This window comes from Phyllobates terribilis, unplaced genomic scaffold (assembly GCF_046119375.1).
Source record: "Phyllobates terribilis strain yellow unplaced genomic scaffold, ASM4611937v1 Scaffold_2__4_contigs__length_985480577, whole genome shotgun sequence".
Lineage (NCBI taxonomy): Eukaryota > Metazoa > Chordata > Amphibia > Anura > Dendrobatidae > Phyllobates > Phyllobates terribilis.
Genome location: NW_027362762.1, coordinates 313,043,874 through 313,104,821, shown reverse-complemented (window position 1 = coordinate 313,104,821; position 60,948 = coordinate 313,043,874). Strand labels below are relative to the sequence as shown.

Genomic DNA, 60,948 nt, shown 5'->3' with positions numbered 1-60,948 from the left:
CTTTGTCCTCACCTATTTCTGTGATTGCAATTGATAACACTCCCTTGAAATGTATTACTCACAAGGTTGTTGCATTTCCCCTCATTATCAATGGAGTTCACCAAGAAATTTTGGACTCTGTTGTTTTAAATAATTTACCTTCTCCGATTGTTCTAGGATTGCCTTGGTTAAAACTGCACAATCCTTTACTGAACTGGTCTACTAATGTGATTAAGTCTTGGAGTCCGAAGTGCTATGATAAATGTTGTAATGGTCGCATTGCGGCTGTGGAAAAAGGAGAATCACCTATACCTATTCAAGATTTTTGGAGGGTTTTTTCGGAGGAGGAGTCGCAAGTTTTACCTCCTCATAGGGATTATGATTACGCCATTGAGTTTGTTCCGAGAGCTACTCTTCCCAAGAGTCGCTTGTTTAATCTGACTATCCCTGAAAGAAAGGCCTTCCAAAAATCCTGAATAGGTACAGGTAATTCCCCTTTTTCCACAGCCGCAATGCGACCATTACAACATTTATCATAGCACTTTGGACTCCAAGACTTAATCTCATTAGTAGACCAGTCCAGTAAAGGATTGTGCAGTTTTAACCAAGGCAAACCTAAAATGACTGGAGAGGGTAAATTATTTAATACCACCAAATCCAAATTTTCTTGGTAAATGCCATTGATAGTGAGGGGAAAAGCAGCAACCTTGTAAGTAATACATTTCAAAGGAGTGTTATCAATTGCAATCACAGAAATAGGTGATGAAAAAGGTTTGGATTCCAATTTAAGTTTTTCCAAAAAACCCTTATCAATCACATTAAGTGTTGAACCACAATCCACAAATACCTGAAATTCAATCAAATCTTCCTGCAATGAGGTACTCCCTGAAAGAAATACTCCCTTAGAGCTCAAACAAGCAATACGGGCGTAACTGACTTTTTTTTTTCTTTACTTAAACGAAGCTCACAGTTCTTAATCAAATGGTCAGTTTTACCACAATAAAAACAAAATCCCTTGGAAAACCTGTGGTCTCTTTCCTGAGAGCGGAGTGACATCGCCCCAACCTCCATCGCTTCTCCGCCGTCCGAGCAGACCCTCTGAGGACTAGGAGCTGCCATTGCAGGAATTTTTTCATCATTAACCCTGGCACGCAGTCTCCTGTCCACACGTATAGCTAATTGCATGGCTTCCTGGAAGGTTTCAGGTGCGGGAAATGCAATCAGCAGATCCTTAACCCTTTCACTTAGACCAGAAAGAAAAAAACATTTTAACGCCGAATCATTCCATTTCACTTCTGAGGACAACCTTCTGAAGTGTGTACAATAATTTTCAACATCACCTGACCCCTGATTCAAACGCCTCAGTTCTGTCTCAGCAGATGAGACTCGATCAGGATCGTCATACAATAGCCCCATAGCAGAAAAAAAATCCTCCACTGACCTAAAACACGGATCATTAGGTTGGAGAGAAAAGGCCCACCCCTGTGGTTCCTTGCGCAAAAGTGACATGATAAACCCAATGCGCTGTGATTCATTCCCAGAGGACCTTGGTCTCAAATGAAAATATAATAAACAAGCATTTTTAAAGGAAAAAAATATCAGGGAGTCCTACCTTGGGTTCGACAAAATGCGCTCCAGGACAGCTACTCACGTGTTTCCGGAGCTCGGACATCTCCAGAGACAATCCCTGCAGGCGTTGAGCCAAATCTTGAACGGAAACCATACTAATCCCCGGATTTCTTTCCTTAAGGTTTTTGTTTGGGCTGGACTTACTGTTATGATCTGCAACATAAACTAGGGAAAGAAGGGGAGAGCTGTCCCTACAGTAAGACTAAGCTGAGTCCCTACCTTGTAGCGGGCAACCTGTTCCTTGTGAACAGACCCGCCTTCGTCCTTGGCTAATCTGAACGGAGACCTATAGAGAAAGGGAGGGGTCCCTAAAAGAACTAAGGACTGGGACAAAAATGGGACACCTCCTAACAGAAGTTGTTGCAGAGCAAAAGATAAACTGACAAAAGTACTAGAGGTCCCAGAGGACCAAGCAAACTAGAGATAGATAGGCACAAAAGCACCTGGCTAGACAGACAGTCAAAACAACACAGAAGTCCAGCAGAGCCAGAAGGGCGGAGCTGGAATATATAGGAAGATGGTCACGTGACCGCAAAACACAATATAGAAACAAAAACAAACAGGAGGGTTCTAACAATGGGAGGTTGTTCGTGCCTAGAGAGCCTTTAGGAGAGATTTGTTTGTGGAGTGTCATGAGTCTCAGTTGGCAGGTCATCCAGGAATTTCGGAAACTAAGAGATTTATCAGTCGCAGTTTTTGGTGGCCTGGATGGCAGAAGGAAGTCATCAAGTGGGTGCGTCAATGTACTGTGTGTGCTAGGTCAAAGGCTTCACATACTCCTGCTGCGGGGTTGCTTTGCCCTCTGGAGGTTCCTAGTGCACCTTGGACGCATCTCACAATGGATTTTATTACTGATCTTCCTGTGTCCAAGGGTTTTACTGTCATATGGGTGGTCGTGGACCGTTTTAGTAAGATGTGTCATTTGGTTCCATTCATTAAGTTGCCCTGCGCCAAGACACTCGCTAAGGCGTTTGTAAGGAGATTGTCAAGCTCCATGGCGTTCCCACGGATATTGTTTCTGATAGAGGACCTCAGTTTGTGGCTCGCTTTTGGCGTGCTTTTTGTGACTGGTTGGGAATCCATTTGTCATTTTCGTCTGGTTATCAACCTGAGTCTAATGGACAGACTGAAAGAAAGAACCAGGATGTTGAACAATTTTTGCGTTGTTTTGTGGCGGACAATCAAGAGGTGTGGTTTGAGTTTCTGCCTCTCGCTGAATTTGCTCTTAACAATCATACATCCTCCTCTGCTGGGTGTTCTCCTTTTTCTTGTTGTACTGGGAGACATCCGTCTTTTGGTTAGTTCTCCAAATTGGGGTCGGCGGCGCCGGAGGAGAATTTTTCCGGTGATTTGGAGAGAGTTTGGACTAATGTACGTTGCAACCTTCAAGAGGCTAACAAGAAGTCCAAGAAGTATTTTGACAGGAAACGTAAGGAGGTTTTGTTTACTGTGGGTGACATGGTTTGGCTGTCCTCAAAGAACCTGCGGTTGAGGATTCCCTCTAAAAATCTGGGTCCTAAGTTTGTGGGTCCATTTAAAGTGCTTCAGGTTGTTAACCCGTCTGCTGTTAGGTTGGATGTCCCTACTTCCTGGAAGATTAATCCTGTGTTTCATGTTTCCTTGTTGAAAAAGGCTGATTTATCTGATAGGGAGGCCACTGTCTCAGTTCTTCCTGTGGTGGAAGACGGCGAATATGAAATTTCTCGTATCTTGAATTCTAGATGGCATAGAGGGAGATTACAGTATCCCGTCTCCTGGAAGGGTTTCGGTCCCGAAGGCAACTCCTGGGTAAGGACGGATGATGTCTCTGCTCCTAGGCTTGTTAAAGCTTTCCACAAGAGGTTTCCGGATAGGTCTGGGCCTGAAGGATCCGCATGATCCTCATAAAAGAGGGGGTACTGTTAGAACCCTCCTGTTTGTTTTTTCCATCTTGTGTTTTGCGGTCACGTGACCATCTGCCTTTATATTCCAGCTCCGCCCTTTTGGCTGTGCTGGACTTCAGTGTTTGACTGTTTCTCTAGCCAGGTGCTTCGGTGCCTTTCTCTGTCAGTTCGCTTGGTCCTTCTGGGACCTCTAGTACCTTTTTGTCAGTTTGTCTTTTTGTGTTCTGCAACTACGTCTCTGTTTAGGAGGTGTCCCATTTTTTGTCCCAGTCCTTAGTTCTTTTAGGGCTTCGTTTCAGACTAGCCGAGGACTAAGGCGGGTCTGTTCGCTAGGAACAGGCAGCCCGCTACATCGTAGGGATTCAGCTTAGTCTTACTGTAGGGACAGCTTTCCCCTATCTTTCCTTAGTTCATGTTGCAGATCATAACAGGTCGATCCTTTTTTTAGTTCATTATGCTATGTTTTTAGACACATCCATAGGGTCTCCCTATTTTGCACTACAATATTTCTGTTCCAGTATAGAATAGTGCTTTCACTTAAACATTAAAGGGACTGTTTCATCAGAGACAGCCAATTTCAGATCACAGTCATAGCATTACTCAGCTGATCATTATTGGTCTGACTCAACATATTTGTCAAACAGCTGATTTTGCCACAATAGCTTTATCTGAACAATGTAGTTTTGCATAGTGGCCATTCAGATGAATGGAGGTCAATTTAACATAAAGATGGATTAAGTCTGTTATAATGTTCTTGCTCATAAAGAATGGGGCTAAGCAAGGAAGTCTCTTTCTATGAAGACATAAGAATTAGTTTGAGACAATCACTTTAACTACTTCCAGACTACACATAGACTTAAAACATCTGAGCAGTTTGCATATTACTCTGTAGTGACGTTCTAAAATGTTATTGCATAGTGAGCAGCTGCACAAAATTGTGCAGCTACAGGAGCAGGATATTAGAGACTTCTCATAGCAAAGGCACAGATGGTATATTAACATCTCTGCCTTCCTGGTCACTGTATACAAAGCGCTGAACAAGTGTCACGCTGTCTCTGTATACTGGAGGTAGGGGGCCTAAGCTGACCCTAAGCTGGGGCCCTGACTAATCCCTCAACCTGGAGGTACTGTTAAAGGTACAGAGGTCCAGGCCGCCAGCGTAACCCCTACCTCCTGAGGATCCCTGCGCCTAAGTAATCTAGTCCTGAGAAGGACCCCGATCACAACAAAAGGGGACAAGTAATAATATGCCCACACACAGTACTTAGACGAACGAGACAGTACAAGGGAAAAACCAAAACCACCTTGCATACAAAAACTACACAACTACAACAGAGGGAACACCAACGGGAAAGGAGATAAATGATAAAGCGAGGAAGGGAAAAAACTCTCCGAATACACTTATCTCTGAAACTCCAAATACCACGATCCGCTCTGTTAGTCTGCATGAAATGCTTTCACCAACACTTCCCTAACAGACCAGCAGGCATTTGAAGGAGTCTCACTACAGCAGCATTGATTGCAGCTGGGCGAGGCTGGACCTCGTCTAGCACAGAGAGAGAGAGAGAATTAACTCCCTCACTGCCGAAAAACACAAAGCACCAAAAAGTCAGCTGCGAGAAGTCAGGCTGTGTAATCGTGACGATCTTCGTGGCGACACACCCGTGACAGTACCCCCCCTTCTACGAGGGGACTCCGGACCCTCAGGGCCAGGTTTATCCGGGTGAGTCGTGTGGAAGGCCCGAACTAATCGGTCTGCGTTAATATCCGACGCAGGAACCCACATCCTCTCCTCAGGACCATACCCTTTCCAATGAACCAGGTACTGAAGGGACCGGCGATTAAAGCGTGAATCGATGACCCTCGATACCTGGAACTCCAAGTTACCATTGACCACCACTGGAGGGGGAGGTAAAGGTGACGGTACCACCGGCGCCACATACCTCTTAAGCAACGATCTGTGGAACACGTTGTGAATTTTAAACGTAGGGGGGAGGTCAAGACGGAATGCCACCGGATTAATTATAGAACTGATTCTGTACGGCCCGATGAACCTGGGACCCAGTTTCCAGGAGGGAACCTTAAGTTTTATATTCCTGGTAGACAACCATACCCGATCGTTCACACTTAGGTCCGGACCAGACACTCTCCTCCTATCAGCCATACGATTGTATCGGTTCCCCATAGTATTCAGATTCTTCAGCACCCCTCTCCATACTGAAGCGAGTGATGAGGAAAATCGTTCCTCCTCAGGAACCCCCGAAGAGCCCCCCCTACTGAAAGTACAAAACTGGGGGTGAAAACCATATGCCCCAAAAAACGGGGACTTACCAGTGGACTCGCTCCGCCTATTATTAAGAGCAAACTCTGCCAGAGGTAAGAAAGAAGCCCAGTCCTCCTGGTTCTCTGACACAAAACACCGGAGATATGTCTCCAAGCTCTGGTTCATTCGTTCCGTCTGACCATTGGTCTGAGGATGAAAAGCCGATGAGAACGACAAATGCATCCCCCGCCGTGCACAAAACGCCTTCCAGAACTTGGACACAAACTGAGACCCCCGATCAGACACCACCTCGGAGGGTACCCCGTGAAACCTCACAATCTCCCCAATGAACACCTGCGCAAGAGTTTTAGCATTAGGGAGAGCAGGAAGAGCGATAAAATGTGCCATCTTGCTGAACCTGTCCACTACAACGAGTATGACCGTTTTACCCGAAGACGGAGGGAGGTCCGTAATAAAGTCCATAGACAGATGAGTCCAAGGACGCTCCGGGCTCTTCAAAGGTAAGAGGGCCCCAGACGGACGGGTATGTGAGGTCTTAGAGCGCGCACAAACCCCACAGGACGCGACAAAAGTTACCACCTCCTTATGTAAGTTAGGCCACCAAAACCGACGCGAGAGGAGATCCACAGTTGCTTTACTCCCCGGGTGTCCTGCAAAAACTGAGTTATGGTGTGCCTCGATCACCTTTTGTCGCAACTGATCTGGAACAAACAGTCTCCCCGGAGGTCCAACAGGGGCGTCCCCCTGAGCCTCCAATACCTCCTCCTCCAGCTCAGAGCATACTGCCGAAACCACCACCCCCTCCTGAAGGATAGGAATCGGGTCGTCCGTATTCCCGGCCCCAGGGAAACTACGAGATAAGGCATCCGCCTTTACATTTTTTGACCCAGGACGATATGTAACGACAAAATTAAACCTGGTAAAAAACAATGACCACCTAGCTTTTCTGGGATTCAGACGTTTCGCGGACTCCAGATATAGCAGGTTCTTGTGATTGGTGATGACGGTGACCGGATGGACTGCCCCCTCCAAAAAAGCTAACTTAATGGCCAAGAGTTCCCTATTGCCGACATCGTAATTCCTCTCAGCGGACGACAATTTTTTAGAGAAAAAGGCGCACGGATGCCACTTACCAGGGGACGAACCTTGTGACAATACTGCTCCCACCCCTACCTCGGAAGCGTCTACCTCTACAATGAATGGCTGTGACGCATCAGGTTGAATGAGTATGGGTGCCGAGGCAAAACATTTTTTCAAGGAGGAGAATGCTTGACAAGCCTTGTCAGACCACCTAGAAAAATCCGTCCCCTTTTTAGTCATGTCTGTGAGAGGCTTAACCATGGACGAGAAATTACGAATGAACTTCCGGTAATAATTAGCAAACCCCAGGAAACGTTGTAGTGCCTTAAGATTCTCTGGCCGATCCCACTCAAGAACTGCCCGCACTTTCCCAGGGTCCATACGAAAACCGGACGCTGAAACCAGGAAGCCTAAAAACTGGAGTTCCTGTACGGCGAACACACACTTTTCCCATTTGGCATACAGTTTATTATCCCGCAAGATCTGTAACACCTGCCTAACGTGCTCCTGATGAGACACCAGATCAGACGAGTAAATTAAGATATCATCCAGATATATGACAACAAACTGTCCCACCAGGCGGCGAAAAATGTCATTAACAAAGTGTTGGAACACCGCCGGGGCATTAGTCAGACCGAATGGCATGACAAGGTTCTCATAATGCCCCTCCGGAGTGTTAAACGCCGTCTTCCACTCATCCCCCTCCTTCATCCTAATCAGATTGTACGCCCCCCTGAGATCCAACTTAGAGAACCATTTGGCACCCACGATCTGATTAAAGAGATCGGGAATAAGTGGGAGCGGATACGGATCTCGGACCGTAATCCGATTAAGTTCACGGAAATCCAGGCAAGGGCGTAGGCCTCCATCTTTCTTCTTAACAAAGAAGAACCCCGCAGCCACCGGTGAAGATGAAGGTCTAATATGCCCCTTAGCCAGACTTTCTGAAATATAATCCTTCATGGCCTGCCTCTCAGGACCAGAAAGGTTATACAACCTAGCTTTAGGTAACTTGGCCTCAGGGAGCAGTTTTACAGAACAGTCATACTCGCGATGAGGAGGTAGTTCCTGACACCCTTTCTCCGAGAATACATCCTCAAAGTCCGCCAGAAATGGAGGTAAGACCCAAGGAGTAACCGCACCGATGACCGTGTTCATGCAGCTTTTATTACAGAATTTACTCCATTGGCTTATCTCTCTGGTTTGCCAATTAATAACCGGGTTATGCTTAGTTAACCAAGGAAGGCCCAACACTATAGGAGTGGGAAGACCCTCCAACACGTAGCAAGACAACAGTTCTTTATGTATCGCCCCCACTTGAAGTTTTACGTCATGCACAGCTTGCAAAAAACTTCCCTGACCGAGAGGCCTGGCATCGATCGAGAATACGGGGATGGGTTTAGCCAACTCACTCAATCGCATACCTTGAACCCGGGCAAACCGAGCATCAACCAGATTAGCCCCGGCCCCACTATCCAGAAGAACAGATATCCTCTCAGTTCTCGTACCCACCACCACCTCCGCCGGTACGAGAAACTGAGACGAACCTAGGGACGAAATACCTACTCCCAGATTGCCGTCCACCACACAACCTGGGATCAACAGTTTTCCGACGACTCTTCACTCTGCAAGGGACGGGATGGACACCCCCCAATAAAATGTCCCTTTCTCCCGCAGAAGAAACACCTTCCTGTCTTATGGCGCACCACCGGTCCCCTCCCCCGAAATGATGTCCCTTCTAATTGCATAGGCTCCTCTGGACTGACCAGGGGAACCACCATATGAGGGGACCTTGTAGGAGGTGGAGTCATCACAGGGGGTAGAGTTATCCCGCACCTCTCCCGAAGCCGTCTGTCAACGCGAATAGCAAGGGCCATAGCGGCTTCCAGTGACGCGGGAGAGTCATACTGTGCCAACACATCCTGTAATTTGTCGGATAAACCATGACAAAACTGGCTCCTAAGAGCCGGGTCATTCCACTGGGTGTCCGTGGCCCACCTACGGAACTCCGAACAGAATTCCTCCGCCGGACGATCTCCCTGCTGAATCCTACGTAACTTAGACTCAGCAAGGGAGATCCGATCTGGGTCATCATATACGAGTCCCAGAGCAGCGAAAAACCTATCCACTGACTGGAGAGCCGGGGAGCCCGGGGGAAGAGAGAATGCCCGTCCCCTTGTAGGAGCGAGATGACAATTCCCACCCTTTGTTCTTCAATCCCCGATGACCGAGGCCGCAGCCGAAAGTACAACTTGCATGCCTCCCGGAAAACAAAAAACTTGTCCCGCCCCCCAGTGAACCTGTCAGGGAGAGCTACTTTAGGTTCTGGTCCGGCTTGCTCCTGAGGATACAAAACCTTGGACCTAACGTCCGCCAGCTCCATGGACAAACTCTGCAACTGCCGAGCTAGACCGGCTACTGGATCCATGGTAGCTGGAGAAAAACTAAGTGGTCGGTGAAAATGTCACGCTGTCTCTGTATACTGGAGGTAGGGGGCCTAAGCTGACCCTAAGCTGGGGCCCTGACTAATCCCTCAACCTGGAGGTACTGTTAAAGGTACAGAGGTCCAGGCCGCCAGCGTAACCCCTACCTCCTGAGGATCCCTGCACCTAAGTAATCTAGTCCTGAGAAGGACCCCGATCACAACAAAAGGGGACAAGTAATAATATGCCCACACACAGTACTTAGACGAACGAGACAGTACAAGGGAAAAACCAAAACCACCTTGCATACAAAAACTACACAACTACAACAGAGGGAACACCAACGGGAAAGGAGATAAATGATAAAGCGAGGAAGGGAAAAAACTCTCCGAATACACTTATCTCTGAAACTCCAAATACCACGATCCGCTCTGTTAGTCTGCATGAAATGCTTTCACCGACACTTCCCTAACAGACCAGCAGGCATTTGAAGGAGTCTCACTACAGCAGCATTGATTGCAGCTGGGCGAGGCTGGACCTCGTCTAGCACAGAGAGAGAGAGAGAATTAACTAACTCACTGCCGAAAAACACAAAGCACCAAAAAGTCAGCTGCGAGAAGTCAGGCTGTGTAATCGTGACGATCTTCGTGGCGACACACCCGTGACAACAAGCACTGGTTATAAAGTATAGGAAATGTTCACAGCACTTTTCCTTCAGTGCCCAGCGATCATGTAATCTCTGGTTGCTGGGAGGTAGCAGAAGCTGCTGGGTTCTAACAGAACATAACCAAAATAGTCCATAAAAGCAATACTGGCTCTCCCATGCGGATACACAACAGCTTCTTCCCTCAGAGTCTGAACCACATCAAGAGATCTTTCCACCTCTCAATCTCACAGATAGATCTAGTCAGCCTTTAGGAGCACAGGCCAGGATACCAGGTGCTTTCACCTCTACTCCCAGACAGGGAATGAAGCATCTCAGCTGCCTTAAATAGGCTGTTCAGATACCAGGGCAGAGCTATGGGAACAACCAGTCCCACCCATCTCTTCTGAATGCTCAAAAAACCTGGGCCCAAGTGATACATATACTCCATCCCGGGCTTGTCCAGCTGCCCCCTTACAATATGTAAAAGAGTATTTAAAATGATGTAATGCCTCCAAAATGTCATTTATGACTTTATGGAAGCCAATGTAAGAAATGAATGATTAAATAAAATAAGCATAAAAAAAATAACAGAACACATGTCCGATATATATAATAATTTTTATATATAGGGGAACAAAATGTAAAAAGGTATTGAAAATGAATATAAATAAAACAAATATTAGGCCCAATGTATCAAGAAAAAATAAATAGAAGCATTATTTCAGTATCTGAACAAGAACATTTTAAAACTTTTAAAAGCTCTAGAATGGGGGAAAGTGGACTGGTCTTGAACTGGTTAAAGACAAGATTTAAGAAAAAAAACATGGCAGAAACAGATCTAAAAATTACAAAATGTATTTAATGTGTTAAAAACAGATCTACATAATGGTAAAAGTATACAATAAAGGAAAAACAGTACCAGGAAACAACGTTAATTTTTTTTTTTTTTACATTTATATATATATATATAATATATATATATATATATATATAATATATATATATATATATATATATATATATATATATATATATATATATATATATATGTATATATATATATATATATATATATATATATATATATATATATATACACACATATATATATGTATATATATATATATATATATATATATATATATATATATATATATACACACACACAGTATATATAAGTCTTGATGCAGCACCAGGTGATCAAACAATTCCTGACAATGTAGGCTTCTTTCACAAATTACAGATATGATCAAAAGTTTGTGTAAGAATTTTTTTATGCGAAATGATCATTGCATTGACCATTAGATCCAAATGAGTGGATATACAGAGAAGATAAGAGGTAAAAAAAAAAAAGTTACAGTAATAAATCTGGCAATAAAGGTAAAGTGTAACATAATAGGCTATTAAATGACCACCGATCAACTTCTAGGTAGCCAAACGGCAATCGTTTACAGTCGGGTGATCGGCTAATGTACATACAGTGGCGACCAAAAGTTTTGCTTTTTTATTTTTTTTTTTAAAAGTGTCATTACTTCTGTCTGGTTGTTGTGATGACATTTTCCTGGTGATTTTAGTAAACAGGAAGCAAATGGTTCTCAGCTAAAAAGAAAAAAATGTGTTTGACATTGTTTTATCCCTTTGTGTGTTAGTTTTCAACATTTGCTGGGACAAATGTTTTGCCTATTTTGTCAAGGGTATTCGAATTTTGCCTACATTTTTTTTGTGTGTGTGTTTTTAGGTTAAAACATGGCAAAGACGAAGCCAAATTTATCACCAGATGTCAGGAAGCTTATTATACTGGGAGTGAAGTCAGGGAAAAGCCCAAAAGAGGTAGCTATGGAATTCAACTGTTCTCAGTCACGTATAGAAGTGGACGACCACGGAAAACTTCCTCCAGAGCTGATCACATTATTAAGAAAAAGTCAGTATCTGATGTCCATAAAAGTGCTGTACAGATTTCGCATGAAATAAACAAAGAATATGGAGTCAAAGTGAGTCGCCAAACTGTGGTGCGACGGCTAAGAGCAGTAGGGTTGAATGCACGAGTTCCAGTCAAGAAGCCTTTCATCTCTGCAAAGAACCAGAAGGTCCGACTAGAGTTTGCGAAAGAACACAGGAAATGGAAAGAGACAGATTGGTCTAAGGTGTTGTGGTCGGATGAATTCAAGTTTAATCTGTTTGGTAGTGATGGCAAGTACCATATATACCGCCCAATTGGAAAACGTAATGATGCAAGGTGAAACATGGTGATGGCAATGGCATGGTTTGGGGCCGCCTTTCTGCACCTGCCATTGGCCCTCTGCATAGAATTGATAGAAATACAAATGCAACCATGTACAAGGATATACTGGAGAATGTGATCCTGCCACATGGTAAAACCAAAGTAGGCAGGGGATGGAGATTCCAGCAAGACAATGATCCTAAGCACACATCCACAGTCAAAAATTGGTTAGCAAAGAAAAATATTAGCCTGTTGCAATGGCCAAGCCAATCACCTGATTTAAACCCTATAGAGCACCTTTGGGATGAGTTAGGGTGACAAGTTGGGGCCCGGACCCATAGCAATAAAGATGAATTGTTTACATATTTGCAAATGGAATGGAGCAAGATCCCTGAAGATGTCTTGAATACCCTAGTGCCTTCAATGCCCCGTCGGTGTGGTGCAGTAATTAAAGCAAGAGGTTATGCTACAAAATACTAAGTTATGGCATTGTGAACAATGAATTACTCCCTATATTGTGATAAATAAATGGTATATGCAAAACTTTTGGCAGTCAGTTTTCTTTAACTAAATGACCATACCTATATATTCAAAAGCATTTTGGTTAAAATTAAGGTCTCGCATGATGACAACTTCATGCACTTTCAATTCATAAGAAGTAATCACACTTTTAAAAAAATGCAAAACTTTTGGTCGCCACTATACACCTTAAGTTTGTGCGGTCTAAAAACTATTGATAAATTGATATTCACCTTTGGTTGAAATATAAGGCATAAGTGTAAATGTAAATTCTGCGCTTGCAATAATAACCCTGCAAGAAAGTTTGTCAAATCAATACTCAGAAAAATAAACTTTTAATCAATTTTTGAGCTAGAAATTTGAAATGAAACACACTAAGTCTTTATTTCCAGGTCAGCAGGTAACAGTAAAGTTAGTACAACAAAATAACAATCACAGATAGGACCTTGGATGTAATAGGGGGCATACCACTAAACATTATATAAACCAGAGAGACCATAGGTATTTTCAAAACCCCAAGATAACATAATTAAAACACCATATGTTGACTAAAAGAGATAAATGCTTTATTTAGGTATTTTTTAAGAAATAACACATAGGTATAAATAACATGTGTGAAAAGACATAACATGGGCATGTGAGGCAGCAGGGGGTAGATAGAGACACAGCAGGTAACAAATTCACATTGGACCTGTAATAGGTCACAAAGTCCAACCCATATAATCCATTAATCACAGACAATGTGTGCAGAAAAAGTTAAATAACATACAGTTATATGAAAAAGTTTGGGCACCCCTATTAATCTTAAGCTTTATTTTTATAAAAATTGGTGTTTTTGCAACAGCTATTTCAGTTTGATATATGTAATAACTGTTGGACACAGTAACGTTTCTGCCTTGAAATGAGGTTTATTGTACTAACAGAAAATGTGCAATCTGCATTCAAACAAAATTTGACAGGTGCATAAGTATGGGCACCCTTATCATTTTCTTGTTTTAAATACTCCTACCTACTTTTTACTGACTTACTAAAGCACTTTTTTGGTTTTGTAACCTCATTGAGCTTTGAACTTCATAGCCAGGTGTATGCAATCATGAGAAAAGCTACTTAAAGTGGCCACTTGCAAGTTGTTCTCCTGTTTGAATCTCCTCTGAAGAGTAGCATCATGGGCTCCTCAAAACAACTGTCAAATGATCTGAAAACAAAGATTATTCAACATAGTTGTTCAGGGGAAGGATACAAAAAGATGTCTCAGAGATTTAACCTGTCAGTTTCCACTGTGGGGAACATAGTAAGGAAATGGAAGAACACAGGGACAGTTCTTGTTAAGGCCAGAAGTGGCAGGCCAAGAAAAACATCAGAAAGGCAGAGAAGAAGAATGGTGAGATCAGTCAAGGACAATCCTCAGACCACCTCCAGAGAGCTGCAGCATCAACTTGCTGCAGATGGTGTCACTGTGCATCGGTCAACTATACAACGCACTTTGCACAAGGAGAAGCTGTATGGGAGAGTGATGCGAAAGAAGCCGTTTCTGCAAGCACGCCACAAACAGAGTCGGCTGAGGAATGCAAAAGCACATTTGGAGAAGCCAATTTATTTTTGGAATAAGGTCCTGAGGACTGATGAAACCAAGATTGAGTTGTTTGGTCATACAAAAAGGCGTTATGCATGGCGGCAAAAAACACAGCATTCCAAGAAAAACACTTGCTACCCACAGTAAAATTTGGTGGAGGTTCCATCATGCTTTGGGGCTGTGTGGCCAATGCCGGCACCAGGAATCTTGTTAAAGTTGAGGGACGCATGGATTCCACTCAGTATCAGCAGATTCTTGACAATAATGTTCAAGAATCAGTGATAAAGTTGAAGTTACGCAGGGGATGGATCTTTCAGCAAGACAATGATCCAAAACACCACTCCAAATCTACTCAGGCATTCATGCAGAGGAACAATTACAATGTTCTGGAATGGCCATCCCAGTCCCCAGACCTGAATATCATTGAACATCTGTGGGATCATTTGAAGAGGGCTGTCCATGCTCGGCGACCATCAAACTTAACTGAACTGGAATTGTTTTGTAAAGAGGAATGGTCAAAAATACCTTCATCCAGGATTAAGGAACTCATTAAAAGCTACAGGAAGCGACTAGAGGCTGTTATTTTTGCAAAAGGAGGATCTACTAAATATTAATGTCACTTTTCTGGTGAGGTGCCCATACTTTTGCACCTGTCAAATTTTGTTTGAATGCAGATTGCACATTTTCTGTTAGTACAATAAACCTCATTTCAAGGTAGAAACATTACTGTGTCCAACAGTTATTACATATATCAAACTGAAATAGCTGTTGCAAAAACACCAATTTTAAGAAAACATTAAGCTTAAGATTAATAGGGGTGCCCAAACTTTTTCATATAACTGTAGATCAAGTGACCTATAAGAAGTCACAGTATAAACAACCAACAAAGGTTTTTTCAGCAACACATAAAAAGTACAAGCATCACATGGCAAGGGTTAAGTAAGACATACTTAGTGAAAGTAAACAAGTGACCAGCAGTGCCAGTCATGATTTTCTAACATGACAATGTCCAAAACACATATCTGTTGCATTTCTGAAGAACAGTGCAAATTGATTCAGTGGCCAAGTATGTCTCCTGTTCTGAACACCTATGGGGAATTCTGAAGAGACAAATTGAGCATCATTTTCCATCCAGCTTCTAGGCTCTAAAAGAGGTCGTTCTTGAAGAATGGAAATAGATATTGCAATATGTCACCAACTTGTTCATTTCATGCCTTGAAGACTTGGTTTTGTCCTTAAAGATCATGAAGGCTATACAAGCTCGCACAAAATACTACATGCAGTTGTTTTCTATGTGGGGAGTATTAATTTTTGCATCAACTAATTAGAGTTGAACTGAAGATTTTGTAGTGAAAGTTATATTATTAATCATACTTTCACATTATGCATTAAAAAGATGTTTAATGAAATTCAGTCTCGTTCATGTATTCAGCGAGATATTGTTTATAATCTAACTCTTCTAAGAAGGTGTACTCATTTATGATAAGTACTGTATGTGTTCTATGTTCTGTTCTGAATAAAATGTGGTTATAAGTATATGAGACTATGAATAAGGCTGTATAGACTTACTTGAGAAATCGACTTCCAGTTCACACATGAGCCAGCTAGTCTGTTTTCAGGAAATATGGGCCAGAAATGGACCAAAGCAGTGCCGGAAACCAGGTATCACGGCAATCGGTAAGTATTTTAATACACTGTTTTAATACTCTTATACACCATTACATACATAATTAGGAGGGATTAACTTAAATACTATGGGCCCGATTCATCAAAACTTTAACTCCAGAATTCTGGCGTAAAAGCCTTAATAAGTCGCAAAATTTAGGTGCAACTATGAGTTGCACAAAAATGTTATGACTTTTGGCATCTTCATGCCACTTTCTTCCAGCACCGCTCATTTTTTCGGAGCTGCGGCGGGTCAGGAGCAAACTGGTGTTCCGTATGCCAGAAAATGCAATACATAACTGGAGTGAGAATTCTGGCGTAGCGCACATAGACGCACTCGCCACTTGTCAGACACTTCAGATTCATGAAGTGGAGTTCACCTCTTCATAAATCAGGAGAGTCTGAGTACAGCATGCCCCCTCATCAAAACTGTCGGTCTTGATGAATCCCTATAGCTGACAATTTTTTTTTCAGACTATTAAAAGTACTTAAAAGGGTTTCCCAGCGCTGGAGGAGTAACAGTAAGCAGTGAACTGGCAGTAGTAAAATCGGCATGTACTAATCAATCTATTCCAATTTATAGGACACCTGCCGATCATGCACACATCCTGGCAGGCATCTGAGCACACACATTAATCAGTGCTGCTCACCTCTCAATAAGCTTCTACCAATCTACAAGAGTACTTTACTTTAGGTAACTGCTCAATCCCCTTCAGTACCATTTTTCTAAACAGAGCTTCTTAATCATCAATTGGCAGAAAATTATGGAACAAATTGTTAAAAGGACATACCTCTACAGGAAAAAGCTAGTAGCGTATCATATGAATGGATTTCTTTTTAAAGACATGTCTTCCAGCATTTATGTCACCCGATTCTATCGTAGTGCCTTCATCAAGAAAAATTTCAATTTATCTCTGTCACATTTGGTCATAACAAAGACCTTATGTTTTCGCTGTAGCATGCCTAATGTATCCAACACCATCATTCCTCGAGTCAATGTGCCACTAAGTTCAACCCCTACTACACAATTAATAGCATCAGTGACAAACGTGTCATCTACGGCTGCAACCATGGCATAGGAGTCACAAGTTACGAATCCTTTAGTCCAATCCTCTTCTTTTTCCTCAGCAGAGCTTTTAGTAAATTTTTCAGCATGAGCTGATATCTTTCTCATAAATTCTGCCTTTTCCGTTTTCTGAGAGATCCACTCATGGTAAAATTCCTAGAAAAATGTAATAGTGATGCATGCTTAAGAATTCATGTCTTACAACAAAGAGCAAAAAAAACTTTAACATTGTTTGGGTCCATCACTAGTCTTGTTAATACGGGACTAAAACAGTTTTTGTTTAATTGTTTGGCCAGTGCTTTTTTTTGACGGTCTACCCTGAGAATAGGCCACCAATATCTCATTGGTAGGGGTGAGACACCTGGCACCCCCACAATCAGCCGTTACCGATTCCGGCGGTGCAGATCCCCCACTCCATTTCAATAAAGGTTGGATTTGCAGTATTCGGTGGAGCTGCTGTGCTCCGGTAGCATTCGAAAATTTCCGGCCACCGCAGGCAACAGGTGATCAGTGGGGGTGCTGGGAGTCGCACACATACTGATCAGATATTGCCATCAATAACAAAGTACTGGCCAACTTCTTTAACCCCTTTCCGACATGTAACATACATGTACGGCACATGTCGGGTCTCTCCCTTTGGTGCGGGCCCCGGCGATAAACCCGCACCTTTCCGGGGACATGACAGCTGATCTGAACAGCGGTCATGTGCCCCTAACAGCCGCGGGTGGAATCGCGATCCACCCGTGGCTGTTGGCATGTTAAATACTGCTGTCATTCTCTTGACAGCGGCATTTAACATGGCTGTGGCTTAAGGACGTCATTAGTCCCGCCCATCTGCGCCCGTGTCACATGACCATGGGTCACTGATGGGTTGGCATGACAACCCAGGGTCTGCAGGAGATACTTGCATTTGTCATTGTCGGGAGCGGTTGGCGCTCATAGCCAGCGAGCATTTCTGCTACACACAGGCAGGGCTCGGAAGGGAAGGAGCAGCGTTTGACGTTTTCAAATCAAAACTAGCTGGAATTGAGAGCATTTGGAGAGCCCCTAATGTGCCTAAAAAGTGGAAACTCCAACAAATAACCCCTTTTTGAAACTAGACCCCTTAAGGAATTTATTTAGAAGTGTGGTGAGCACTTTGATCCCCCAAGTATTTCGCAAAACTTTATAGCGTAGAGCCGTGAAAAAAAAAACACAATTTTTTTCCCCACAAAAACAATCTTTTAGCTGCAATTTTTTTATTTTCACAAGGGTAACAGGAGAAATTGGACCCCAAAAGTTGTTGTACAATTTCTCCTGAGTACGCTGATACCCCATGTGTGGGAGAAAACTACTGTTTTGGCGCATGTCAGGGCTCGGAAGGGAAGAAGTGACGTTTTGGAATGCAGACTTTGATGGAATGGTCTGTGGGCGTCATGTCGCATTTGCATAGCCCCTGATGTGCCTAAACAGTGAAAATGCTCAACAAGTGCCCCCTTTTTGGAATCGATATGCTGATTCCTGATATGTGAATTTTATAATGTAGTGTCACACGTCAGTTGTGTAGTGTTCGTCAGGTTGTCAGTTGTGTAGTGTTCCTCAGGTTGTCATACATCAGTTGTGTAAATCAGAAGTGAATTTAGTAATCCATGGAAGTGTGGTACCTTCTGAAGCATTCTTTCATGCACAGGCCAGGTTTGTCGGGGCAGGTGTCACACTGATAAATGGTGTCTTTGCGTATTTCCCTTTTTAACACACATCAGCACTTTTGTGACTTTTTTTTCCACTTTGAGGGACCTCCACTGGGAGGATTCGAGGTCCTTTAGTTCCGGAAGTACTGGGGCCTGCTCCGTCACCACTGCCAAATATAAGGGCCTTGATCACTACCTCCTGGAACTGAAGGTACGACGCAGAAGCCTGGCCCGCACATTGTGATAGCAGAAAAGCGTTGTACATTGCCATCTGTAAAATGTGCACAGCCAGCATCTTGTACCACATCCTGGACTTTCTTAAAGCACTGTATGGCTGGAGGACTTTATCAGAGAGATCAACTCCCCCCATGTACTTGTTGTACCCCAGTACACAGTCTGGTTTGACGACCTGTGTAGAGGAACCTCGTACAGTGCTGGGAGTGCTGTCATCACCATGTATATGGGTCAAGAGAAGGACATCCCTCTTGTCCTTGTACTTGACCACCAGCAGGTGGTCGCTACATTGTGCTCTGCTCTGACCTCTTCTGAGCATCTGCCCAATTAGCATTTTCGTGAGGCCTGATTTTTGCGGTGCCTCGCACAGAGAGGGATGCTGGTATAAAAGTTATCCATGTAGAGATGATAACCTCGATCCAGAATTGGGTGCACCAAATCCCACACAATTTTCCCACTCATTCCCAGAAGGGGCATTCAGGGGGTTCAAACCGGGAGTCCTTCCCTTCATAAACTCTAAACTTGTGAGTGTACCCTGAGGTACACAAAATTTGTACAGCTTAATTTTGTACCTGGGCAGGTACTGCCGGAATCCAAGCCTCCCCTTAAAATGAACTAGGGACTCATCCACACAGATGTCCCTTTGGGGCACGTACACTTCAGCAAAAGTGTTGCTGAAGTGCTCGATGACCTGCCGAACATTAAAAAGACGATCAAAGTTGGGGTCATCTCGTGCAGGACACCGTGCATTATCATAGTAATGCAAGAACTTGTGGATGGCCTCAAAACGTGTCCTGGTCATGACCATTCTTTTAGAGCACCGATCCTAGGCTGCACATCAATGTTTCAGGCAATCTGCTTGCATGAAACACTAAGAAATGCTGTGATTGGCTGTTCAGAATTGAACAGCCAATCACAGCGATAGGGGTTGCGACGACACCCCCCAGGATGACGACACCATCTATCCTGAGGTAAGATGGCATCGGAAATTGAATGCGATCACTGTGACTCCGGACGCGGTGCCGCATTAAACCTAGGGCATAATAGTACGTACCTGGTCATTAAGGCCCAGGGCACAGGTTTGTATTATTATGCCCTATGTCAGAATGGGGTTAAAAAAATAAAAAAATATATAAAAAGTTTCAAATCACCTCCCTTTCGCCCCATTCAAAATAAAACAATAAAAAAATCATATATACACATATTTGGGATCGCCGCGTTCAGAATTACCCGATCAATATATAAAAAAATCCAATCTGTAAACGGCATAATGAGAAAAAAAAATCAAAACGCCAGAATTAGGTTGTTTTGGTCGCCGCAACATTGCAATAAAATGCAATAACAAGTGATCAAAATATCGTATCTATCCCAAAATGGTACCAATAAAAATGTCAGCTCGACGCACAAAAAATAAGCCCTTACCCGGCCCCAGATTCAGAAAAATGGAGACGCTACGGATTTTTTTTTTAACAAACATTGGATTTTTTTTTCACCACTTAAATAAAAATGAACCTATACATGTTTGGTATCTTCGAACTTATAATGACATTGGGAATCATAATGGCAGGTCAGTTTTAGCATTTAGTGAACATGGTAAAAAAAACAAAAAAAAAAAAACAATTGTGGAATTGCACTTTTTTTTTACAATTTCACCGCACTTGCACTTTTTTCCTGTTTCCCTGTGCACGATATGGTAAAACCAATGGTGTCGTTCAAAAGTACAACTTGTCCCGCAAAAAATAAGCCCTCACATAAAATAAAAATAAAAAAGTTAGGGCTCTGGGAAGAAGGAAAGCAAAAATCGAAAATGGCCCAGGGGTAAAGGGATTTAACAAAAAAAATGCATAACTTACCCAAGGAAGGCTGTTCTTATAAGTGAATTCCCACGTTGCAATATGAGTTGGGCAATCATAGCTGTTTAATACAATATAAGCTGCCTCAGGATCACATGCAAAATTGAATTCGGCACAAACTGTCAGATTACCTCTTGCTAAAATAGAGAAAAAACAAGAAAATAGATACCTTTGTTCTACATTTATGTATATCTTTAACAAATCTACAGCGGCTTATTCATAAATAACACCTCCCATCATAACAGGGGAGTATGATGGATCCATAGATGGACTCAAGTTACAAAGGTCAATGCAATTTTGTGTCCATATGAATAAAGGTTTTTTATTTAGAACGTAAAAACTATGGACAAACATCTCTTAGAACCTGCCCGAACTAGGGGCAGCATGAATCCGACACTGGCTGTGCCACTGCAGCCAGGCATGTTTTTCTCTACAATGCTGCATAGTTTCAGAGAGCACATACTTTGAGAAGCTCGTCAGAGACTATAAGTCTTGTATGACTAGCGAAAGGCAGTTCCTCGGTCGGCATCTCCCCGTCCTACTCCAGTTGGCTGACCGGTCTCTCTCTCTCTGTGTACATAGGAAGAACCCTGTCAGTCATGGGAAGCAGGGTGGGGAGAAGCCATCGGAGACCTTTGCTTCGGACTAGTCATCCAAGACACATAGTCCCTGGCCAGCTTTTCAAAGTACGTTTTTTTCTGAAACAATGTAGTGTTTCAGACTAAAACATGCCTGGCTGCAATCATGCAGATGGTGTTAGATTCATGCTGCCGGTGGTTCATGCAGCATGAATCTGATGAAACGTTTCCATTAAACTTGATACCAGTCAACTTGTAATGCAAATATAAGTTACTTACATTCCATGTTACCACCCATGATAAAAAGACTATTAATTTTCTGTGGAAATGTGGGATCCATGTTCACAGCTAAAGCAAGGTTAGTCAAAGGTCCAGTTGCAACAAGAGACACCTGTATTAAAATGTAAAGTACGAGCAATGTAAACAGTACAGTGATAATAAATCTAGTCAGAATGAGGATTTTTCACGTACATGTGCTTGTAGACAAACGCTCTAGTAATTATTTGATCAGTTCACTTATCCATAAGGAACATGACATAATTTACATCCAGGTTTTCACAAGAGATTATGCAAATCATTCTCAGAGAATAAAGCTATAAATCAAATAGAAATGACAAGCTCACTTGAGCATTAGTTATTTTATTGGCATCCATAGAAATTAATGTTACCACCCTTGTGTTCCAATGCAAGACTCAATTTAGATAAACCCATAAATCAGCAAATTAGCAAAAAAATCCCAAACTAAATGTTATTATACATCTGAAAACATGCATTCTGCAAGCCACTACTATGTCGTCTGTATATGCACTTATTCTTCCTCCATTACCCAGGAGCTGTGGCATGTGCTGACCATGCACAGGGGCACATTTATAACTTTATCTCAGCAGAGGAGCATTTAACCCCTTTACCTTCGAAGGTGGTTTGCACGTTAATGACCAGGCCAATTTTTACAATTCTGACCACTGTCACTTTACGAGGTAATAACTCTGGAACGCTTTAACGGATCCCACTGATTCTGCGATTTTCTTTCGTGACATATTGTACTTCATGATAGTGGTAACATTTCTTCAATATGACTTGCGTTTATTTGTGGAAAAAAATCGTAAATTTGGTGAAAATTTTGAAAACTTTGCAATTTTCAAAATTTTAATTTTCACGCCCTTACATCACACAGAGATAGGTCACACAAAATACTTAATAAATAACATTTCCCACATGTCTACTTTATATCAGCACAATTTTGGAACCAATATTTTTTTTTGTTAGAAGGTTATAAGGGTTAAAACTTGACCAGCAATTTCTCATTTTTTCAAAAACATTTACAAAACCATTTTTTGTAGGCACCACATCACATTTGAAATGACTTTGAGGGGTCTTTATGAAAGAAAATACCCAAAAGTGACACCATTCTAAAAACTGCACCTCTCAAGGTGCTCAAAACCACATTCAAGAAGTTTATTAACCCTTCAGGTGCTTCACAGGAATTTTTGGAATGTGGAAGAAACAATGAACATTTAACTTTTTTTCACAAAAATTTTACTTTAGACCCAAATAATAGGAAACAGGGCAACAATAAAAATGGATCCCAAAATTTGTTGTGTAATTTCTCCTGAGCACTCAGATACCCCATAGGTGGGAGAAAACCACTGTTTGGGCACACGGCAGGGTTCGGGAGGGAAGGAGTGCAATTTGACTTTTTGAATGTTAAATTTGCTTGAATAATTAGCGGACGCCATGTCGCATTTGGGGAGCCCCTGATGTGCCTAAACAGTGGAAACCGCCCGCAACTGACCCGATTTTGTAAACTAGACCCCTCAAGGAACTTATCTAGATGTGTGGTGAGCACCCTGAATCCCCAAGTGCTTCACAGAACTTTATAATGTAGAGACATGAAAATAAAAATTAAAAAATAAAAAAAAATCACAAAAATTATCTTTTAGCCCCAAATTTTTTATTTTCACAAGGGTAACAGGAGAAAATGGACCCCAAAGACTGTTGTGCAATTTCTCCTGAGTACGCAGATACCTCATATATGGGGAAAAAAACACTTTTTGGGCGCACAGCAGGGTTCAGAAGGGAAGGAGCACTGTGTGATTTTCTGAACGCAAAATTGGCTGGAATCAAGAGCGGATGCCATGTCGCATTTGAAGAGCCCCTAATGCGCCTAAACAGTGGAAACCCCCCACAAGTGACCCCATTTTGGAAACTAGACCCCTCAAGGATTTTATCAAGGGGTATAGTGAACATTTTGAATCCAGAGGTACAACACAGAATTTGATAACATTAGGTCATCATATTGAATAGGTGGTCATTAGTCTTGAGCATAAGTGCTCGCTAATTGAGTTTGCATCGGGTACTCGGGTATGCACCCAAAAAAAAACATGCGGGGATTGCCCGTGCCTGGCAGGCTATCCCAGCGGGGTTTTTTTGGCTGTATAACAGCCGCGAAACATATGGGGCGGAGACTCGAGCATGTCACTCGAGCACCCGCGGTACTCGGCGCATACCCGAGCACCCGATGCAAACTCAAGTAGCGAGCACTTGCGCTCACACTAGTCGCCATATCGACATAATTTTTTTTCTTCACTTTTGAAAAAATCTTAACCGCAACATAACCCTAACCCTAACCCTAATACAACCTTAACCCTAGCACAACCCTAACCTTAGCACAACCCTAACCCTAGCACAACCCTAACCCTAGCACAACCCTAACCCTAGAGTTTATTTTTTACGACGTTCCTCGTGCGGTATGAGACGACTATTAGATGACTTTATTCTTCGGGTCGGTGCTATTACAGCGATACCAGATTCATATGGGGTTTTTATGTTTGGCAGCTGTCACACACTAAAAGATGTTTTTCTTTGCAAAGACTAGTTTTTGCAATAATTTTTCCATATTTCGGCCGACAGTTATGTAAGGGCTAGATTTTTGCGGGACAAGTTGACGTTTTTATTGGTACCATTTTCGGGCAAATTACATTTTTTGATTGCTTTCTATTACGATTTTTGGGAGGCAGAATAAACAAAAACCAACAGGAATTGTTTTTTTTTCCAAGCTGTTCCGCCTGTGGTAAAATTGATAAGGCAGCTTTATTCCTCTGGTCAGTACTGTAATGCACACGCCCGGGCTGAGCGGCGTGTGCGTGTGATTGTAGTGATTCCACTGGACCGTGCCGGAGAGTGAATGCCTGGAGGGGCGTAACTAGGTATTCACCCGATCCGACCAGGGTCGCACGACGGCATACGACGCCAGTGCACCAAGGAGGAACCGAGCAGAGGGACCAGGTGCTACTCCAGGACAGACCCCGGACACGGCTGTTGACCCACACAGGGGAATACAGGAACAGACTGGTAGGCTGGCACACAGACTGGTGGGTATAGGGAGGCACGACTGGTATGCAGGCAGGGGGTTACAGGCAAGCACAGCTAGAGTGCAGACAGAGAGGCACTAGCAGGTAGGAACACAGGAGGGATAGGACCCAGTACACACTGGGACCCAGGAACAATACAGGCAGAGGGGTACAGGCAAGCACAGCTAGAGTGCAGACAGGGAGGCACTAGCAGGTAGGGACACTGGCGGGATAGGACCCAGTACACACTGGGACTCAGGAACAGAACCACAGATGTGGCGGACAAACACAGCAGAGTGAGGCCGCCCAGAGAGGTGAGCGAGAACAGGGCAGGACAAGGCCGCCTGGAGCGGTGAGCAAGAGTGGAGCAAGACTGCCGGAGCAGTGAGCAAAAGGATAAGAGCGGAGCGAGACTGCCGGAGCAGCGAGCAAAAGGGTCCGAGCGGAGCAAGGCTGCCGGAGCAGCGAGCAAAGGAGTCAGAGCAGGCTAGAACCGCCGGAGCGGTGAGCAAAGCAGTCAGAGCAGGCTAGAACCGCTGGAGCGGTGAGCAAAGGAGTCAGAGCAGGCTAGAACCGCCGGAGCGGTGAGCAAAGGAGTCAGAGCAGGCTAGAACCGCCAGAGCGGTGAGCAAAGGAGTCAGAGCAGGCTAGAACCGCCAGAGCGGTGAGCAAAGGAGTCAGAGCAGGCTAGAACCGCCAGAGCGGTAAGCAAGGCAGAGCAGGGGGGACAGGGCTCTGTTCACACGGAACAGACAGGAAGAGAAAGGCAGAGCCAGATACCCACAGGATACTTGCAGTGAAGTAGCAAGTGGACCACAAACTCACAAACGGGAGTACAGAGACAACAAGCAGGAGTTAGGTACGAGTTCAGACTCTGCAGAAAAAGGAAGGGAACGGACATAGAGGCAAAACAGGTAAAGGATAGGAAAGAGTTCAGACTGGAACTGAGTGTACGGAGGAGACCGACACTGCAGCGGGATACAGGAGCGGGTCTGGGAATACGGCCCCCAGAGAGGCGGAACGAACAGGCAAGGAGCGTGTTCAGACAGGACAGACAAGATACAGGAGCGGGTCAAGGTAATCGGCCCCTAGAAGGTGAGAGGAACAGGCTAGGAGCGTGTTCAGACAGGACAGACAAGATACAGGAACAGGTCTAGGTAATCGGCCCCTAAAAGGTGAGAGGAACAGGCTAGGAGCGAGTTCAGACAGGCCTGGAAATACAGCCTCCAGGATAGGCAGACAAGAGAACACAGACAGGACTCAGTTCAGACACGGGAACTGATACCGCAAGGCAGGAGACAGACAGGACTCAGTTCAGACACGGGAACTGATACCGCAAGGCAGGAGACATAGACAGGACTCAGTTCAGACACGGGAACTGATACCGCAAGGCAGGAGACATAGACAGGACTCAGTTCAGACACGGGAACTGATACCGCAAGGCAGGAGACATAGACAGGACTCAGTTCAGACACAGGAACTGATACCGCAAGGCAGGAGACATAGACAGGACTCAGTTCAGACACGGGAACTGATACCGCAAAGCAGGAGAAATAGACAGGACTCAGTTCAGACATGGGAACTGAAACCGCAAAGCAGGAGACAAAGAACGGGACCTGGCACCTTCAGAGTGCAAGCACACACTGAATGAAACACTATGCTCAGGCAGGGATAGATGGGAGCAGCTGAGCTATATACCAGGTGACAGACAGCAATAGGCTGAGGACGCACAAGGGGTGTGACCCACAGCAGGTACAAAAAGCAGGAAGTGATCGGGCGCCGCCCTTAAGCAGCAGAAACAGACACAAACAGACAGCATGGAGGGAAGCCAGAGAGACATTCTGGACTGGAGATCAAGTGCGCGCTCTTGCACAGTGGGAGATGGACCACCATGCAAGGACGCCGCCAGGTATGTTACAAGTACGTTTACAGCGATACTACATTTATATAGTTTTTTTTATGTTTTGGCACTTTTACACAATAAAAACTATTTTATGGAAAAAATATTTTTTTTGCATCGCTTTATTCTGAGAGCTATATATATTTTATTTTTCGGCTGATGGAGCTGTATGGCGGCTTGTTTTTTGCGGAAGAAGATGAAGTTTTCAGCGGTACAATTTTTATCTACATTCGTCTTTTTGATCGCGTTTTATTCCATTTTTTGTTTGGCGGTATGATGATAAAGCATAGTTTTCTGCTTTTTTTTTTTTTTTTTTTTACCGTGTTCACTAAAGGAGTTAACTAGTGGGACAGTTTTATAGGTCAGGTCGTTCCGGACGCGGCAATACCAAATATGTGTACTTTTATTGTTTTCTTCATAATAATATTTATTTATGGGTACAGTATATTTTTATTTTTTGGGATTATTTTTTTATTTTTTTTTATTTTATTTTTTTTTTCCACTTCTGACACTTTTTGGACTAACACTTTGTCCCACTATGGGACTTTCATTTTTTCAAGGCTAATCGCTTGCATAGCATAGAGATGCAGCAGCATCCTTATACTATGCAGGCTGTCAACTCGGTCCTGGCACGTTAAGTAGATCGTGCACTGCGCATGATCTAACTTCCTGATGCCTGGTGACGTCGGGTCACCATGGCAACGATCACACTGACAACACGGTGTCTTCGATCCAAGGTAAGAGGGTCGCTCTTACCTCTGCCCGCCCCGGAGATCCTGCGATCGACTTCGATCGCATTTCGGGGGTTAATGTGCCGGGAGCGCATGGGACCGCTCCTGGCACATAGTGCCAGGTGTCAGCTATCAAAATCATCTGACACTAGGCGGCGATCGTGCCCGCACAGCCGCTATGTGGGCACGATCGCCAGGGCGTAATAATATGTACCTGGGCATTAAGTCCCAGGGCGAGGGTACGCATTACATAGTTACATAGTTTATATACATAGTTTATAAGGCCGAAAAAAGACAAGCGTCCATCCAGTTCAGCCTATTTCTTGTGCACTGCAGCTATTCTGCAGCGTTGATCCAGGGGAAGGCAACAAAAAACCATGCGGTATAGGCCAATTTACATCATTGAGGAAAAATTCACTTCCCGACACCAATCTGGCAGTCAGATTAAATCCCTGGATTAATTAACTAAGCATAAGATGTAATTTTATTGTTCTCAAGAAAGGCGTCCAGGCCTCTCTTGAACTCATTAAGTGAGTTGGACATCACCACTTCCTCTCCCAGAGAGTTCCAGTGTCTCACGGCTCTGACCGTAAAGAATCCCCTTCTATGCTGGTGCAGGAACCTCCTTTCCTCCAGACGCATAGTGTGCCCCCTCGTCTTTGTCACCGTCCTTGGTATAAACAGGTCATGGGAGAGATCTCTGTACTGCCCCCTGATGTATTTATACATGTTTATGAGGTCTCCCCTAAGCCTTCTCTTTTCCAACGTAAATAGGCCTAATTTTGACAACCTCTCTGAGTATTCTAGTCCCTCCATTCCCTTTATTACCTTAGTCGCCCTCCTTTGTACCCTCTCTAGCTCCAATATGTCTTTCCTGACCACCGGAGCCCAGAACTGTGCACAATATTCTAAGTGCGGCCTTACCAGCGCTTTATACAGAGGAAGAACAATGTTCTCATCATATGCCCCTATTCCTCTTCTGATGCATGGCATGACTCTATTTGCCTTCGCAGCTGCTGCCTGACACTGGGCAGTCCAATTTAATTTGCTATTAACCAAGACGCCCAGGTCCTTCTCCATGTCAGATTTCCCCAACGGTTTGCCATTTAATATGTATGGGTGACTGCTGTTTTTCTTTCCCATGTGCATGTCCTTACATTTATCGGCATTGAACCCCATTTGCCATTTTTTGGCCCAACTCCCCAATTTATCTAAATCCTCCTGTAGCTGTGCCCTATCCTCATCTGTATTAACTACTTTACAAAGTTTAGTATCATCTGCAAATATTGCTATTTTACTATGCAACCCTGCGTCAGAATGGGGTTAAACATCTTATTATGAAACTTATTTTTATTCCAAGATCTATTAATTAAAATGTACTTTGTTCATAGGATAACCCCTTTAAATACTTTGCAAAAATTCCTGATTCTGCTTCTCTTTTCCTTTTTGCAAAGCATTTCTTTATTGAAGAGAAATTCACATTGGACTGCTTTATGTGCTTTATCTAAAACTTTCACTAATTTTTGGTTTCCAAACTTTTTATTTTTCTTCCCTTAAAAAGGGGTTGTCCAAGTTTTATCACAAAAGTCTGCACTGCGCGATGTGAGGGCTCTCCACTGCCAGTAGCAAGGCCAAGCAGTCATGTGCCGCAAGTATGTGAAATGCATTCTTCTAGCCACATTAGTGCATAGCATGGCTGAATAAAACTTAATTGAGCGAGGCCACACACGTCTACAGTGACTGCAGACTTTTATAATAGGCCAGGACAACCCATTTGAGTGGATAGTTTAGTAATCTACGCTTTGCAATCCAACTGGTCCTTTCTTCAGACTCTTCTCTGCATCTTGCACTTTCACCCCGCCTTATTAGATGCGGCCAATCACAGGTCAGCAGCGTTTGAGACTGAAACAGATGCTGAGCTGTGATTGGCCGTGTCTATGAGGGAGAGATAAAAGTGTACGATCCCGGAAAAGACTGAAAAAAAACCCAGTTAGACTAGGAAGCAGATATTTCACAAAGTGCACACCAGAAAAAACAAATGTGAATATCTCTGCAATGGTGATGCAGTGCAGAACGGAAATGAGCAGCAGAACCAGTGGAACTCGTGGAGTTTTGTAAAGTATTTAACTTTTTTTTTTTGAGTAAGTGACGGGTCCTCTTAAGGGTTTCATTGGTATTAAATCTGGATGATTTAAACATTTATTTTTTGCAGATATTCATTTTAATCATTGTTTTCTTTAACACAAGAGGTCAAAACAGGAATGTAAAGCTCAATATTTATATAAATATTTTAATATCTACAGTGCTACTTAAATCAAATAGAGGGCTGAGAAATGAAGGAGCACCTTTTGAGGCCTCCTTTTTATTACATTTTTTTAAGCACCATTTCAATATGAAAAGGCATTGAGAAAAATACCCCAAATGACCTCATTTTAAAAACTGTACCCCTCTAACAATTTACATAGGGTTGTAGAGTGAATTTGCATTATACAGGTGTTTTAGAGTTTTTGAAAATTAAAAATGGTATTTTTTAAAACTAGTTTCTTCTAGTTATTTTATTCTCCCAAGAGTTATTAAAAGAAAAGACACCCCAAAATTTGTTATACAATAATTTATATGTATCCTTACATTCCAGTTTGGGTACATGGCAGAGCTCAGAAAGGAAGGAGTGCCATTTGGATTTTGGAGTACAAGTTTGCTAGAATAGTTTTTGATCGCCTGTTGCATTTTCTGAATATTAAAACTACTGAAACCCCCCCATAAGTGACCCCATTTTGCAAACTACACCATTCAACAGAATTTATGTAAGGTTGTAGTGTGTATTTTGACTGCACCAATGTTTTCCAGAAGATAGTGCACAACTAATGTTATAGTGATAAAAATTGCAAATTTTCTATAGCTATGCAATTTTATTTACAGATATGTTTTGCCCAATTTCTGCCAATGTGAAAGGACAGTGGACATATTATAATCCTTTAGTATTTGTTGATTTCTGCATCAAAAACGTGTCTTGGCAGGAAAAAAGCGGCATAAAAATGCATGTTTCTTCCCTGTAATAAGAAGAGGAGAAAAACACTGAAAGAATTGTCATGATGCAGATTTTAAACTGCTTCAAATCTGCAAGGAAAAATAAGCAACGTGTGCGTAAGACTTCAGAAATCTCATTCACTCTGCTGGGACAGTAAAATGCTGCATTTTTCATGTCAAAAAATGCAAGGTGTTCACGCACACTTAACCCATTTTACAAGCACCCTCCTTGTAGCCTTAAGTCGGAGTTGTGGAGTCGGTGTCCATTTTGGTGGAATCGGTATAAAATGGACCGACTCCAACTCCTAAAATATATAATAAATTGGGTACAGTAGTTCAATGCAATTTGTGGGGAATATTTTTTCATAAGAATTTGGGAAAGTTATGAAATGTCCTACAAATGTCTATCCTGTTCCTGATCTAAGGGTCTAGACATGTAGCTGAGATGAATCTGTGCTACAGCAAATTGATCACTTAAATATGAGTCAGGTATGAGGGAGTCGGAGTCATGGAAATTGAGGAGTCGGAAGTTTGGCTTACCGACTCCACAGCCCTGGAGCACCATGCATACTTGAGGCATAATTTGCTGAATAAAAAAAGTACTAGCAGACTATTTCAGGGGTTATAGTGTGAAAGAATAGAATAAATACGCTAGATGTAACACCACTTTGGAAACTACACTCATCAAATCAGTATTGAATAATGATGTAATTGAGCAATGCTTCTAAAATATTTGCCATATGTTTTTACAAAATGTTTTATTACTTTTGCGCTATAAAATCTGTTTAAAAATAGATATATATTTTGTTATCTTTGTATTATAAAAGCCTTAACTTTTTTTTATTTTTTGATTGATCATCAATCAAAAATTTTTGAAAATATTGCAATTTTCAAACTTTTAATTTTTATGCCCTTAAATGAGAGAGTTCTGTCACACAAAATTGTTAATAAATAACATTTCCCACATGTCCACTTTACATCAGCACAATATTTGAAACATAGTTTTTTTGTTATTAAGTTAGAAGGGTTAAAAGTTGACCAGCGATTTCACATTTTTCCAATAAAATTTAAAAAAACATTTTTCTAGGGACCGCATCACATTTGAAGTGACTTTGAGGGGCCTATATGACAGAAAATACCCAAGTGACACTATTCTAAAAACTGCACCCCTCAAGGTATTCAATAGTTTATTAACTCTTCAGGTTGCTTCACAGGAATTAATGGAATGCGGAAGTAAAATATGAACATTTAACTTTTTTTTCACAAAAAATTATTTACTTTAGCCCCAATTTTTTTTATTTTTGCAAGGGTAACAGGAGAAATGGACTCCAAAATTTGTTTTGCAATTTCTCCTGAGCACGCCGATACCCCATATGTGGGGGAACACCACTGTTTGGGCACACGGCAGAGCTCGGAAGGGAAGGAGTGCAATTTGACTTTTTTGAATGTAAAATTAGCTGGAATATTTAGTAGACGCCATGTCGCATTTGGAGAGCTCCTGATGTGCCTAAACAGTGGAAACTGCCCACAAGTGACACCATTTTGGAAACTAGACCCCTCAGGGAACTTATCTAGATGTGTGGTGAGCACCTTAAACCCCGAGGTGTTTCACAGAAGTTTAGAACGTAAAGCCATGAAAATAAAAAAAAATAAAAAACACATTTTTCCCACAAAAATGTTCTTTTAGCCCCAATTTTTTTATTTTCACAAGGGTAACAGGAGAAAATGGAACCTAAAATTTGTTGTGCAATTTCTCCTGAATATGCAGATACCCAATATGTGGGAGTAAACTACTGTTTGGGCACATGGCATGGCTCAGAAAAGATGGAGTGATGTTTTGAAAAGTAGACTTTGATGGAATGGTCAGCAGGTGTCATGTCACATTTGGAGAGCCCCTGATGTACCTAAACAGTGGAAAACCTCCACAAGTGACCCCTTTTTGGATACTAGACCCCTCAAGGAATTTATCTAGATAAGTGGTGAGCACCTTGAAACAACAGGTGTTTAACAGAATTTTACAACGTTGATCTGTGAAAATGAAAATATATATATTTTTCCCACAAAAATGTTGTTTTAGCCTCAATTTTTTTTTATTTTCACAAGGATAGCAGGAGAAAATGGACACCAAAATTTGTTGTGACATTTTCTCCTGAGTACGCCAATACACCATATGTGGTCAAAAACTACTTTTAAAACACAGTGCAAAGCTCCAAAGGGAAGAAGCGCCATATTGTAGTTCAGATTTTGCTAGACTGGTTTGAGAGTGCCATGTCACATTGGCAGAGCCACTAACGTGCCAGAACAGCAGAACCCCCATAATAAACTCCATTTTACAATCTACACCTCTCAATAAATTCAGCTAGGGGTGCAGTGATTATATTGACACCACAAGTGGGTGAAAGAATTTTATACCACTGGGCAGTGAAGAAAAAAAGAATTACATTTTTACCACCAAATTTTGTTTTAGCCCTAATGCCCATTCCATTGAAGCCCTCGTCTCCTGTAACAAAAAAAAAACATTATGTTCTAGAGGACAGCAGGCTATACACTGACACCGTAGTGTAATCACTCCTGTGTCAGTGTACAGGCTGAGCTGCCGGAAGAGAGGTCACACGAGTTCATCAGCTGATGAACTCATATGACCTCTCTGCCAGCAGCTTATCATGATACACTGTGGGAGTGATCGCGCTCCTGTCATTGTATCGAGGCTGCTGAATAGAGCAGTCACATTTTTTAATGTGGCCGTTCTATTCATGAGATCGACGTGGGACACTCGGATTATATGGACTATGGTGGACAGGTGAGGATTATGGTGGTTTATTATTTTTTCTTTATTTCAGGAGACATGGGCATCGGGGATTAGGTGTAAGGTGAGTATACGTTTTTTTTTTATTATTTATTTTTTGCAGGGGACGAGAGCATCGGGGACAAGGTGTAGGTGAGTATGATGTGTGTTTTTATTTGAACATTATTTTTATTCATTTTAACATTTTTTTTCTTACTTTCAGCACAGGCGCCTCTGGTGAGACACTACTGCTCCCATCCAGTGGCGCCTGCGCTCGCTATTTCCAATGACAGCAGGCGCCTGCTCATGGTGCTAGTAGTACCATCAGCCAGCGCCTATAACCCGCGGTAAGCTTTTTAAATGCTAGAGGTAAAGGACACTCACTGTTGCTGGATGAGTCTATGTGGGTGCGGATCCCACATAAACTCATCCAGCAAAAGTGAGTGTCTTTTACCTCTAGCATTTAACTAGTACCTCTGGATACATTAGTCTGAATATAATTGCATTTTGCACTTTATATAGACTATTTATACTTTATCCAGTTAGCAACAGTAAGTGTCCTTAGCTTTGCTTATTTTACCAGTATTTGTGGATATACTAAGCCATAGAACTCTTTGCACTGTGCACTTTACATTGGCTTATTCAGGTAGTCTAATGAGAATCACAACCAATCAGGACATTTTTCCACAGCCTCCTTGTAGGCCAACAATTCTCTTTGAGAATACTGAGCTAATATAGGGCACATCCATTAGGTTCTTGGTACATTGTTCTCTGGCACCGCTGATTATTGGAGCCATAGCTCTTTCTTCTTCATTACTTATTGAGTCTGTATGTGGATGGGTTAACGGTTTCTTTTTATACATCTCATATTATGTGAGTTTTAATTTTATATTAATAAAGATTTGATTTTTTATATGCTCATCTCTCTTCTATGTTTCTGAACTGTGAATTTATGCTCAGAACTGTGTTGATTTAAATAAATTTTTATATAGTACTTTACATTGTACAGAGATTATTACTGTATACAGTATTCTTCACACATGTACAATATGCAGGGGTGGCCAAATGAATGTATCTTACCACTACAGGATCCTGATTACACACTTACTATGGAAACATACCTGAACTCTAAAAAGTAATATTTTAAACTGCGTTAAATGTTAATCACTGAAGACAGTAAGCTGAAGCTGGAACATATCTGTACAATAACTCACCTCTCCAGGATAATCATTTATTATCCTAATCATTGCAAGAACAGCATGCTCCTTCTGCACAAGGTCAAGATCAGGGGATGAAGAATCTGGTGCATCACCCAATCCATCCACCCCATGGTAAAAGCTGGCATGGACAGACTTTGACAGTAGTGGTCTAGTTGCCCCTCTGTATACAGGAATCTACAAGACAGATAAACATAAAAATAAAACAGATCTTCTCAGCGATTTTTGGCGCCTTCATAAAAATTAAAGGAGAAAGTAGGTGTGCCCACTTCTTCATTCCATGACAGCACAGACTGGAGGTCTATTCTCATAAAAGTGGACCACATCAATAGGAAATTTATGGCATAACCTATTGAAATGAGATAAATGTCCCAGATGGTGTAACCCCTTTAAACCCTTAAAGGGAATCTGTGACCCCCTGGGACGTATCTAACCTATTAATATGGGCATAAAGGTGATAGAAATGTTAAACTAGTCCTACCTGTATGCCTCATATTAATGGTCTTGTTGTTGTGAAATCATATTTTATATCTTTATGTTATTGATTCCTTCCAGGCCTCGAGGCAAAGGGGACCTGAAAGGAATCCATGCCTCCTCTTTTCATTATAATGCCAGCCCCCTCCCCTGAACGTCACAGTGCCCTGCACAGGCGCCGGTGAGTCACTGCGACTTCCTCCCATAGAAGACAAGAAGAGGTACAGATTGTGGAGGAAGTCCAGGGCACAGGCGGGGGATTCCAGCGCTACAACTGCACGTCACAGGGCACTGTGACGTGCAGGGGAGGGGCCTGGCATTATAATGAAGAGAGGAGGAGGGGATTCCGTACAGGCCCCCTACGTCCCAGGGCCTGGAAGAAATCATTAGCTTAAAGATATAAAATACGATTTCACAACAAGACCATTAATATGAGGCATACAGGTAGGTCTAGTGTAACATTTTTATCACCTGCATGACCATATTAATAGGTTATATACGTCCCAGATGGTGACAGATTCCCTATGGAGCACAGGTTCAAGTCCTCTAAAGAGACAAACAAATAAAGTAAAAAAAAATGTTTAAAATAATATGAAAAAAAAAACATTTGCCACAGCAACACAAAAAAATGTAATAGGAGGCGATTAAAACATCGTATCTACCCTACCTACCCTTGTGGGGCGCAAGAAACAAGCCTTCACACAGCCCAAGATCCCGAAAATTGAAAACGTTATGGCTCTTGGAGAATGGTGTCACTAGCAAAACAAAATGATGCATGTTTGGTGTCCCCGTAATCATACGGACCTGGAAGGTCATATTGTAAGGTCATTTTTACCATAAAATGACAGCTCTAAAAACATTTATTAAAAAAAAAAACAATTGCGGAATTGTTTTGTTTGCTATTTCACCACACATGGAATTGTTTTCTTGCTTTCCAGTGCATCACATGATAAAGTGGATGGAGCCGTTCAAAAGTACAACTCGTCCAGCAAAAAAGCAAGCCTTCACGAGCCTATGTCGATGGAAAGGTTAAAACATTATGGCTCTTGGAATAAAAAGGGGAAAAGACAGAAACGCAAAATGGAGAAATCGCCGGGTCTTACGGTGTTAATGCAAGCAAAAACAAAAAAAATTTATGTGACAGTAAGTGCACCCCAAAAGGCCGGGTACAGAAGAGTGAGTTAAAAAAGTCTGATTTATAGACAAAAAAAAACAGATGATTTTCATCCACATCTGTGAGCCATCAGTGTGTCATCCATACGTCGGTTTCTTAGATCCGTGTGACATCTGTATTTATACAACAGTTTAAAATGTATGTGATCAAATATAGTTTTCTATGTTAAGGATTGCTAGGTATCCAAAAAAATCATATGCAATACAGAGAGAGTCTCATCTGGAATACGGAAGAGAATATAGTACATGCAGCGATTTCATACATAAACTTAGTCCATGTAAAAAAAACTGTCATCTGAGGAGCCCCACTGAAAAACACTGGTCAATAGTCTTTCCGTGAGCTTTTCAATTTTAACACAGAAAGAACATGTACTGTACGTATAATACGCTCATCTGAATGAGCCCTTAATGACTCGCTTTTTTACTATGGAGGCAAGAGCTGGCATCTACACCTCAGACAACAAACTAATTCCTATCCAAACTGAAAAAATCTACTTTGGTAGAGTAGGTATTTTAACCCCTTAAGGACCTAGCCACTTTGTAGGTTAATGACCAAGTCTCATTTTTTAAATCTGACCACTGTCACTTTATGAGGCTCTGAAAAGCTTCAACGAATGCCACTGATTATGAGACTGTTTTTTTTGTGACATATTGTACTTCATGGTAGTGGTAAAATTTCTTCAATAGGACTTATGTTTATTTGTGGGGAAAAAAAAAAAAAATCGGAAATTTTGGCCAAATTTTTTTTTAAAATTTCAGAATTTTCAAACTTTTAATTTTTATGCCCTTAAATCAGAGAGTTGTGTCACGCAAAATAGTTAAAAAATAACAATTTCCACATGTGTACTTTACATAAGCACAATTTTTGAAACATAAAAAAAAATTAGGAAGTTATAAGGGTTAAAAGTTGACCAGCAATTTCTCATTTTTCTGACTAAATTTACAATTTTTTTTTTTTTTTTTAAGGGACATCACATTTGAAGTGACTTTGAGGAGTCTATATGACAGAAAATACCCAAAAGTGACATTATTCTAAAAACTTCACCCCTCAGGGTGCTCAAAATCACATTCAAGAAGTTTATTAACCCTTCAGATACTTCACAGGAACTGAAGCAATGTGGAAGGAAAAAACATTTTTCAATTTTTTTTTTTATTTAAGACTCAATTCTTTTATTTTCACAAGGGAAACAGGAGAAAACAGACCCCAAAAATTGTTGTGAAATTTCTTCTGAGTACGGCGATACCCCATTTGAGGGGGAAAACCACTGTTTGGGCACACAGCAGGGCTTGGAAGGGGAGGAGCACCATTTAACTTTTTGAACGCAAAATTGGCTGGAATCGAGAGCAGACGCCATGTCGCGTTTGGAAAGTCCCTGATGTGCTTAAACAGTAGAAACCCCCCACAAATGACTCCATTTTGGAAACTAGACCCCCTCAAGTAATGTACAGTGGGTACGGAAAGTATTCAGACCCCTTTAAATTTTTCACTCTTTGTTTCATTGCAGCCATTTGGTAAATTCTAAAAAGTTCATTTTTCTTTTCATTAAAGTACACTCTGCACCCCATCTTGACTGAAAAAAAAACAGAAGTGTAGAAATGTTTGCAAATTTATTAAAAAAGAAAAACTGAAATATCACATGGTCATAAGTATTCAGACCCTTTGCTCAGTATTGAGTAGAATCACCCTTTTGAGCTAGTACAACCATGAGTCTTCTTGGGAATGATGCAACAAGTTTTTCACACCTGGATTTGGGGATCCTCTGCCATTCTTCCTTTCAGATCCTCTCCAGTTCCATCAGGTTGGATGGTGAACATTAATGGACAGCCATTTTCAGGTCTCTCCAGAGATGCTCAATTGGGTTTAGGTCAGGACTCTGGCTAGGCCAGTCAAGAATGGTCACAGAGTTGTTCTGAAGCCACTCCTTTGTTATTTTAGCTGTGTGCTTAGGGTCATTGCCTTGTTGGAAGGTGAACCTTCGGCCAAGTCTGAGGTCCAGAGCACTCTGTAAGAGGTTTTCATCCAGTATATCTCTGTACTTGGCCGCATTCATGTTTCCTTCAATTGCAACCAGTTGTCCTGTCCCTGCAGCTGAAAAACACCTCCATAGCATGATGCTGCCACCACTATGTTTCACTGTTGGGATTGTATTGGGCAGGTGATGAGCAGTGCCTGGTTTTCTCCACACATACCACTTAGAATTACCACCAAAAAGTTCTATCTTCGTCTCATCAGACCAGAGAATCTTATTTCTCATAGTCTGGGAGTCCTTCATGTGTTTTTGAGCAAACTCTATATGGGCTTTCATATGCACTGAGGAGAGACTTCCATCGGGCCACTCTGCCATAAAAGCCCGACTGGTGAAGGGCTGCAGTGATAGTTGACTTTGTGGAACTTTCTCCCATCTCCCTACTGCATCTCTGGAGCTCAGCCACAGTGATCTTGGAGTTCTACTTTACCTCTCTCACCAAGGCTCTTTTCCCATGATTCCTCAGTTTGGCTGGACGGCCATGTATAGGAAGACTTCTGGCGGTCCCAAACTTCTTCCATTTAAGGATTATGGAGGCCACTGTGCTCTTAGGAACCTTGAGTAATGCAGAAATTCTTTTGTAACCTTGGCCAGATCTGTGCCTTGCCACAATTCTGTCTCTGAGCTCCTTGGGCAGTTCCTTTAAGCTCATGATTCTCATTTGGTCTGACATGCACTGTGAGCTGTGAGGTTTTATATAGACAGGTGTGTGACTTTCCAAATCAAGTCCTATCAGTTTAATTAAACACAGCTGGACTCCAATGAAGGAGTAGAACCATCTCAAGGAGGATCACATGGAAATGGACAGCATGTGACTTAAATATGAGTGTCTGAGCAAAGGGTCTGAATACTTATGACCATGTGATATTTCAGTTTTTCTTTTTTAATAAATTTGCAAAAATGTCTACATTTCTGTTTTTTTCCAGTCAAGATGGGGTGCAGAGTGTACTTTAATTAGAAAAAAAATGAACTTTTTAGAATTTACCATATTGGCAATGAAACAAATAAGTGAAAAATTTAAATGGGTCTGAATACTTTCCGTACCCACTGTATCTAGATGTGTGGTGAGCACCTTGAACCCCCAGGTGCTTCACATAAGTGTATAACGTAGATTCAAGAAAATAAAAATAAAAAAAATCACATTTTTCCCACAAAAATTTTCTTTTAGCCCCAATATTTTCTATTTTCACAATGGTAACAGGAGAAAATGGATCTCAAAATCTGTTGTGCAATTTGCAATTTCTCCTGAATGTGCCAATACTCCATGTGTGGGGGAAAACTACTTTTGAGGCACAGTGAAAAGCTCAGAAGGGAAGAAGCGCAGTTCAGATTTTGCTGGAATGGTTTGAGGATGCCATGTCACATTAGCAGAGCCCCTGAGGTGTTAGAACAGCAGAACCCCCCCCTGTAAGTGATGTCATTTACAAACTACACCTCTCAATGAATTCATCTAGGGGTGCAGTGATCATATTGACACCACAGGTGGGTCACAGAATTTTATACCATACAGCGGTGAAGAAAGAATAATTAAATTTCTTCCACTAAAATGTTGTTTTAGCCCCAAATTTTTATAATGGCTAATGGGAATAAATGGACCTCTCAATTTGTTGTGCAATTTCTCCTGAGTGCGCCAATAGCCCACATGTAATCAGGAACTACCAGTACTTTTGAGGCACAGTGCAAAGCTCAGAAGGAAAGCGCTACATTATAGTGCAGATTTTACTGTTATGGTTTGAGGGTGCAATGACCCACTCGGAGAGCCTTTTGAGGTACCACAACAGCAGAATCCCCCATAAGTGACCCCATTTTACAAACTACACCTCTCAATGAATTCATCTAGGGGTGCAGTGAGCATATTGACACCACAGGTGGGTCACAGCATTTTATACCATTGGGCAGAGAAGAAAAAATAATTACATTTTTACCTCAAAAAAATTAGTTTTTGCCCTAGAATTTACATTTTCACAAAGAGAAATGGTTAAAATGGAACCAAAATTTGTCACACAATTTCTGCTGTACGTGGAAATACCCCATATGTGGCTGTGCAGTACTGCTTAGCCACACGGCGCTATTTGCTCTTCCTCTGCAGATTTTCCTAGAATAGTTTGCAAACTTCATATACAGAGCCCCCAAGTGCTAGAAGAGCAAAATACCCCCTCAAGTGACCCCATTTTGGAAATTATTCTCCTGCCAAACATGTGGAAGCTAAATGTGGTTTAGGCACACTGAGGCACAGATGGGAGAGGGCATTTGGATTTGGGAGTGCAGAATTCACTGAATTTCTTTTGGGGGCAAGGAGCAATTTCTCTTTGTTTTGTACTACCAGTAACATGGAAGCCCCCTATATTTCCGATAACAGACCTGTGTGGGGGCTTTTTTATCTTGATTGAGTTGAAGCTTTTATTGGGAACATTTTACATAATAATATTTTGGATCACATTTATCCAGCGTTCTGAGCACTTACTTTTGGGTATCCATCTAAATCTCTTAGTGACGTGATTCAGATGAAACTTCAGAGGGATCCATTCACTATAATGAGGCAACAGACTTACTCTGGACTCCATCTGACTTCTGTTCAGCGGTGTCATTCTTTTCAGAAGTGCACAAAACTGTGGCCAACGGCACTTTTTTGCACGCCTAAAAAGACTGACACCGCCGGATCACAGGTCAGATGGCGTCCACAGTGCCACCATCTGCATTATTATAGGAAATCTTCCACCGGGGGATCTGTCTGAATCACGTATTTCAGAGATTTACATGGAAACCCCGATGTAAGAGCTCAGCGTAGAGCACAGGATAAATGTGAGCAGTCGAGCCTTACTGCGATCTTCGGGAGGCAGAATGAACACATCAACAGCAGATGAAGAATTGGTTTTATGTATTTTTACGCCGTTCCTCGTGCGAAATAAGTGATTAGGTACCTGTATTCTTAGGGTCGGTGCAATCACAGCGATACCAGATTTATATTGGGTTTTTATGTTTGGCTGCTGTCACACACTAAAAGACGCTTTTTATTGCAAAAACTGCATCGCCATATTTTGAGAGCTATAACTTTTCCATATTTCTGCCGACAGTCATGTGAGGGCTTGTTTTTTGCGTGATGAGTTGAAGTTTTTGGTACCATTTTCGGGCAGATGACATTTTTTGATCGCTTTCTATTCCGATTTTTGTGGAGACAGAGTAAACAAAAACCAGCAATTCAGGAATTGTTTCTGAGTTTTTTTTATGCCTTTCTGCGTGTGGTAAAATTGAAAAGGCAGCTTTATTCTTCTGGTCAGTACGATTACAGCAATACCACATTTATATAGGTTTTTTTGTTTTGTTTTGACGCTTTTACACAATAGAAACTTTATTAGAAAAAAGAAAACATAGTTTTTTTTTAATAAATTTGCATAAATGTCTAAATTTCTGTTTTTTTTTCAGTCAAGATGGGGTGCAGAGTGTACTTTAATGAGAAAAAAAAATTAACTTCATAGAATTTACCAAATGACTGCAATGAAACAAAGAGTAAAAAATGTAAAGGGGGTCTGAAAACTTTCCGTACCCACTGTATCTTAGAATAGGTTATTAAAGCACCACTCCAGTGTTTGTTTTATTGCAGCGCTAGAGTGGTTCAACTATGCCATGTTCCCTGTTCCTAGTTTTATACTTACAACTCAGTGTAAGTCTATGAGTGTCAGAACGAGCCCCTCAGACTTACACTGAGAGCTTGTGACTGTTACCTCTGACTTCAGGTCAGTCAGACGTTGAGGTCAAAAGATGGCAGCACAGGACCTGGGTGGTGCCAGGAAGAGCTGAAGACAGTGGCTGGTAAATATAATACTAGGGTCAGGAAACTCAGATTAGTTGCACCACTCCAGCGTCGAAATAAAAAACCAAAAAGCTGTAGTGGCGCTATAATATCAAATCGGTCCGACACACGACACCATAACTGATCAATAATTTTTAGGTCCCGAGTGGCCGGGGCACCACATTTCCATATACTATATGAGGCCTTATTCAGAAACTCACATTGCACGTACATGTTCTATCCATGTTTTCCATGGATTGAACACATACCCATTATAGTCTATGGGGCTGTTCACATGTCAGTGATTTTTCATGAACCATGTGTTGGTTAAAAACTCAAAGACATGCCCATTTTATTCTGGTAGCACACATGAAAAGTCCCAATACAATTCTATGGGTCAGTGAAAAACATGAACAGCACACGGATGTTATCCGTGTGCTGTCCATGTTTAACATTCCAAAGAATAAAAGAGCTTTGTAATTTATTTCTTCATACGTGCAGAACACTGATGAAAAACTGATAAAACACTAACCAAACACTGATGACACATTGGTCCAAAACATTCATGGTACCGGTAACAATTTTTGTGTATGTGAAAACCACTGACGTCTAAATGAAGCCTAACTGATGATCTTAGATACTGAAGCTCAGCTACTATTTACTTGAATGGAAGCATCACCTAAGGCCCGCAGGACTTGGAAACAGCTGATTAGTGGAGGTGCCTGGTGTCAGACCCCGATGATCTGATATTGATGAGAAATCCTAAAGATTGACTATCAATAACTAAGTCTTAGACAAACCCTTTTATAAATATGATTTCCTTATTCCATTTTGAAAATGAACCTCAGAGCAGAGAACGACAAGTCACCTGGAGTCTATTGCAGGTTTTTAAGACACGTAAAACATTCCGGCAAACATTTTCTATAGTAGTATTTCCGTGGCAGCACGTGATTCCCAGGATTTCAACATGAGGAGCAGCTAGTGCCAACATCAGAGCTTGAGCATCATCTACGCCACAGTCAACATCTACTAGTAGTAATTTCTTGGCCATCTTGTGATATCTGTAAAAACAAAAAAATATAGGTCTAATAGTTGCCATGACTGTAAGGGCTCATGCACACCAGATTATCAAACTCCATACAAACCCAGAGTTACAAACAAATGTAATACTGTGCACAAAGAGGTCATTAAAGGGTAGCTGTACTTTCAAGTAACTTTTCATCATATCTCATGTACACCTTGAGGATATTTTTGCACGTAATCTAACCAGAGGTGCAGATTTTTAAATCTACAGCATGTACCAGGCACTGACTGTATGAACTCAGCCAGGTATGTCTGACTCTGGAAAGTTGGAGGTTTCAGAGAAAAAAACATTTTAAAATCCACCGGGGACAGAGACCGCGCTACAGATTAGTCGGACAGGTGGTTCCCCAGCGGCTTCTCCCCACCCACTGCCATGGATTAATAGGTGTCTGAGATCGTACAGCCAGTGCCTAATACATACTTCCTATGGATTGGGCATCAAGTATCAGCTGACAGCTTTTCTTTAAAGAAAGTCTGTCACCCCCAAACTAAAATTAAACTACTTACAGTCATGTATGTGCCTTAGCCCTTATAAAAATCATATAGAACAGATTTGACTACTTTAGTTTTGCATAAAAAACATTTTCCTACATATGTAAATGAGGGTTTCTTGGTGCACTCTTCCACCACTTAATTAGCATCCTCCACACTTCTCCATAGCTTGAATGACAGCGCTCACTTGCCTAGAGCGAGCGATGCCGGAAGTGAATCCTCGACCCTGCATGTCCGAATTGTAACTGCAGCAGACAAGTGCACACACAGGTCCCGAACCATGAAGACTGGCGTGGATAACAACGGTCTTGATGAGGGGGTGTGATGGAGTCAGATGCTCCTGATTCATTAAGGAGGTGCATGACTCTTAAAGAGAAGTGGTGCATTAAAGCTGGGTGTACACTTGCCCTCTTCACCTCTTGGCATTAGCGAGAGTGGAGTATCGTTGATGGCGCACGCTCATAACATGCACGATGCCTCTGACTTGCAGCGGCTTCCGAAGCATGCTCATAGCAAGTGAAAATGGACACGTCCACCCTAGCTTCAATGTGAATGGTTGTCAGCGAGCAGTGACGAGATTTCCTCGGCGATTGTTGTGACACCGGGGCAGCCCAGCCCATCAATCACACCGCACACTGCCCAGAGGACCGTGACTGAGACGATATGCAGCACCAGCCATATGACTGCCATTGGGGGCAGTTTAGTAGAGATAAATGAAGTGACAGGTTCCCTCTAATGATTAGGATGCGTCTGACAAGCGGCGTACACCTCATCAGAAAGATTTCTGGCTTGGTGGAAGGAATGTCACAGGTCACCATGAATTAGATGAGCTGTGGCATCACGCCCCCGTAATGCCCCAGCCTCGCCCACCTTGGCCAAGCCAGGCAAAACTAGTATGAAAACGCCAAAAGTCTCACTTTTTTTGTGCAAAAAAAGTACAACTCCTGAAAACAATTTATGCCGGGATTGTGGATTAATTGCTTTGATGAATCAGAGTGCAGTGATTCACTAAACTGGTGGTTTAGTTTGAGATTTGGGGGGTGATGGACTCCATTTAATCAGGTCTCTGTTACTGGAGGTACATGACTGTCTGTCCAGGAGCAAAAATAAGCCAAGAAATGCACATGCAAAAGATCTGACAATCTAATGAGTGTTTATTAAATAGTCTGAAGACTTGTTATATAGAGCAGACAGACAATTGTAAGCATAGAAAATGGACGAGGCTGCTAACAATGTGCTGCAGAGAGTGCAGAAGATAAGACGTCTGCAGCAGTAATGCATCAGATGCATGCAGTCACTACACGGCCCCCATACAGCAGGAGGTGGGCATTCTCCTCTTACCAGCACCTGATGATCTCTGCACTCTGCTCCTAACTGCGGCAGTGACAACTTCTTCCCCCTTCTCCCAGGCTTCCGTCCACTGCTCTGATTCGTTCTCCTGAGCTGTCAATCAACAGCAACACGTGACATTCACATAAGCTCCAGCCCCCCGCTCTATAGCAGGAGGGCGGGACTGTGCTGAGAGGAATAATAGTGCCCGTGCTATTACCATGCCAGTGACCAGTGTGACTGAGCATGCGAAGTATAGGGAAGATAGGAGATGTTCTCTGTGAGGAAAGAGTGAAAATAGACCTATAGTTATTGTCCTCTGTGAGAGAAGATATACACCTGAAAGTAAAACCTATAGTGAATGTCTTCTGAGGGAAGCTATACACGTGAAAAGAAAACATAGTACGGAAAATATACACGTGAACGTAAAACCTATAGTAAATGTCCTCTGAGAGGAAAACATAAACTTGTGCTTAGAAATAAAAAGATGGAGTCAAGACAACAATAGTATTGTTTTCTCTCTCCGCACCTCTCCTTTATTTTACTTCTGACTAAAAAAAATCAAATGCTGCTGTAGAAAAGTGAAGTATTCCAGTCACGTTATGCAAATAAATGTGGGTTGTTGTCACCCAGCTTTGCCATAAACAGAACCTGGTGAACTTTCATGTAGCAATGATCAATGGTGATGATTATTGACAAGTGTAAATGTATAAAGAGATCACCAACAAATAATAACGTGACCTACGAACTCGCTCACACGAGCATATAAATAATCAGTCCGATTTTCATCTAAGAGAGTGCTACGATTTTTTCTCACTTGTCATCCGTATACAATCCATTTTTTTACTCAGCAGCTATTAATCATTTACCGGACCGTAGGACAGGTTCCTATGTTACAGACTTGTGATGTATCTGTAAGAATAGGATGCTATACTGATGGTCTGTATGGCATCTGTTTTATTTTCTCACACCCATCCGATTTCTGAGCCAAATGGCAGCATGCCGGCAATTTCTTCCTGATGCCGAATATAGATGAGAAAAAATACGCAGATCTGCGCTGCCTCATTGATTAATATTGGTCCAAGTGCAATCCGATTTTTATCGCATTGCACTCGTCCGATTAACCCCTTCCTGACATTTGTAGTATATATACGTCATCATCGGGAAGGACTTCCCAACTGTTACAGTATTGTACGTCATGGAGTCATGGGTGTCAGCTGATTCTGACAGCTGATACCTGGGACTCAGTGCCAGTGGGGTGCCCGGCACTTTAACCCACTAAATGCTGTGGTCGCAGCATTTAGTGTGCAGGCAGAGGGGCTGGCAGAAGGAAGAAAGTCCCTCTGCCTTTGGATCGGAGATCCCGTGATGACCGTGTAACGACCGGAACGCCGGTCGAATGTGTATGAGGGATACGGCGCTCCTATGAATGACTCCAACCTCGTATAGTGGCTAATAACTTTCTTAAGACTGGTCACACAAATGACAGGGTTAAACGATTCTACAAAATATGGGCCACAACAGCCACTAACACAAAATACAAGATATGCAGCCCGAGAGAGCCCAAGTGCCAATCTCACGGGAATGAGCCAAACTACCCCTGGGCTATGCCGATCCCACCCTTATTCAGCACAGGGCCTGCCCAGGATGTTACAGCGGATGTGGCACGTGGTCCTGCCAGGAATATAACCTTACACCCCCACTCCCACACTAATACAATGGGATCTGGGTACCCTTGTTTTCCCCTTAGAGAACACTCATATATATATATTTAGCCAACGCGTTACCTATACAGTGTACAGTTTCTCTTCTTACAAGAGCAAAGAAAAATCTCTCAGACTTAATACATATACAAACAGTTAACAAACTAAACCTTTTATTAGACCCTGATCTCTGGCCATAGGGTTTGATCAGCTTCTCCTTCTCACTAAGCTCTCCAGCACATCCAGGTGTAAGCAGGAATTATAATCAATCTCAGTCTCAAAGTGTAGTTCACAACAGGGCTCCTTTGTAGTTTCCACATACACAGTCTTAGTATACCAGATCCTTCACAATCTCTGGATCAAGCCTGATCAGTCCATCAGCAGTGATATACACCAGGCAGTTCTCAGCACTACTGGAGTCACTAACTAGCTTTCCCTAACTGACTACACAGTTGGTGACCAGTCACATATCTCAGTTACTCACAAGGCACAACTTCTTCTTGGACACACCGTCTGGCTGCAGCTCCCAAACGTCCCCTGGGCATCAGACACGTCTTGTCTCCTCGGAGGACTTTCTGGTTCTGTGTTTCCCGGGCTTTTTTTTTACAGATTCCCGGGCTTTTTCTTTACTTGTTTCTTGCTGAATCCTAATGGCCGGACTAAGTCATTGCAGGAGAAATTTATACTGTCAGTAATATGAACTCATTACTAAAAAGACATGTCAACATGTTACAACCGCGGGACCAGATCGTTGCCATGCTGACCCAATGTCGTCATTACGACATCAGGGTCACCAGAGATAGCAAACATGCTTGATCATGTGCAGTGCATGATCTGACAAGTTTGCCTGTCAGTGTAGCACTGACAGTTTATGAGGCATAGGAATGCTGCTGCATTCCTATGTTTTGTAGGGAATCAGGCTGAAAAAGGTGAAAGTCCCATAGTAGGACAAACTGAAAAAGTAAGAAAAAGTGAAAAAAAAAAATGTAAAAATATTTTAAAAAAATCACAAAATAATAATAAAATATATATATATATATATTGCACCCATAAATAAATATTTTTGTGAAGAAAAAAAAAAAGTACACATATTTAGTATCGCCTTGTCTGGAACGACCTGACCTATAAAACTGTCCCACTAGTTAACCCCTTCAGTGAATACTGTAAAAAAATGAATAAAAAAACTAGGCAAAAAAACGATGCTTTATCATGATGACCGAACAAAAAGTGGAATAAAATGCGATCAAAAAGATGAATGTAAATAAAAATGGTGTCTCTGAAAACATCATCTTGTCCGCTAAAAATAAGCCGCCATACAGCTCTATCAGCCGAAAAATAAAAAAGTTATAGCTCTCAGAATAAAGCGATGCAAAAATAATTATTTTTTCTATAAAATAGTTTTTATTGTGTAAAAGTGGCAAAACATAAAAAAAATATAAATGTAGTATCGCTGTAAACATATATATATGTATATATATTATAGCTCTCAAAATATGGTGATGCAAAAGTGTCTTTTAGTGTGTGACAGCTGCCAATCATAAAAACCTGAAATAAATCTGGTATCGCTGTAATCGCAACAACCCAAAGAATAAAGTCGTCTAATCACTTATACCACGGGAGAATCAGGGTAAAAAATGAATAAATAAAACCAATTGTTCACCTGCTGTTGATTTGCTCATTCTGCCTTCCAAAGATCGAAGTAAGGCTCGGCTCACATTTATCCTGTGCTCTACGCTGAGCATTTACACCTGGGTTTCCATGTAAATCTCTGAAATACGTGATTCAAACAGAACCCCTGGTGGAAGATTTCCTGTAATGAGGCAAATGGAAGCACTGTGGATGCCGTCTGGCCTGTGATCCGGCGGTGTCTGTCTTTTTAGGCATGCATAAAAGTGCCGTCAGCCACAGTTTTATGTAATCTTGAGTAAAAGGACAACACTGAACAGAGGCCAGAAGAAGTCCAGAGTAACTCTGCTGCCTCATTATAGTGAATGGATCCCTCGGGGGTTTCATCTGAATCACGTCATTCGGAGATTTAGATGGAAGTGCTCAAATATTCCCAATAAAAGCTTCAACTCAATCCACAAAAAAAAGCAAGTCCCCTCACAGGTCTGTCATCTGTCAATGGAAATATAGGGGCTTTCACGTTAATGGCTCTAGAAAAGCGTTATGGCTCCTCGTCCCCCAAAAGAAATTCAGCAAATTCTGCACTCCCAAATCCAAATGCCGCCCCTCCCTTCTGAGACTCAGTGTGCCTAAACCACATTTAGCGTGTATAGCATTTCTGTAGGGATTAGAGCCTGTCTAATTTACAGGGTACATGTCTCCTGAAGCATGAGCTGGGCACAACATACTGGTCACTACAACATACTGGTCACTACAACAGCAGTTTGCAATTTTCACTCAGCAACATCCACTGCTGCTTGTTTCTGGAAAACATTTATAGAGTCAAAATCATCGCTACACCTGTAGATAAATTCCCAAAGGTGTATAACTTCCAAAATTGGGTCACTTGAGGGGGGATTCTGCTATTCTAGCACTTAGGAGCTGTGTATATGGAGTCCACATATTATTCTAGAAAAATCTGTGCTCCAGGAGGCAAATAGCACTCCGTCATTCCGAGTCTCGCCGAGTGGCTAAGCAGTACTGTACCGCCACATATGGGGTATTTCTATATTCAGCAGAAATTATGGGACAAATTTTTGAGGCATTTTTACCCATTTCCCAGTGTAAAAATGTAAAATCTGGGGCTAAAACAAAATTTTGGTGGTAAAAATTTAATTATTTTTTTCTTAACTCTTCAATGATATAAAATTCTGCGACTGACCTGTGGTGTCAATATGATCACTGCACCCCTAGATGAATTCATTGAGAGGTATAGTTTGTAAAATGGGGTCACTTATGGGGGTTTGGCTGTTCTGGCACCTCAGGGTCCATTTTCTCCTGCTATCCTTGTGAAAATGAAAACAATTTGGGCTAAAAATATTTTTGTGGGAAAAATAGATTTTTTTAATTTTTACAGATCCATGTTGCAAAAATCTGTAAAGCACCTGTGGGTTCAAAGTGCTCACCAAACATCTAAATAAATTCCTTGAGGGGTCTAGTTTCCAAAATTGGGTCACTTGTGGGGAATTTCCACTGTTTAGGCACATCAGGGGCTCTCCAAACTCAACATGACACCCGCAGACCATTCCATCAAAGTCTGCTTTCCAAAATGTCACTCCTTCCTTTCTGAGCCATGTCATGCAACCAAACAATAGTTTTCCCCAACAGCGTGCTCAGGAAAAATTACAAAACCAATTTTGGGGTCCGTTTTCTCTTGTTACCTCTTGGAAAATAAAAAAAATGGGGCTAAAAAATATTTTCTTGAGAAAAATGAAAATTTTTTATTTTATACGGCTCAATGTTATACACTTCTGTGAAGCACCTAGGGGTTCAAGGTGCTTACCACACATCCAGATAAATTCCCTGAGGGGTCTAGTTTCCAAAATGGTGTCACTTGTGGGGGGTTTCCACTATTTAGGCACATCAGGGACTCTCCAAAACGCGACATGGCATCCGCTAATTATTGAAGCAAATTTTAAATTCAAAAATTCAAATGATGCTCCTTCCCTTCCGAGCCATGCCGTGCACCTAAACAGTGGTGTTCCCCCACAAATTGGGTATCGGCGTGCTCAGGAGACATTGCACAACAAATTTTGGGGTCCATTTTTTCCTGTTACCCTTGCGAAAATAAAAAAAAATTGGGTCTAAAGTAAAATTTTTGTGAAAAAAATGTAAATGTTCATTGTTTTCTTCCACATTCCAAAAATTCCTGTGAAGCACCTGAAGAGTTAATAAACTTCTTGAATGTGATTTTGTGGACCTTGAGGGGTGCAGTTTTTAGAATGGTGTCAGTTTTGGGTATTTTCTGTCATAAAGGCCCCTCAAAGTCACTTCAAATGTGATGTGGTCCCTAAAAAAATGATTTTGTCAATTTTATTGGAAAAATGAGAAATCGCTGGTTAAATTTTAACCCTTATAACTTCCTAACAGTAAAAAACTTTGGTTCCAAAATTGTACTGATGTAAAGTAGACATGTGGGAAATGTTATTTATTAACTATTTTGTGGGACATACAGTATCTCTTTGATTTAAGGGCATAAAAATTTTAAGTTTGAAAATTTAGCAATTTTCAAAATTTTTGCCAAATTTCAGATTTTTTCACAAATAAACGCAAGTCATATCAAATAAATTTTATCACCACCATGAAGTACAATATGCCTTGAAAAAAACAGTCTCAGAATCAGTGGTATCCGTTGAAGCGTTCTAGAGTTATTGCCTCATAAAGTTACACTGGTCAGAATTGTAAAATTTGGCCCGGTCATGAAGGTGAAAACAGGCTCAAGGTTGAAGGGGTTAATATGCTAGTGTGAGTGAGCCCTACAGGGAGCCTGTCATTTCCCAAACTTAATCTGCAGGTTAAAAGCATTCTGTGGCTGCCCGGCTGCTGCACTGAAAGTCCGGTTACTGGGAGGAAATGAACCTTATTCTTCCCAGCAGCCTCTGTCTTTCAGTCATTGAGGTGTGACGGTGCAGGTTCAGTCACATGGAAGCTCAGTCACTGTTCAAGTCGCTGTAAGCGTGACCCGGCACTGACTGACAGTGGGCTCAGCAACATATCAGTGCAGAACCGGCTGTAAGTCAATTTGCTGGTTACAGCCACCACCAGGATTGCCAGTCTCATATTCAATTTTTCCTGGACAATTGGACCAGAATTCACAGACTGTCCAAATTTATTAGGGACATTTGCCATGCCGCTTAATAAAAACCACACGCCCTCGATAAAGCCACGTCCCTTGATAAAACTACGCCCCCTGAGATGTCCAAAATACATATCGATACATACAGTTTGTTAGGAGGGCGGTTGCAGACAACTTTATTTAAATGGAACGCAACCGACCCCAGGGTCCACGATGCAGCATGGTGGACTGCTGCCGAACACTTGCCGGGTGGAAAGGGAAGTAACCAACTAAAATGGTAACCCGTCCGTGTTAACTGCACACAGAACCGGGTTAAGCGGTACGCTCTATCTCCGTTAACTGCACGGAGGAAGAGCGACCAGCGACGCACCTACAAACTATCTAAGCCCTTCGTGTTAATGCACACGGAAGGATAAGACGGTTCGCACAATCTCCAAGAACCGCAGGGAGACGTGCGACGTGGGAGAAGCAGTAGCCCTGTCTTCGATACAGGCGCTACGCTATAGGAGTTGGCGCTAGTATGTGGGTGTGATTCCCGCCGGGTATTCGTGCACTCAACCGGCGTGCTACCGGACTGAGCAGACCCGCTCTATATGGCTCAAGCTACCTGCCTGCATAAAGCTATGGCTCTTCGAGGAGCCCAAGAATTAAGCGTGCACACCACAAACAACCAGCTCAAATGATCTGAGCGCGCCACCATGTTTGTGGGCGGGCCTTTTAAATACTAAGCCCTGCCCACCGACGCGCCATTGGTGACGTTACCCGTGGACCAATCAGGCGGTGCCAGGTCACCGGGTCCGGTGGGTGCCAACCCACCAATCATGATCCGCCAGGTCACGGACATGCTCAGTGCGGCAAATCCTGGACTTAGATTCCACAAGCCCTGTCTCCCTCTGCAACCCAGGCTTAACATTGCTAGGCACAACTACCTAGGAGACAAACAGTGCTCGCGGACCAGCTAGGCGTTGGGGCTGACGGTGATGCTGAGCAGCTGGACAGAAATGGGAGACCACAGAAGGTCCTGGACCCATTTCGAATCTAGCACCAGACTGACGCCTAACACAGTTACGTCCATATATATTTGGACAGAGACAACATTTTTCTAATTTTGGTTCTAGACATTACCACAATGAATTTTAAACAAAACAATTCAGATGCAGTTGAAGATCACACTTTCAGCTTTCATTTGAGGGTATCCACATTAAAATTGGATGAAGGGTTTAGGAGTTTCAGCTCCTTAACATGTGCCACCCTGTTTTTAAAGGGAGCAAAAGTAATTGGACAGATTAAATAATTGTAAATAAAATGTTCATTTTTAGTACTTGGTTGAAAACCCTTTGTTGGCAATGACTGCCTGAAGTCTTGAACTCATGGACATCACCAGACGCTGTGTTTCCTCCTTTTTGATGCTCTGCCAGGCCTTCACTGCAATGGTTTTCAATTGCTGTTTGTTTGTGGGCCTTTCTGTCTGAAGTTTAGTCTTTAACAAGTGAAATGCATGCTCAATTGGGTTGAGATCAGGTGACTGACTTGGCCATTCAAGAATATTCCACTTCTTTGCTTTAATAAACTCCTGAGTTGCTTTGGCTTTATGTTTTGGGTCACTGTCCATCTGTAGTATGAAACGACGACCAATCAGTTTGGCTGCATTTGGCTGGATCTGAGCACACAGTATGGCTCTGAATACATCAGAATTCATTCGGCTGCTTCTGTCCTGTGTCACATCATCAATAAACACTAGTGACCCAGTGCCACTGGCAGCCATGCATGCCCAAGCCATCACACTGCCTCCGCCGTATTTTACAGATGATGTGGTATGCTTTGGATCATGAGCTGTACCACGCCTTCGCCATACTTTTCTCTTTCCATCATTCTGGTAGAGGTTGATCTTGGTTTCCTCTGTACAAAAAATGTTCTTCCAGAACTGTGCTGGCTTTTTTAGATGTTTTTTAGCAAAGTCCAGTCTACCCTTTTTATTCTTGATGCTTATGAGAGACTTGCACCGTGCAGTGAACCCTCTGTATTTACTTTCATGCAGTCTTCTCTTTATGGTAGATTTGGATATTGATACTCCTACCTCCTGGAGAGTGTTGTTCACTTGGTTGGCTGTTGTGAAGGGGTTTCTCTTCACCATGGAGATTATTCTGCGATCATCCACCACTGTTGTCTTCCGTGGGCGCCCAGGTCTTTTTGCATTGATGAGTTCACCAGTACTTTCTTTCTCAGGATGTACCAAACTGTAGATGTTACCACTCCTAATATTGTAGCAATTTCTCGGATGGGTTTTTTCTGCTTTTGCAGCTTAAGGATGGCTTGTTTCACCTGCATGAAGAGCTCCTTTGACCGCATGTTTACTTCACAGCAAAACCTTCCAAATCCAAGCACCACACCTCAAATCAACTCCAGGCCTTTTATCTGCTTAATTGAGAATGACATAACGAAGGCATTGCCCATACCTGTCCATGAAATAGCCTTGGAGTCAATTGTCCAATTACTTTTGGTCCCTTTAAAAACAGGGTGGCACATGTTAAGGATCTGAAACTCCTAAACCGTTCATCCAATTTTAATGTGGATACCCTCAAATGAAAGCTGAAAGTCTGAACTTCAACTGCATCTGAATTGTTTCATTTAAAATTCATTGTGGTAATGTCTAGAACCAAAATTAGAAAAATGTTGTCTCTGTCCAAATATATATGGACCTAACTGTATAAACACTGTGCACAGGTACAAATACTGTATATATACTTTTACAAACAAGTGCACATAAGTATACTAATAAACATAGATAATAATAAATCTATACACATTTTATTACTTACATATGATGTCCCTCTGGCAGGTGCATTCTTCCATCTTCAGCAGCCCCATCTTGGTGGTCTTCTGGTTTTCCATCCATCAGCACTACTGGCCAGATCTCCAGCTGTCAACACGACCTGTCTCCTGCCTCTTCACTACCTTTGCTTTGATAGCTGCTGGGAATAGCCTCAGAGCAGTCACTGAATCTGGCACTTCTCCTTCTTCCTTCTGAGAAGTTCTGACAGCAGCCTGACCCATGTTAACATTGGCCATCACTTCAACCTCCCCTCCCTCCCTGTAGCCACTTACCACACCTTAGGCTATGTGCCCACGATGCAGAAATGCTCAGGATTTTTTCCTGAGCGTTTCTGCATCTCCCTGGCAGAAAAAAACGCACGCGGATTGTACTTGCGTTTTCCTGCCAGGGACATGCGGAAATGGAGCGGTTACCCACTGACATTTCCTCATGTGGATTGACAAGCGCTTTCCAAGCGATTAGCATCACTTGGAAAGTGCTTGTGACAACTAGGTCACACTATATAAATCCATGCAAACAGCATGGATTTATATAGTGTGACCCGAGAGAATGTCAAAAAATAAAAAAATAAATATATACTTACCCTCCGATGGCCCCCGGTGTCCCGCTCACTCCGTTCTCCCTTGCCGGCAACAGTGAATTGAAAGACCTGCCGACGTCAGCGTCGCGTGACCCGTCACATGACTCTGACGTCAGCGCAGGTCCTTCAATTCACTGCAAAGTGCCTGGAAGCAAGTAGGAGTGCACCGCGGGCCGACAGAAGGTAAGTATACATTTATTTTTTATTTTATTCTTTTTTTACAGATTTTTTAATGGTACCAGGGTGTGGAGGAGACTCTCCTCTCATCTACACCCGGGTATCATCTGCACATTAGAATGCGCCAATTATGCAAGTACAGATGCAGTCTTGCGGAATTGGTGCGTTCTAATGCAAGTCAATGGCGGCGAAAACGCAGCACTTCCGCAGAATAATTGGTAGTGCTGCGTTTTTTTCCGCAATGATAATCCGCAGCGGAAATTTCCGCAGCTTGTTCACATAACATGCAAATTATCATTGGGGAACATTGCTGCCCTTCTACCATGCGTTTTTAATGCGTTTCCGCAGCTGCAAAATCGCTGCGGAAACGCATTAAAAACGCATCGTGGGCACACAGCCTTATACTGAGTGGGCTTTATTGGGAATGACTGCACTGGCCCACAAAGGCAGCATTCACACTGCAGCTACTGCTTCTGACTGGGTCAGTGCAGCAGTTTTCCAGTAAATACCCTTCAGTACAGGGGTTGGAGGTAGCTACAGGGGCGTAGGGGGAATTGGTGTGATAGCTCATGCGAACATCTGTCAGGCTGTTCATTTGTCAGAATTACTCAGAAGGAAGGAGCGTTGCCAGATGTACTGACTGCTCGAAGGCTGTTCCGAGCAGCATTCAGAGGCAGTGAAGAGGCAGGAGACAGGATTGGCTGAGAACATCAGCCATACTTACCAGGCCTGTCATCCTGCCTGTGTCTGAACACTGAGAAACCAGGGGCATGTCCAGAAATCCCGCTCTCTGCAAGTGCGCTGTGGTGGTCACTCTTCTATTTGTACTGCGCATGTGAGCGTTTTTCATGCATGTGCAGTAAAAACTTTGGCAACTAAATAAATCACAGATGGTGCTTTATTCTGCCAGACGCTATGGATGGCAGGGTAAAGCACCGGGTTTTTACAGACTGTCCATAAATTTACGGACGGTTGGCAACCCAGGCCACCACTTACTATGTACTGTGTGGCTGGGGCGTCGCTAGACACTGTGATTCGGGGCCTCGGTCATAAGTGCATTGCCCCGGATCTCTGCAATTACATTTTTCCCTGCCTGTGTAGCTTCTGCTTTCGGCCAACGCAGGTTCCTGCTCCTGCTTTCAGCATATGCAGAGCAGTGTATGCGCACACTGGTCTGGAGCTCCACCAAATGTCAGCTCCTGCAGATTCTCATCGACTGTCCCATCATCACCAGAATCATCATCAGTACATGAACACGAAGCCAAAATCATCAGTACATAAATAGATCACCAGAGCCATCAATAGGTCAGAAATAGTACATAAATAAAGCACCATCAATAGTACATAAATAGTACATAATGTTATGCACACGCCCGGACTGACTGGCATGTGCGTGTTTAGTGATCCCACTGGACCATGAACCGGAGAGTGCCTGGAGGGGCGTAACTAAGTATCTACCCTATCCGACCAAGGTCTCACGACGGCTAACAATGCCAGTGCACCAGGGAGGAAACGAGCAGAGGGACCAGGTGCTACTCCAGGTCAGACCCCGGACACGGCTGTTGACCCACACCGGAGAATACAGGAACAGGCAGGTTAGGCTGGCACACTGACTGGTGAGTATAGGCAGGCACGGCAGGTATGCAGACAGGCGGGCACTGGTAAACACGACTGGTATGCAGGCAGGGAGTACTGGCAAGCACAGCTGGAGTGCCGACAGGGAGGCACTAGCAGGTTGGAGCACAGGCTGGATAAGGTCCAGTACAGACTGGGACTCAGGAACAGAACCGCAGATGCGGTAGACAAGCAGAGCAGAGCGAGACCGCCGGAGCGGTGAAAAAGAGCAGAGCAGGGCGAGGCTGCCGGAGCGGTGAGCAAGAGCAGACAGGAACAGGCAGGCTAGAGCACAGGCTGGGTAGGGTCCAGTACAGACTAGGAGACGGGTTCAGAGTCGCAGATGCGGTAATCAAGCAGAGTAAAGCGAAACCGCAGGTGCGGTGGACAAGGCTGAGCAGAGCGAAACCGCAGGTGCGGTGGACAAGGCTGAGCAGAGCGAAACCGCAGTTGCGGTGGACAAGGCTGAGCAGAGAGAAACCGCAGGTGCGGTGGACAAGGCTGAGCAGAGAAAAAAATGCAGGTGCGGTGGACAGGGCTGAGCAGAGCGAAACCGCAGGTGCGGTGGACAGGGCTGAGCAGAGCGAAACCGCAGATGCGGTGGACAAGGCTGAGCAGAGCGAAACCGCAGGTGCGGTGGACAAGGCTGAGCAGAGCGAAACCGCAAGTGCGGTGGACAGGGCTGAGCAGAGCGAAACCGCAGGTGCGGTGGACAAGGTTGAGCAGAGCAAAACCGCAGGTGCGGTGGACAAGGCTGAGCAGAGCGAAACCGCAGATGCGGTGGACAAGGCTGAGCAGAGCGAAACCGCAGATGCGATGGACAAGGCAGAGCAGAGCGAAACCGCAGATGCGGTGGACAAGACAGAGCAGAGCGAAACCGCAGGTGCGGTGGACAAGGCTGAGCAGAGCGAAACCGCAGATGCGGTGGACAAGGCTGAGCAGAGCGAAACCGCAGATGCGGTGGACAAAGCAGAGCAGAGCGGGCGGAAACCGCCAGAGCGGTAAGTAAGGCAGAGCAGAGATAAACCGCCAAAGCGGTGAACAAAGACAGAGCAGAGGGGACAGGGCTCTGTTCACACGGAACAGACTGGAAGGGAAAGGCAGAACCAGATACACACAAGGTACTTGCAAAGAAGTACCGAGTGGACTCCAAACTCACAAACAGAAGTACAGCGACAACGAGTAGGAGTTAGGTGCAGGTTCAGACTCTGCAGAAAAAGAAAGGAAACGGACAAAAAGACAAAACAGGTAACAGGTTAGGAGACAGTTCAGGCAGGAACTGTACTGCAACGAAATACAGGAACGAGCCTAGGAAAAACCAAGTGCTGGTTCAGACACTGCAGCAAAAGGGAGGAAACGGACATAGGGACAAAACAGGTAACAGGTTAGGAGACAGTTCAGACAGGAACTGTACTGCAACGAAATACAGGAACGAGCCTAGGTATAGCCAAGAGCTGGTTCAGACACTGCAGCAAAAGGGAGGAAACGGACATAGAGACAAAAGAAGTAACAGGTTAGGAGACAGTTCAGACAGGAACTGTTACTGCAGCGAAATACAGGAACGAGCCTGGGTATACGGCCCCCAGAGGCAGAAACGAACAGGCTAGGAGCATGTTCAGACAGGCCTGGAAATACAGCCTTCAGGAAGGCGGACAGGCAGGGAAAAACAGAACAGGACCTGGCACATTCAGAGTCAAGGAGCACACTGAATGTAAAAGTTGCTCAGGCACCAGCTTGTATGTGGATCTGGTTTAAATATCCAATGACTGACAGCAATAGGCTGAGGACACATTAGGGGTGTGCCCACAGCAGCTACAAGAAACAGGAAGTGACCGGGCCGCCGCCCTAAGCAGCCAGAACAAAGGCAAGCAGACAGCATGGAAAGAAGCCAGGCTAGCAGACTGGACTGATGATCAAGTTTGCGATCTTGCATAGTGAGAGATGGTGCCCTATGCAAGAAAGCCGCCAGGTATGTTACACATAATACAGCACCAGAACTATAATCAATAAATAAATAGGTCACTAGAACCACCAACAGTACATGAATACGGCACCAGAACCACCATCAGTACATGAATACATCACGAGAACCACAATTAGTACATTAGTCATCAGAAACTCAATTAGTACATGAATACATCCCGAGAACCACCGTCAGTAAATAAATACAACACCAGTACATGTATACATCACCAGAACTACCATCAGTACATGAATACCTGACCACATCCCCCATCAGTACATTAATGCATCACCAGAACCTCAATAAGTACACAAATACATCACGAGAACCAGTAAATAAATAGAATGCCAGTACCGTCATCACTACATGTATACGTCACCAGAACCACCATCACTGCATGAATACATCACCAAGCTTAGTACAGCAATCAATAGCAATGTCAAGTCAGGCCCATATACATTTGTATCTCATGAACCTACGACTTCCAGTATGTCCTTACCATTGTTATCAGTCTTTATCAGACTGCGGACCATACAGGAACCACAGTACTGCGGAGACATAGTCAGTAACTACAAGTAAACATTTACCTTATAGGTGACTTCTTCTCTGATTGAGTCATTTCTTTCTTTTCACCTCCATCTAGTCCAGATGCCATGATGACTTAACACATCCATAGCTCTTCTCTGCAGACTTCCATTTTCTGCGGTCTTCTGCAGCACATTCCGACACAGTGCCCTTAAAAATAAGTGTCCTTATTATGCCCTCTGCATAAAAATATCTGTCTATACTATGCCCTAAATAAGCCTCCAATTGTATATGGCCTCCACACTGTCCACTTTAATGATCTATAACCACAACATTGTCTGCCATTATCATCTATAACCACCCCACCGTCTGCCATTATCAGATATAACCACCACACCATCCGCCCTTATGAACCACGACCTATTCCACGCTGTCCCCTCTCCACTGTTTTCTCTTACAATCTCTAGATCTCCACACTGTCTCTCCACCATGCTAATCTCTCTCCATACTGTGCCCCTATTTCACGCTGCTCCCTCTCCATATCCATTCTGTGCTCCCTTTTCACACTATTCCCTCATACTGCCCACCACATTGTCTTCTCCAAGCTGTACCCTCTCCTCACCCTATCCCACTACATGGTATGATGGTCACCACAGCAGCCCAAATAGTATGATATCCAACACAGCCCCCCAATATGCACTATGAATAATATCACAGCCTCCATGCAGTATAATGTCCATCACAGCCCCCACAATATACGATAAGGTCACCACAGCCCCCTATACAGTGCGATATCCTCAACAGCCCTCTATACAGTATGGTTACAGCCCCCAATACAGTATGAACACCTCAGCCCCCTTTAAAGTATGATGTCTCTACAGCTTCCAGTATAATGTGCCCCACAATCCCTTATACCTTATGATGTCCCCCAGAGCCCCCTATGTAGTATGATGCCTCCCACAGCCCCCTATACAGTATGATGCCCTCCACAGCCCCCAGTATAATATCCCCCACAATCCTCTATATACTATGATGCCCCCCACATATCATATATAGTATGATGTCCCCACAGCCCAGGTATAATATCCTTCACAGCTCCCAGTATAATGTACCTATGTCCCCACACAGCCAGCCTCACCTATGCCACCACAGCCAGCCCCACATATATCCCCACAGCCTGTCCCTACAGCCAGCCTCACATATGTCTTCACAGCCAGCCCCTTGTATGTCCCCATAGCCAGCCCCTAGTATGTCTACACAGCTAGCCCCACGTATGACTTCACAGCCAGCCTCATGTATGTGCCCACAGCCAGCCCCATGTATGTGCCCACAGCCAGCCCCTCGTAAGTCCCCACAGCCAGCCCCACATATATGTCCACAGCCAGCCCCACGTACGTACCCACAGTCAGCACCACGTATGTCTCTGCAGTCAGCGCCTCTTATTATGTCCCCATCATTGGCAAACTAATATCAAATAAATAAAATAAAGCTTATACTCACCTAATCCAGGCTCCCCATCCAATGTAGCTCCGTCTCCTTTTCTTCTGTGAAGTACAGCAGTGGGTACTGTATGGTGCGATGAAGTCACTGCATTGCGCCATCCGACGTCCCCTGCGTGCACCGTCTCCAACAGGGAGAAGGCCGGAAGTGGCCTGCGTTCTGCTGGAGATCCCGGCGGAGCAGGGGGCTGATTATTGCTCCTCTGCACCTGTACCTGTACAATTGAGTGCGGAGAGGTAACAGTGACTGACACTGCTTCCCTGTCTTTTTTTGTCAGTGTGCCCCCCTTGGGTAGTCAGGAGGTGCCTACCCTGCCTACCCCTTGTCCCAACCCTGCCATAACCCATATGATGAATACTATAAAAAAACACACCAAAATTGTAGCTTTTTCATTATACATACACACAAAAATATGGAATAAAAAAGTGACCAAAAAGTTGTATGGAAAAAAATGGCATCACTGAAAATATCATCTCATGCCGCAAAGAATGTCACCCAATCCACTTTCAATTTTTTCTATGTGTGGCCCATTTACCTGGCCGAGTTTTGAAACCCCTTATTTAAAGGGAACCTGTCATCTGATATCTTTCACATTGGTTAAAAATGCTTCTTAAATTGAATCTCACACAAA

The 60,948-nt window shown here is 42.9% G+C and overlaps 1 protein-coding gene across 2 annotated transcripts; it reads right to left on the bottom strand.

Moving 5' to 3' along the window:
- Window positions 1-14,993: 14,993 nt before the first annotated feature.
- Window positions 14,994-44,804, bottom strand: LOC141206834 (nucleoside hydrolase-like). 2 transcript variants are annotated; one of them, XM_073664246.1, is made up of 6 exons: window positions 44,700-44,804; window positions 42,646-42,838; window positions 34,311-34,490; window positions 21,583-21,694; window positions 20,726-20,862; window positions 14,994-17,124 (listed from the first exon to the last, which is right to left on the bottom strand). In XM_073664246.1, exons 2-6 carry the CDS (start codon window positions 42,826-42,828, stop codon window positions 16,777-16,779), a joined length of 960 nt encoding a protein of 319 aa, XP_073520347.1. In that variant the 5' UTR covers window positions 42,829-42,838; window positions 44,700-44,804; the 3' UTR covers window positions 14,994-16,776. The 2 variants fall into 2 exon arrangements, with proteins under 2 accessions (XP_073520347.1, XP_073520346.1); XM_073664245.1 differs by having other exon boundaries at window positions 44,694-44,800.
- Between the last annotated feature and the right edge of the window lie 16,144 nt (window positions 44,805-60,948).

Excerpts from the sequence above, each read along its gene's own strand:
- LOC141206834 (XM_073664246.1), bottom strand. The coding sequence starts at position 42,828 with ATGGCCAAGAAATTACTACTAGTAGATGTTGACTGTGGCGTAGATGAT. Across the intron at positions 34,491-42,645 it reads AAACCTGCAATAGACTCCAG|ATTCCTGTATACAGAGGGGC; the intron begins GTGACTTGTCGT and ends TCTGTCTTGTAG. Across the intron at positions 17,125-20,725 it reads ATAAGAACAGCCTTCCTTGG|GAATTTTACCATGAGTGGAT; the intron begins GTAAGTTATGCA and ends ACATTTTTCTAG.